Raw genomic sequence first — 61,535 nt, 5'->3', positions numbered from 1 at the left:
TATAGGATATTGAGCTCATTTGATTTAGTGAGTCTACTTGGAGTTCAAGATTTAGATTGATCGAGGATGACGGTCTATGCCTCACATTGACCAATCTAGATGTCTAGGATAGAAGGACACTTGTCATATATGTGAGGAGTCACAATTAGTAGTCACAAGTGATGTTGGATCTCAACATTCTTGTAACATTGGGTAATGATGTGTTGCTAGATACCGCTCATTACTTATGTTCCTAAATGGGTTTAGGGGCATTGCCAACGTTACAAGAACCTATAGGGTCACACACTAAGGACAATTAGATGGAGATTAGGTTCATATGATGAACCAAGAGGATTAGATTCATTTGATGAATCAAATTGGATTAAGAGTAATCCTAATTGGGCTAACTTGAGTTCGACTCAAGTTGATTCATGTGTTCAATGAGTCTAATTTAGATTATGACTCATTGAATCTATTTAATTAAATGAATTAGATTCATTATATTAAGTTGGCTTGAATCAAATGGTTAGATTAGATCAACCATGGAAGAGATTTGGTCAAGTTTGACTTGACTTGAGAAGAAGATTAAAAGTCAAGTTTGACTTGACTTTATGCCACCTCATTGGTGAGTTGGCATTGATGTGGACCAATGATGTTACTACACATCATCATGGGTGCCATCTCATGGAGGTTACAACTCTTTAATGGCTCCACATTAATTTCACTTAATGTGGAAATAGGAGTTACATTCTTTTGAATGTGGCCGGCCACTATTGTAGGGGAATGAAATGAATTTTTCATTCAAGCCTCATTTTTACTTCATCCTCTTCCTCAAGTTTTTGCTCTCTCCCCTCTCCTCCTTCTTGGCCGAATACCACATAGGTGCTAGCACACCTTGGTTTTGGTCTTCTCCATCTAGAGTTGTTTGTGTGGATACTTCTAGAGGAGTATCTATTTTGATACTCTAGAGATCCGACATTTTGGACGAGCGGGATTCACGTCGGGCACGCATCAAGGGTATAAACATCTTAACCTTTGTAGATTTAGTGTAAATCGAAGTTTTCTAACTCGTACTCGAAATTTTTCGAATTTTTCCTTTGCACGGATCCGGTGGCATGGGTGATTCGGGGTTTTCGCGGCCCGAAAAACCCAACAGTGGTATCAGAGCCACGTGCAAAGCCAGTACGAGTTTCGTTTCATAAGTTTATGAAAAATATAAATCTGTAAACTTTCTGTAAATTGATGTTTTTATAGTTTTAATGGGTTATTTTCTCGTGGTAACGAAGCACAAGTGTTTAGACACTTGTAGGCTTCAACTACCGAGAAGTTTTTCACGAAAAGGTGAAGTTTCGACCCCAAAACGTTTTGGGACAGTGGGCTTAGGCACTATTGGATCGCTTAGGAGCAACTCACGATGGTTAGATCGCGGGTAGGGGTACTTCCCCTAACCCCGCAAGGGGATTTGCTCCGCGATTGCGCCCGAAATCGCTAATCGGGACCGCCGGAAAAAATTTACCCATAAAATTGTAAAATTATGAAAAATTACAGAAAATTATGAAAAAATATATAATTTAGAATTATTTATTTATTTTGTGATAGTCATGGCCCAATAGACCCAATTGGATTGGAAATTTGTGTTGTAATTTATAATACGGCCTGAGGCACAGGTCGACATTTGTGTCTCCTCGACCGTTATGCCTCTCTTTTATATATATTCTTGTTGTAAATTAGATTTAGACTCGAATGTAACTCGAGTTTCAAAATTGTAATGTACAAATTTGGAGCTGTGGAAGGTCCACTCGAGACGGAGGAAGGCGCGAGCAACACAAGGTGGTCAAAAGGAAGGCGCTTGAGAAGTTGACCTTAGGTTGACCATCCGATCTTCTCATTGGCTTGAGAAGATCGTAGTAGGGCCATGACTAATCACAAAAACTTAGTTAATTACTTGTGTATATGATGCATGTTTAATTAAGTAGTTAATTAGTGCCTAGCGATTAGATTAGATCTAAATCGTGCACATGATGCACCCCGATTAGATTGGATCTATCGAGTATATGATCGCATCATCGTTTAGATTAGATCTAAAGCGCGTCAACTCGTAATGCCTACCATGCGTGATACCTACCACTACCTCGATCGCATGTTGTTGTTGAATCTGCCAAAGCGAGCAACACATACTATCTTAGTAAGGTGCGGAGGGACAATCTTGGTCCCGCCTATCAGCGATGGGAGAGTACAACTCAATTAGATTGAGTATTCTTAGTTAACTCGGTTGGATCGAGTATAACTATAGGCATTCTTCCAGCGGTTGGAAAGATAGGTCAAAATCACATATATATTAACTCTCGGGCGTATTAGCCAAAGCTAACTCGAGTTTTAATATAAATGCGGATTTGATCCTATAAACAAGAGTTGCATAGAGATGTAATTGGTAATCGTTACCTACCGATCATACTAAGCCTTGGGCGTATTAGGGAAAGCTAACTCAAGAGTTAGTATGATGTGGGTCTTGTCCCACATGAATTATAGAATTCAGTGGGAGCATCATTTAGTTAAAGGCCTAATTAAATGATTAAGAATATGATACTTATTTCTGCATTTATTTCTGTTGTAGAATTGCCATGACGTCGAACACGAACATCTTCTCTCTGCGTTCTGTCCTTAAGAAGGACAAGCTCAACGGAGCAAATTTCCTGGTGATCACGGGAATAGAATAGTTCTCACTCGGGAGCGTGGTTATGCGTTGGGCAGCCATTCCGGAGGCTCCTCACACTTGCCCTGCAGCGGGGCCAGAGATGCTTACAAGAAGCATCAAGATGACGCATTAGATGTGTCCTGTCTTATGCTCGCAACCATGAACTCAGAGCTTCAGAATCAACATGAGTTGATGAGCGCTTACGATATGGTTGAACATCTTTGTCATCTATATCAAGGACAAGCAAGGCACTGGAAGAGGAACTCCAAAGAATACCTGGAAGATCTTAAGAAGAAGAGAAATAAGGTTTCTACTTCAGGTATACATGTTATAGAAGTCAACCTCTCTATTTCTTCATCGTGGGTATTAGATACCGGATGTGCTTCGCACATTTGTACTAATGTACAAGCGCTGAGAAATAGCAGGGCATTGACGAAGGGTGAGATAGACCTACGAGTAGGCAATGGAGCACGGGTTGCTGCTATTGCTATAGGAACTTACCATCTATCTCTTCCCTCTGGGCTTGTACTAGAATTAGATGATTGTTGTTATGTGCCTTCCTTGACTAAGAACATAATTTCAGTTTCTTGTTTGGACAAGAAAGGTTTTTCGTTTATAATAAAGAACAAATGTAGTTTCGTCTATTTAAACGATATGTTCTATTGTAGTGCACCTCTGATAAACGGACTCTATATTCTAGATCTTGAGAGCCCTATCTATAACATAAATACCAAGAGGTTCAAGTCAAACGACATGAACCAAACCTACCTCTGGCACTGTCGCTTAGGTCATATAAATGACAAGCGCTTATCCCAGCTCCATAAGGATGGTTTGCTGGACTCATTTGATTTAGAATCATATGAGATATGCGAGTCATGCCTACGAGGCAAGATGATCAAGACTCCCTTTAGTGGGCACAGTGAGAGAGCGACTGATTTGTTAGGACTCATTCATAGTGATGTATGTGGCCCTTTCAATGTCGCTGCTAGAGGCGGTTATAGGTACTTCATCACATTTACTGATGACTTCAGTAGATATGGTTATGTGTACTTGATGACACATAAGTCAGAATCCTTTGAAAAATTCAAAGAATTCAAGAATGAAGTCTGAAACCAACTTGGCAAAGTATTAAGATACTCGATCGGATCGGGGTGGAGAATACCTTAGCCATGAGTTCGTGACTACCTATGGGTGTGGGATTCTATCCCAACTCAATCCTCTGGAACACCACAGTGAAATGGTGTATCCGAAAGGAGGAATCGTACCCTATTAGATATGGTGCGATCCATGATGAGTCACACATCTTCAGCATACCTTTGGGGCTATGCTCTAGACACGGCAGCTTTTATACTCAACAGAGTTCCATCAAGGCCGTGATAAAGACACCATATAGGATATGGACTTGGAGAGATGCCGGTGTCTTTCATGAGGATTTGGGGTTTGTGAGGCTTACGTTCGGCGTCAAGTCTCGGACAAGTTAGGACCCAAATTCGAAAGTGCTACTTTATTGGATATCCCAAGGAAACTAAGGGATATTACTTCTACATTCCGTCGGCACAAGGTGGTTGTGGCAAGACTGGGTCTTTCTAGAAAGGGACTTTGTTTCTAGAAGACTAGTGGGAGCAGCGTTCGATCTTGAAGAAGTTCAAGATGCGAACAATAGCACCGATGGAAATTGAGCTGGAACCACAAGTGTTGTGGATGATGTTCCAAGTTGAGGAACAACAACCGGTTCAAGTAGACATACCTCTTGGCAGGTCCGATAGGTGCGTCGTCGGCTGAGAGATACTCATTTCTCTTGTCGACCATGATGACATTGTGTTCATAGAGGATGAGCCTACCACCTATCAGGAAGCTGATGAGACCAGATTACGAGAAATGGCTAGAAGCCATGAGATCCGAAATGGAATCCATGTACACCAACCAAGTATGGACTTTGGTTGATCCACTGAAGGGTAAAATCCATTGGGTGTAAGTGGGTCTTTAAGAAAGCGGACATGGATGGACTTATTTATAAAGGTCGCTTGGTAGCTAAAGGTTTCAAGCGATTCATGGTATTGACTATGATGAAACCTTTTCTCGATGGCGATGTTTAAGTCCATTCGGATCATGCTTGCTATTGCGACCTACCATGACTATGAGATATGGCGGATGGATGTCAAAACCGCGTTTATGAATGAAACCTAGGATGTGTACATGACACAACTGAGGGTTTTGTAGATCCACGAATACTAGCAAGGAAGTTGCATAGGTCCATTTATGAACTAAAGCAAGCTTCTCGGGAGTGGAATCTTCGTTTCGATGATGCAATCAAACAGTTTGGTTTCATCAAGAGCGAAGATGAGCCTTATGTCTACAAGAAGGTTGTAGGGGATATAGTTGTCTTCCTCATATTGTATGTGGATGACATTCTACTCATTGGGAAGGACATCCCTTTGCTTGATCTGTCAAGACTTGGCTAGGGAGTTGCTTCTCAATGAAGGACTTAGGTGAGGCATCCGCATTCTAGGGATACAGATCTATAGAGATAGATCTAAGAGAATGCTTGGCTAAGTCGAGTACATATATTGACAAGGTACTCCTTCGATTTGCCATGCAGAATTCCAAGAAGGTACGGATGTCACATGGCGTGAGTCTTTCGAAGACTCAAGGTCCCTCTTCTAGAGAGGAGAGAGACCACATGGATCAGATCCCTTATGCCTCGGCCATAGGATCGATCATGTACGCCATGCTATGTACTCGACCTGATGTCTCGTATGCTTTAAGCATGACGAGTAGATACCCGTCAGATCCAGGTGAAAGTCATTGGATAGCGGTCAAGAATATTCTTAAGTACTTAAGAAGGACTAAAGAATATTTCTTCATATATGAGGCGATGATGAGCTAGTTGTAAAGGTTACAGTGATGCTAGCTTCCAGACCGACCAGGATGACTATAGATCGCAGTCGGGTTCGTATTTTGCATTAATGGTGGTGCTGTGAGCTGGAAGAGTTCAAGCAGTTCTACGAAGCTTCATTCTTTGCGCATCGGAGGCGTGAAAGGAAGCGATTTGGATCATGAGTTCATCACTCAACTTGGGGTGGTTCCTAACATTGCTGACCCCATTGAGCTCTATTGTGACAACAATGAAGCTATAGCACAGGTGAAGGAACCTCGCTCACACCAGCGGACCAAACACATACTACGGCGCTTCCATCTCATTCGAGAGATTATCGAGAGAGGAGATGTGAAGATTTGCAGAGTACCTACAGAGGCTAACATCGCAGATCCCTTGACCAAGGCTTTGGCATGATGGTCACACTAGGTCATTTGGGCTTAGAGCCTACACTGATTGGCACTAGTGCTAGTGGGAGATTGTTAGCTAGAGCCCTAGAGCCAATCATTTGATGATTATATATTGGACTTATTGTATCATATTCTATATAAATAAAGGCATTTGGATTTTGGTTATTATACTTACTTGTATTGGTGCCAAATGAACTAAGTATAATAATGTCCCTGAGTAAACGGTTCTCACCTATATCAATCGGTTAGTTGAACCGATAGTGAGATGATATAGGGAACACTACTCTTAATCATTCCTAGTCGAGTATTAACGTTCAGGGACAATGTTAATGCAATAAGACTAGCATGTAGGTCAACTCGATGACTTGATCTCACAAGTCATGGATATAAAGATATCAAGTTGACACATGGGTATACATTAGAGAATGTATACTGAATGACCCGCCATGAGAAAGTATCATGGATCGTTATAAGAGTGTCATATACTTTCTCATGTGGCTATTAGTATGACTACTAGTCCTTAGACCTGAAGTCACCATAGATCCCTACATAAGGAGTTATGTACTTTGGTTTCGTCAAACGTCACCCGCAACTGGGTGGACTATAAAGGCGATTACTGGGTATATAACAAATTATGCAGAGGGATGTGAGTGATGTAGATGGGATCTATCCCTCCTATATGACGGGTTATACGGTTAGTGATGGAGGGGCCCAAGAGGAAAGGATTAGAAAAGTCCAGGCTATGTGGCGGTCAAAAGTCACGAGGAGGTGGCGGTCAATAGTCATGGCGACTTGGCGGTCAAAAAGGCAGGCTGACAGGGCAGTCAGGGCTCAGCATAGGAAGAAGCGGGTTGGGATCGGCAGAGCTGAGTGGAGTCAGCTCGATCCACAGGCATCGATGGGGGCAGGAAATCTGAGCACGAGGTCGGGATCGGCGGTGGCGGTCGGCTCGATCCAGAGCTATGGTTGAGGACCAAGAAGTACAAAGCGCGGGATGCAAGTCGGTATCGGCAGAGCGAGGCCAAGAGCTGGAAGTATAGGCCAATGGGTCGGGCAGGTGATCGAGCGGCCGAGCTCTGGACCTGCGGTTGAGGCCGAAAGTACAAAGAGAATGCAAGTGCATGTCAGCGAGCTAAGCGGAGGCCAAGCTGGAGTATAGGCCAATGGGTCGGGCAGCGGAGCTGATCGAGCGGCCGAACTCTGGACACTGCGGTTGAGGCCGGAAGTACAAGCGCAGGATGCAAGTCGGGATCGGTGGAGCTAAGCGAGGCCAAGAGCAGGAAGTATAGGCCAATGGGTCGAAGCGCCTTGATCGGCAGCAGATCTGCAGAATTGGTGTCAGGGCCAAAGTACAATATCGAGTTGAGAGTAGCTAAGCCTATATCTATGCAGTTTTGCCCGTCTTTGGGCGTGAAAGAACTCACAGTGCAGTGGTGCGGGGAAATGGATCGAGCTGGGCACGGGTGCGGAGAATCTCAGCGGCCGTCGGGGTAATCATTACATACCAACGATGCGGGCGGGCGAAGGTTCTGAAGCGAAAAGATGCCCTCGTAGCTAGTAGTGGCATGCCAGTTGTCCCTCACTACAGGACAAAACCCAAGTCTGAAGGCGGAGGTTCCTAAACAGAAAGATGCTTTCACAACAAATAGCAGCGCGAGTGTCGGGGACGAGGAAAAGCCGGGCGTCTAACGTTTTCAGCGGAGGCGGGTTCTAGCGGAGGGCGCATAAAGGAGAAATCCCTAATGCTGCAGTGCAGCGCACACACTCCTCGTCACTTTTTCCTGCTGTTTTCCTTTTCTTCTTACATCGCTTTTACGGGAAAAGGACGACTAAGCGTCGGAGGGCCTGATCCGGACTTTTCCCTGGGTTTTGGTCTCTAACGTGAGAGGAGATCGTCACGAGTGTCGAAGGGTCCTGACCGCATCGACCACCCGTGGGGAGCTGCCCCCTGCGACTTTCCGTCAGCCTTGATCCACATGACCGGCCTCTGTCAGACTCGGCTTCAGACGGGATCAAATTTGGCGCCGTCTGTGGGAACACGGACCCGGGGCGTGAAGATGGAGGACTCGGTGAAGCTCTAGCCGGAGGATCAGCGTAACTATGATGCGGAAGTCTGAGCTTTCAAGGAGGTTAGGAAGCGGGCCGCCTCCAGAAGACATGCAGAGTTTCACGACCTCGCCTAGCCCCGAAGCATCTAGAGAGCCCGGCAGGAGCTCAAAGAGGAAGCAGCCGGAAGAACTTCCGCGTGCTTCATTCCGAGAGCCCCGCCGCGATTATCATCTGTCCGGACCTCGCGGGCATAGTCCAAAGAAGGAGGAGCCGCCAGCCTCAGTGGCGGAAAGCTCTCTACACCCGCCTCGGGATTCAGGAAAGGGGAAGGCCGTGATCATGGCTGAAGATCTGCCCGAAGATCCTGACGATAAGGTACCTTTCTCTGCCCAGATCTTGAAAGAAAGTCTGCCGAGGGGTTACCGAGCCCCAAACATTGGAGAATATGATGGGAGCAAGGACCTAGAAGAGCACCTGAGAAAGTTCAAGAACGCGGCTATATTGTATCAATATAGCGATGCCGTCAAATGCCGAGTCTTCCTGCACACTCTGTCTGGATCGGCGCAAAAGTGGTTCGATGGATTGCCCCCAGAATCCATCAGCCGCTTCAGGGACTTCAAAACGGCCTTCCTGCGCCATTTCGCTAGCAGTCGTAAATACCAAAAAACCGACCACTGTCTTTTTGCTCTCAAGCAGGAGTCAACGGAGCCCCTGCGAAGCTACATCAATCGATTCAGTCAGGTAGCCAACGACGTCCCCTCTACCACCTTTGAGATACTGATGAGTGCCTTCTCCCACGGATTGCGAGAAGGGGAATTCTTCAGGGATCTCATCAAAAACCTCGCCCGGAGTTTTGACGATATGGTAGAGAAAGTTTTGTGCTACATCAAAGTGGAAGAAGCGCAGGCCGCTAGGCGGAAAGCCGAGAAGACGGTGGCACCAGGCAACCGACCTGAAAGAAGAGCACCACAGCCAGCCCAGCCCTTCCAGCGCATTCAACCCAGGCCTGCCCCCCAGCCCGCTCAGGGAGCCAGGCCAGCTCCGCGAGTCGCCGCCATACAAGCGCCCAGGCCTGGACCAAGGGGAGCACCATATTGCACATATCATCGGTCCAGGACACACGATCTCACCAGCGCTTCCAGTGCGTTCGAGGCGGTGAACAAGGCTTGGCCTTCGAATCTGAAGAATGGAGGAAGAGCAGGTGCTGTTGGGCGTGCTCGGCAGGCCCGACCGACCTAGCCGGCCCACCTAACCAAGCGGGCCCAGGCAGGAGAACTCGATAATCGGGACAGCGTGGGTGCGAGAGATTGGTATGATTTCAGGAGGGCCCACGAGACTCAGGTCGGACACGTAAAGCACATAGCCGGCGACTATATGTGAGGGTCGTGGGATGCATCTACGAGCAGGCATCTCTTCGGGCCCCAAGACTTGGAGGGTTTAGAGCTGCCCCATGATGCCTCATAATCGTGGTCGTTATTGCTAATAGCCGAGTGGCTCGGGTCTTTGTGGATCTGGGAGCTCGGTCAACATTTTATCTACAGCGTTGCGGAGTGAGACCTTGACTGTATCGAGCTCTGCCGTCATCACAGGTAAGATCACGACTGTGTCGTGATCGTCGCCCCGATCAGTGGCCATTTCCATGGAGTTGGTCTGCGCACGCGGAGGAGCACTTTCATTGTGGTGGATTCGCCTTCCTCCTACGTTATCTGGGAAGGCCAACCCTGCATGAGTTCAGGGCTGCCGTCTCCACCTTTCACCGGAAGATCAAGTTCCGGTCGGCGGCGGTCGGAGAGGTCAAGGGGAGCGAAAGTGTCTCGTCGCTCACATAGACATGGTCCAGTAAGTAGCGCAAAAGCGGGAGGGCGCAAGATGGGGAGTACACGCTATCCAGAGGAACGCTACCTATTCTTGAAGAACCGATCTCTTGGGAGGAGGTCCAGCTGTATCAGAGCATCACTCGCATCGCCAGTGACTTACCTCCGGAGCTTAAAGCGGAGCTGATACAGTGTCTGAGCCGCAACCGAGACGTCTTTGCTTGGTCGCCAGAGGAGTTGCCCGGGGTCAGACCAGAAGTAGCCGAGCACAAATTGCATATTATACCCGAGGCTAAGCCAGTCAAGCAGAAGAAGAGAAACTTCCCTGCCGAGCAGAATAAAATTATCCGAGCTGAAGTAGAGCAGCTCCTGAAGGCTGGACACGTCCGAGAGGTGCAATTCCCGTCTTGGCTCTCTAACGTCGTGTTGGTAAAGAAGCCAAACAACAAGTGGAGGGTGTGCATAGACTTTCGCGACCTCAACAAAGCCACTCCCAAAGACTGTTATCCTCTCCCGCGTATCGATCAGGTGGTGGACTCAACGGCTGGTTGTGAAAGGATATGCATGATGGACGCTTATCAGGGATATCATCAAATACCCTTAGCCCAGGAAGACCAGGAGAAGGTCAGCTTCATAACGGCTGACGGTACTTTCTGCTATACCGTCATATCATTCGGACTCAGGAACAAGCTACCTACCAAGGATGATGGACAAGGTTGCTCGATTGAAGGGGTTTATGTTGATGACAACGTAGAAGATCGAGGCCTTCAACATCTGGTGATGAGAGGAACATCTGACTCAGAAGAGCTAGAGGCGAGCTTTGGAGAATGGGGCCAAAGGAGGAAGTTTGTTCATGTTGACGACTCCATAGGAAGTTCACGTCTACTTGATTTAGAGCATCTCTCGGAATCATGGACGAAGAGGTCGGCAGGATAACAGCCCTGTCCCGATTTATCTCCAAATCTGTAGATAGAGCGGCGCCCTTCTTCAAAGTACTCAGGAAAGCGGCCAAGTTTCAGTGGGTGGAAGAATGTACACAGGTCTTTGAAGAGCTGAAGCAGTACCTGGAGTCTTTGCCATCACTGTTCAAGTCTGTTGTGGGAGAGCCCCTTTGGGTCTACTTGTCAGCCACCCCCGAGGCCGTGGGGGTCGTGCTAGTTAAAGAGCAGGATAATGTACAACGGCCGGTGTATTTCTTCAGTCATCTATTGAAGGGGGCCGAGTCTCGGTATACGGCCCTGGAAAAGTTGGTCTATGGACTCGTTCTCATGGCTCGGCGTCTCCGACCGTATTTCTTGGCGCACCCCATTACCGTCTTGACGAACAGTACAATGGGCCGAGCTCTCACCAAGGTGGAAGTGGCGGGTCGGCTTATCAAGTGGGCAAGCTGGCTAGGGGTATGACATACAATATCGACCTCGAACCGCAATCAAAGCACGGAGCTCTGTGATTTCCCGAGTATACCGGTGACTCGGAAAGTGCAGAAAAATCTCGTGGGCGGTCGACTACCCATCGGGGAATCCCCACAGGGAGATATCATGCAGTTGGTCGTGCGGTTAAATTTCAGAGTCACCAACAATGAGGCAGAATATGAAGCTCTACTAACAGGCCTGCAAGCAGCTCGGCATGTGGGGGCAAGCCGAGTCATCATATATTCCGATTCCCAGCTGGTAACGCAGCAGAAAACCGGGCAATTTGGGGTGAATAGCGAGAGGATGCAAGTTTATAAGGAGGCTTATGAAAAGATGAAAGGAGAATTCAAGGAGGTCACAGTCACGAAGATTCCTAGAGCTGAAAATGAAAGAGCGGATGAGTTGGCTAAAATGGCTAGTTCCCTGAGTACATGGACGCTCGACCGATCTATAGCGCAGACCTTCCTTGTAGCCCAGATAGATTTACAGAATAACGCGGGAGAAGTAATTGATTGGAGAGCGCCCATAATGAGCTTTCTTCAGCAAGGAGCCATACCCACCAACCCCGAGGGGAGCGCGTATGATCAGGAGGCAAGCCCACTCTTATGCAATGATTGGGGATCAGCTGTACAAAAGGTCTTTCTCCAGACCTCTACTCAAGTGCCTGAATATGGAGGAAGCGGACCAGGCCTTGCGAGAGATACATTCGGGGTGCTGTGGTAATCACTCTGGGGGAAGAACGCTGGCTCGGAAGGTATTGCTGGCTGGTTATTTCTGGCCTACCTTGCATAAGGACGCACAGAGGTTGGTGAATACTTGTCTATCATGCTAGAAGTACCAGAGCCTGACCTACAGAGCTGCTGAGAACTTCTACAGTATCCTGCCCTTTCGACCAATGGGGTATGGATATCGTGGGGCATTTCCCGATAGCTACCGGGCAGAGGCGCTTCTTGTTGGTAGCAGTAGACTACTTCTCCAAGTGGGTAGAAGCAGAAGCCCTAGCCAGAATCACTGAAGATGCGGTGATCCAGTTCCTATGGAAAAATATCTTTTGCAGATTTGGCTTACCCCATAAGTTAGTGTCAGACAATGGTAGACAATTTCAGGGGCACAGGATACAGAATTGGTGCAAGGGGTTCGGCATAACCCAGGCCTTCACCTTAGTGGCTCATCCGCAAAGTAATGGTCAGACCGAGGTAGTCAATCGGGAGATAGTACGCGGGCTTAAAGTTAAGCAGGATCACATGGGGGGCAGCTGGGTGGATGAGCTCCCAGGCATTTTGTGGGCCTACCGTACGACGCCCCGAGAGAGCACAGGTCTGACACCCTTCCATCTGGTCTATGGTAATGAAGCGGTGGTTCCTCTGGAGGTCGGGATACCTTCTGTAAGAAGGATGATGTACGACGGAGAGAACACCGAGCGGCGGCTGGCTGAACTGGATTTCATCAGCGAAATTCGTGAGCAAACAGCTGCCAGGTTGGAAGCCTACAGACAGAGGATGAGACAGAACTATAATAGGAAGGTGATCCCTCGGTTCTTCGGAGAAGGTGACCTGGTATGGAAGCAGATAAAGCCCTTAGGGGAAGTGACGAAGTTGGCTCCTCAATGGGATGGACCGTACAAGGTTATCAAGAGATTGGCATCGGGAGCCTATTATTTACAAGACGCTCAAGGAAGGAAGTTGGATCGACCTTGGAGTGCCAACTACCTACGGCCCTATCGAGTTTGAGGGGGCTGGCTCTGTGGACGTAGGCCGGATCAGACGAGGGGCGTGGAGGCAGTAGGATAGTCAAAGTGAAAACTCGAAAAGACATATGTACATGTAACGATTTCCCAGTTTAAGTGGCTAGTACAGATCATTTGAAAGGAGCAAAAATCTCATCCGGAAAGCCTTGAATGATTAGGTTGTGATTCAAGAAGTCTGCTGGGGGGATGGAGCTCAAGAAGCCCTGCGCGTTCAGTTGCCTGATAACTCCAGCCGCCGTATATGGCACGGTCATAGCAAAGCGTGCCCCAGCCTGGGATAGAAATTCAGGAGAAGTCAGATACGACATTCGGCTTCGCAGGCAACGAGCTTCTTCTCCCTCTTGATAGGCTGACAAGGCGGTAGACACTCCCGTCAAAGTCGCCTGAGACTGAGACAGTTCCTCCCTCAAGGCCTGCAGCTCTGCTTCCTGGGATGCCAACTTAGCTGCCTGAACCTCCAGCTTATTGTCCTTCTCCCGTAGCAGGGTATCTCTGGACTGAGTCTCCCCAACCTGATGGGCGAGGTGTTGCTGATGTCCCGCCTCTTGTGCGGCTCTTTCTTCACGCACAGCTCGGAGCTCGTCTCTGACCTACGTCAGAGACCTTTTTTGCCGCTCAGTCTGGTTGGTTAGAGCTCGAATCTCGGCTCGCAAGGCGTGGCTGGCTTGATCGGGATCATTCAGTTGTAGCTCCAGTTCAGAGACTTTGTCCCGGAGGTCTTTGCTTTCATGGTGGAGGGTGTGGAAGGATTGGTTCAGCACCAGGGACTCTGCGTGAGTCTGGACCAAGAATAACAACCCTCAGTTAAAGCAAACTCGCATTCAGGAGAAGGAACAAGGCACTTACTTTAGCCCAAGACTTCGAGAACCTATCCATCTGAGCTAAGGGCGACAAGCTACCCATTTGATTCATGCTCTCTGCCCACAAGCTGGCAAGGCAGCCTTTCATCGCCAAGACGCTAGTAGAGACATCATGTCGTCGAGCCTGAGCTGCTTCAGAGGGGATAGTGGTCCTATAACAATGGCGGGCAGGTTGAGAAGGGCCGGCGGGTTGAGAAGGGACTGCGTCCGAGCCGGGAGGAGCAGGAGGCGGCTCGGGAGTGGGCTCGCCTGATGCCGTGCCACATTGCTCACCGGGGCTGTCCCCCTCCTGAGGAAGGGGGGCAGAACGAGACGCCGAGGGTCTTCCCCTGTAGGGGTTGGGGGAGGCTGCCAGGGAAATAATGCAACAATAACAAGAGGAAATGATGTTAGAGCCAGCCATGATGACGGCGGGGAACACTGCGGTGATAAGGGAACAGCATCGAGTCTGCGAGAAGTCAGACCTGGTCTTCGGCGCCGTCTTTGAAGTTGGGGCTGACCATCAGAGCCAGAGTCGTCAGAACGCGATAAGCCCTGAGAGGGGGCCGTGGCATTGCCACCCGCGACGCCGTGACCAGACAAGTTTCGACCCGCATGACGAAGAGCTGCGCGACCCCGTCGAGAGGCCCGGGGGGCTCCTCGGAAGACCCGCCTAGCTCGATGGCTAGCCTGAGCGTGACCCTGATTCCCGCTCAGGGCGACCTGTGGAGGAGGAGCTTCGTGCGCAGTGGGGGCGGAAACGGGTTGGACTGCTACCCTAGGCGAAATGGGGCCGGGATAAGGGAGTAGCCTCCTCTCCAAGATTACTCGGTCACGCCGCATTATCTCCAGATTGTCTAGGGGCAGGGGCAGAACCTCGGAGGCACGATACAGGGCCTCCGCTGTAGGCGTCGACACGGAAGGTTATCCTTACAGAGAAAACAAGCGTAAGCAGGAGAGAAGAGCCAAGCGCGGATTTACCTAATGAGCGCGGCGCCCCGGAGAAGGAGGGATTCAGCCGGAAAAAAGAAAGCATGTCTTCAGATAGCAGTCTCGTCAGATCCAGGCGCCAAAGCTCCATTCTTGTCGCCGCTGCAGCATAGGAGAGGTCCATGTGAGACTCTTCCAACGCCGGGGGCGGAGGAAGTTCAGGCTGCCAACGCATAGGCCATCCTGTCTCTTCGGGAAACCGGAGAAGGAAGACGGGAGAAGAAGGCAGTTTGACTGCGAGCTTGAAAGTCAAAAAGACCATCGGCACGCCGAGCGAGGGCGAAGAAGCAGTGAAAGAGGGGAGCAGACCAGGAAACTTCGCAAACCTCACAGAGAATCACAAAGCTACATAAAATCTTTATGGAGTTGGGAGTTAACTGACCTAAGGGGATGTTGAAGTAGCGGCACACTCCAGATAGGAAAGGATGTGGAGGTAGACGAAGGCCAGACACAAATTGCTCAGTGAAGAAAGTACACGAACCCGGCGGAGGATCGAAGTAAAGGTTTGCAACAGTAGGGATGATAGGGCGGAAGCTAACAGGGATTTCATAAGTGTACCGTAGGTCATCCCAATCTAACTCGGCGAAGTTCGAAACGCCTGGAAAATGCTCCGCCAACAGAGAGACCCAGGAAGGAGAGGCCATGGCAGAAGATAGCGCCTTAGAGGGTGGAGAGGACAACCGCAAAGAAGCGCCGAAGGGGAAGGGACTGATCGCCGCAGGGTTTCAGAGGAAATTAGTCGGCGGCAGCGACGTTTGAGTGCTCTACTGTGAGGGTGAAAGAAAGGGTCAGGTGATACTTATAGGTATGGTGGGCGGAGGACATTTTCGTAAGTTAACAATGGATGGTAGATGTCGGGTCTGGAGTAGGCGAGGAACGCTCTGTGATGAGCTTCGAGAAGATAGCCAGGGGGCATTAAAGGGAAGACAAGGGCTCGATATACGAAGCGCCCCCCTAGGAAATTGTTTCAAACAGGACAAAAGTGTATGGAGGGGTCACCAGAAGGCGGATAAGTAAAATCAGTGAGCCGCACGGACACGCGAGGTAGCCTTTGGCCCAGGCCGGCTCAGTAGAAGGGCAGCGATGGGGGGGAGAAGCCACGTAGCGAAGGAAAGTAGACAAGGGAAATATGATCATCAGAGCTCGGCCGAAACCAACGAACAATTGCCCAAAGAAAATAAGCTACAAGTACGCGGGAGCGCGGCACAGTTGTCGGATCGCAAGGGAAATCGGAGATAAGCAGGCCGAGGTCAGTACGATTACACAAATGCCACCAAAGAAGAGCCGGTAGCAACGCATCAAAAAGCAAGCGTCATAACATAGTTCTAGTTACACTACATTCGGAGAAGGAGGAGACAGGTTATCAGGAGCCGACCGAGGGGAAGCCGGGTCGGCTGGTTCAGCAGGAGGAGGGGCAAGGGCTTCAGAAGCTTCGGGGATGGCGGCAGGAAGATCTTGGGGAGACACCTCTACGGGGGTTGGAGCGACAGCAGGAGGAGGAGCAGCCTGGAAGAAGAGCCCGTCATCCGCCTCGAAGGAGGAAGGTGTCTGGCGGTTCCGGGCGAGCGGTATCAAGAAAGTGGCGGGCTGCTGCACAAATAACCTTGCTCGAGGCTTGTCTCACCCTTGACCCGTAACTCGGCACGACCATCCGGTGCCCGACTTCTAAAGGAAAAAGGAAGAACGAACATAGGCCAGCGGTAGGCCTTGACCGCCGAGCTCTCCCTGAGTACTACTGCCATTGCGTCCTTGTCTGGGTAGCCTCATGTGAGTTGCGGCCAGGTCACTCGGCCTGAGACACCGCCTCCACGGCCCTTGGCTCACTGCAAGATTGAGCTGGGCACAGCAAGCTTCCAGAGCTCATGGGGTGGTTTCAGATGACCAATAGCCACAGTTTGGGCTTGACCCGGCCCGTTGTAGGAGATCAGACTTTGCTTGTGAGGACCAATTCCCTAGACTGGGCAAGCAACTCTGCCTCTCGATTTTTCAGTTCAGAGGTCGCCGCTTGACGGCGTTCCACTTCAGAGGCCAGAGAGGACTCACTCGCCTTTAAGGCCGCCTCCAATGCCCGCAGTTTGTTGAATGCGGCGTCGGAAAGGGCCCGGGCGGAGGCCGCTGATTCCCCGGAGGCATGCAGAGAGGAGTCCAGGCCTTCCAGGGAGGGCTCAGAAGGAGCTGTGGAAGATGAAGGGAGTTCCAGTTCCCGGAGACGGGCCTTGAGTGCCACATTCTCCCGTTCTAGCTCGGCCGCTCGTTGGACTACGCTCAAACTCGCCGAGCAGGTCTGCAAGTGCCCATAGGAGGGGGAAAGGAGGTTATGGAAACACACGCACACCCAGAAGAAGGAAAGAAGGGAAGAAAGGACTCACCGCGACCAGAGAACAAGCAACCTGATCGAGCTCTTCCAGAGGGTATTCGCTTTCCCAGAACTGCCGATGAGCCGATTGCCAAGAGTTGGCCAAGGCCCCGTGGAAGTCGACCCTGCCAAAAAAAGGGGATGAGGTAGCAGCCGGCACGTTCGCCGGGTCAGTCGCCAAAGGAAGCCTCCAGAGGGCCCTAAAGGCCCAGTCCGGGGAGGGCGGTTCAGAAATAGGCACGGCCGAGCTCGTTGGTATCAGAGGGGAGGAGGCTGGAGGAGTCAACAAATCCATGGGTTGGCCACCAGAAGGTGAAGGCGGAGCAGGTAGCAAGCTCTGGAGTGGCGCCGTAGTAAGTCGATCTGACGGCGGGCCTGCCACCTCCAGGTCATAGGCCTGTTCCTGGCCCAAACTTGTCTCCTGAGCCAAGCTCGTGCCCGAAGACTTGGAGGGGGAAGAAAGAACCACCACGCGTTGGCGCTGTGAAGGTGGAGGAGAAGTGGCGGTGACCGGGGCCGTCCGTTTGCTATTGCGCGTCACACGTAGCCGCAGAGTAGGACGGAGAGGAGGAGCCTGTCTAGTGGGCGAAGAAGCAGTCGCAGGTTGATCGGAGGTGTGGGACAAGGCTGGGTCTGCAGCGCTGGGAGAAGGTAGCACTGTGAGCGGCGAGGCAATCACAACATCAGAGGTCGGGGGTGCTGGAAGTTGAGGATCGAAGGCAGCAGCAGGATCAGAAGGTAGGCCTGGTGTCAGCTCCTGATGCAGGGCTTCCAGGACAGCAACTGCGGGCGTCTCTTGGCAGGCGAAGGAACGGAGGATAGCAGCCGCTACAAGAATAAAAAAGAAAAGGCACCTCAGTTAGCGAAGAGCGGCGTGCAAGAATAGACAACTTACCAAAGGGAGCTCCGATTTCTGCAGGGACGGGACTAAGACCGAAGGTGTATAAAATGCCTTCCAGCATCAACACAGGTCAACTTTTCCGCAGCTGTAAGCAGGCAGATTCATGAACATGTGGGGAAAAGCCGGGAGGGGGCGCCACTGAGAAGACCCGGCTAAGGGGGAAGGCGGTTTAAGAAAGAAAAAGCGGGACCTCCAGCCCTTATTGGAAGAAGGTAGGCCGTCAAAGAACTTAAAGCCCGGCTTGGCCTGAACGTTGAATATCCCCGCCTCGGCTCACCGGAAAGAATAGAAGTGCTGGAATAGGTGCGGCGTCAAGGAAATCCGATAGATACGGCATAAGATGACGGTTCCACAGATAGCTCGAAATACATTGGGAGCAAACTGGGAGACACCGATGCCGCAATATTGGCACAAGTCTGAAATAAAGGGGTGCAAAGGAAAGCGAAGACCGCCCATAATCTGATCTCTAAAGACAGTGATACAGCCTTCAGGAGGAGACGAAGGATGTTCATTGGGTGATGGGAGTCGAAGCTCATATGAGGAATCCAATTGCAGAAGGGATTGTAATACCGACAGGTCACGGTGGTCCAAATCCGAAAGATAGCATGAATACCAGGGGAGGTCCTTACCATCCATCGTCGCAAGGAAGAAGCAAGCAAGAAGGTTGGAGGCGAGAAGGATCACAGGCCAGGAACGATCAGAAGGGCAGAGGGGTCGCGAGCTCAGGCCAGAAGATGGCAAGTTGCACTAACAAGGACGAGCACGGAGGAGGAGAGGAGGAGAACGAAGCGTTGAAAAGAAAGCGGCAGATGACCTTTAGGGTTTATAAAGCCGCCTAAGAAGCATCGAGAATCGGGCCGAGTATCTTTTTGGGTAACCCGCCCCGCGCCGTCTAAAGGGAAGTAAGCACGGAGGCGTGCGAAAAAGGTATGGAAACTGACGTCAGGAAGCGTAGACCATAAATGCAACGGACAGGTGTCAGCATAAGAATAAACCTATTAAAGATAGGCGCGGCGGGGTAATCATGACAAGGTGTGGCTCTAAAAAAGAGGCATCCCTCGGTAAGGTCGAGCAGGAGATTTTACAGAGCTGCAAGGGCCAGGCAATCCAGTAGGGGTCGCGCAGGGAACAGGGCTGATCAGCGGAGGTTAGGAAGGCACGGCTTGGCAGTCAGGGGAGCTGCTTATTCGGAGTAGCTAGGCAAGCGTCTCGGTGGAGACAGCCCCCAGGCCGGTTCGTTGACCACACCAGCATGCAAAGGCACACGAAGCTCCCACAAGCTAGAAGAGCGTTGCGTGCCCAGGGCCAAATAAGGTTCATGTTCCCTCTCTCCCGCCCACATCCTATACTATGCATGATATGCTTGCAGGAAGAAGAGGGACGCGGCAGAACGAGCGCAAAACTGGCGAATAATGCCCAGCCCGGTAGAAGTAATTAAGGCGGCTCAGATAAGGCAGATGGAGGCTGAAGAGAGCATCACATCTGTGTTATTGGCGAGGAGGGTCCAGCAGGTCTCGGACCAGCGCCATCGCCACCGGTCTCGGACCGGAGTATCATTACTGGCCTCGGACGAGCGTCATCGCCACCGGTCGCGGACCGGAGTATCCAGACTCTCGCCCCAGTGCGAGTTATAAGTGAGCTCTGCTCTCACACCCAACGACCTTTTTTAGGTCGGCTCCCATGCGAGAATTAAAAGTGAGCCCCGTTCTCACGCCCAACGACCTCTTAGGTCGGTAGTCCCAGACTCTCGCCCCAGTGCGAGTTATAAGTGAGCTCTGCTCTCCCACGACCTTTTGGGTCGGCTCCCATCTGAAATTAAAGTGAGCCCGTGCTCCGCCCATGACTCACAGGTCGGTGGTCAGAACTCTCGCCCGTGCAAGTTATAAGTGAGCTCTGCTCTCCCTGACCTTTTAGGTCGGCTCCCATCTGAGAATTAAAGTGGGCCCGTGCTCACGTGACTCACAGGTCGGTAGTCCCAGAACTCTCGCCCGGTCACGAGTTATAAGTGAGCTCATCCTCCGCCCAGCGACCTTCTTGGGTCGGCTCCCATGCGAATTAAAAGTGAGCCCAATGCTCACGTGACCTTACAGGTCGGTGAGTCCCAGAACTCTCGCCCGGTCACGAGTTATAAGTGAGCTCGTCCTCACGCCCAGCGACCTTCTTAGGTCGGCTCCCATGCGAGAATTAAGTGAGCCTGCTCTCACGCCCAACGCTACCAGGTCGGTGTCCCAGACTCTCACCCGGTCGAGTTATAAGTGAGCTCTGTCCTCCCGATGACCTTTTAGGTCGGCTCCCATCGAGAATTAAAGTGAGCCCCGTGCTCCATGTGACTACAGGTCGGTGGTCCCAGAACTCTCGCCCGGTCACGAGTTATAAGTGAGCTCATCCTCACGCCCAGCGACCTTTAGGTCGGCTCCCATCGAGAATTAAAGTGAGTGAGTCTCCCTTGCGCCTGTCCCAGACTATCATGTCGCCCAATCGAGTTATAAGTGAGCTCTGTCCTCACGCCCAACGACCTTTTAGGTCGGCTCCCATGTGAGATTAGCCCGTGCTCATGCCCAACGACCTCTTAGGTCGGTGGTCCCAGACTCTCGCCCGGTCACGAGTTATAAGTGAGCTCTGTCCTCCGCGACCTTTTAGGTCAGCTCCCATGCGAGAATTAAAAGTTAGCCCCGTGCTCACGCCCAACGACCTCTTAGGTCGGTAGTCCCAGACTCTCGCCCCAGTGCGAGTTATAAGTGAGCTCTGTCCTCACGCCCAACGACCTTTTTTAGGTCGGCTCCCATGCGAGAATCAAAAGTGAGCTCTGTCCTCACGACCAACGACCTTTCAGGTCGGCTCCCATGCGGGAATAAAAAATCAGCCCCTCTTTGAAAATCATAAGCGAACTCGGTGCCTATGCCTAACTACCTTTTTGAGAGATGTGCCTCACCTTGAGCAGGGCGTTTTCCATAATCAGGTCAGCTACATCTAACTTTACTTTGCGCGAATTTCAAATATGCAGCAAATACGCAGGGCAAAGGATGCGGAACGTCATCTACCCTACTCCTAGGGAGTCAGCATTAACTACGACATCAGGTTTCGTGTGTTCATTACAGTTTTAAGTCTTAAGCACTATGTCGGTTTTATTATCCAAAATTCATACATAAAAAGGAAGCATGAAGCAATTTTTGACTCTTACATACGGACCAGTTCCTAAAAAATACTTGCTAGATGAAAATTGAACAGGAAAGACCATATCGAAAGGAGACAGATGTACAAACGTCGCAGCACAGTCCAACAAAAAGGTGATACAGCCAAGGCCACAAGTAGGAACGCCATATAACAAAGGAGCCACTGAGACAACTATTCCCCAGGCCAGCTTTGACTCGTGGAAGGAATTGGCCCTGGGGAACGAGCACTCCCGCGTGAAGACCTGTCGGGAGATTCAGGCGCGCTCACGGCCCGGGCCAGCTCCGCGTGAAGGGAGTCGATGACTGTTTGTTGCCGGGCGAGCGTGTCTTGTTTGTCCTCAAGAACCGCACGGAGGAGAGATAACTCTGTCTCATGCTCTCGTTGCAAACGGTCTTGGCGGCTAATTTGGTGCTGCAGATCAAACTGGTATTCGTCTTTCATCGCCTTTTCTGCATGCACGCGAGATTTTGTAAGACGATACAGGGCGTCCATATCATGCAAGGCAGCCAGCAGACGAGCTCGATCCCTGGACAGGCGTTCCAGTTCGCGTTCTTTCTCAGCAAGTTGCGAGGTGAGCTGATCTATCCGCATTTGGGAAGGTAGTTAATCAACTTCGTCAAAGGAAGGAGAATGCATCTCGGGGGAAAGAAGCAGGTAAAGCGTGGGTGAGCAGGAGATAGTAGGGAAGCAGGAATGAAGAAGGATAGAGCGAAGAAGTGACCGTGAGGCTCTTTATAAAGAAGGCGGGTGGCCAAGTCAAAGCAAAGGCATGGGCGCGACACCCCAAGCGACCGGTGACGTAATGAAGAAGGCATGGTATCCCAAGCGACGCGACACGAAAGCTGACGCGTGACGCAGGAAGCAGGGCGCGCAGAGATATGCTGAGATCATAGAGATACTCTGAGGTAGATACACAGAGATCTGCTGAGATCACAAAGATATGCCGAGGTCACAAAAAGGTGCGGAGGTCTAGTCAGTCAGACTGTCGTCCTCCTTCGACTAGACTTGTGGGGGAGGCTTGTGATACGGTTAGTGATGGAGGGGCCCAAGAGGAAAGGATTAGAAAAGTCCAGGCTATGTGGCGGTCAAAAGTCACGAGGAGGTGGCGGTCAATAGTCATGGCGACTTGGCGGTCAAAAAGGCAGGCTGACAGGGCAGTCAGGGCTCAGCATAGGCAGAAGCGGGTTGGGATCGGCAGAGCTGAGTGGAGTCAGCTCGATCCACAGGCATGCAGTAGAGGGCCCGAAAATACAGAGCACAGAGGCCGGTCAGGATTGGCAGAGCTGAGCGGAGTCGGCTCAATCCACAGACCTTCGGTTGAGGACCAAGAAGTACAAAGCGCAGGATGCAAGTCGGTATCGACAGAGCTAAGCAGAGGCCAAAAACTGGAAGTATAGGCCAATGGGTCGGAAGCGGCAGAGCTGATCAGAAGCAGCCCAAGCTACAGACCTGCGGTTGAGAGCCAGGAATTACAAAGCGCAGAATGCAAGTCGGTATCGGCAGAGCTAAGCAGAGGCCAAGAACTGGAAGTATAGGCCAATGGGTGGAGGCAGCGGTGATCGAAAGCGGAGAACTCTGAGACTGCGGTTGAGGGGGAAGTACAAAGCGGGATGCAAGTCGGGATCGGCGGAGCTAAGCAGAGGCCAAGAGCGAAGTATAGGCCAATGGGTGGGCAGCGGTGATCGAGCGGCCGAGCTCTGGACTTGCGGTTGAGGGCCGAAGTACAAAGCGGGATGCGGGTTGAAGATCGGTAGCTATGTCTAAACAGATTAGGGCTGCAGTGCGAGTTGGAGGCACAAATGTGAACCACAGTGCGGTGGTGCGGGGACACAATGGATCGGAGGAGCTAAGTAATACGGGTGCGGAGAATCTCAACGGGCCGTCAGGGGTAATCATTACATACCAACGATGCGGGCGAAGGCGAAGGTTCCTGAAACGAAAAGATGCCCTCGTAGCTAGTAGTGGCCTGCCAGCTGTCCCTCACTACAGGACAAAACCCAAGTGCGAAGGCGGAGGTTCCTAAACAGAAAGATGCTTTCACAACAAATAGCAGCGCGACAGGTGTCCAGGACGAGGGGAAAAGCCGGGCGTCTAACGTTTTCTGACAGGAGGGCAGGTTCTAGCAGGAGGACACATAAAAGGGGAGAAATCCCTCGTACGCAGGTACGCGCACACACTCCCTCGTCACTTTTTTCCACAACTGTTTTCCTTTTCTTCTTCTGTCTACTTTTTTCTAGGGAAAAAGGACCTGACTTGAGCGTCGGATGGCCTGATCCGGGGACTTTTTCCCTGGGTTTTGGTCTCTAACGTGAGATGGGAGATCGTCTGAGTGTGCGCAGGGTCCTGCAGCCGCATCAGCCACCCGTGGGGAGCCTGCCCCGCCCGCGACTTTCCGTCAACGCCCAGTCCACCGCGACCGGCCTCTGTCTGACTCAGCTTCCGGACGGGATCAACGGGAGAGACATCGGTATTCTTGATAGAGTGAGACCACGAAGTGCATGGCCATGCCCAAATGAGTCAATATAGGATATTGAGCTCATTTGATTTAGTGAGTCTACTTGGAGTTCAAGATTTAGATTGGTCAGAGGATGACACGGTCTATGCCTCACATTGACCAATCTAGATGTCTAGGATAGAAGGACACTTTTCATATATTGTGAGGAGTCACAATTAGTAGTCACAAGGTGATGTTGGATCTCAACATTCTTGTAACATTGGGTAGTAATGATGTGTTGCTAGATACCGCTCATTACTTATGTTCCTAAATGGGTTTAGGGGCATTGCCAACGTTACAAGAACCTATAGGGTCACACACTAAGGACAATTAGATGGAGATTAGGTTCATATGATGAACCAAGAGGATTAGATTCATTTGATGAATCAAATTGGATTAAGAGTAATCCTAATTGGGCTAACTTGAGTTCGACTCAAGTTGATTCATGTGTTCAATGAGTCTAATTTAGATTATGACTCATTGAATCTATTTAATTAAATGAATTAGATTCATTATATTAAGTTGGCTTGAATCAAATGGTTAGATTAGATCAACCATGGAAGAGATTTGGTCAAGTTTGACTTGACTTGAGAAGAAGATTAAAAGTCAAGTTTGACTTGACTTTATGTCACCTCATTGGTGAGTTGGCATTGATGTGGACCAATGATGTTACTACACATCATCATGGGTTCCATCTCATGGAGGTTACAACTCTTTAATGGCTCCACATTAATTTCACTTAATGTGGAAATAGGAGTTACATTCTTTTGAATGTGGCCGGCCACTATTGTAGGGGAATGAAATGAATTTTTCATTCAAGCCTCATTTTTACTTCATCCTCTTCCTCAAGTTTTTGCTCTCTCCCCTCTCCTCCTTCTTGGCCGAATACCACATAGGTGCTAGCACACCTTGGTTTTGGTCTTCTCCATCTAGAGTTGTTTGTGTGGATACTTCTAGAGGAGTATCTATTTTGATACTCTAGAGATCCAACATTTTGGACGAGCGGGATTCACGTCGGGCACGCATCAAGGGTATAAATATCTTAACCTTTGTAGATTTAGTGTAAATCGAAGTTTTCTAACTCGTACTCGAAATTTTTCGAATTTTTCCTTTGCACAGATCCGGTGGCATGGGTGATTCGGGTTTCCGCGACGCGAAAAGCGGTTTTCGCGGTCCGAAAAATCCAACAGATAGATCGGGCGGATTGATGAAGATGGAGGCTCTAGGGTTCTCCCCTGCTCTAGGGTTCCCCCCTAAAGGGAGAACCCTTTCCCAAGGAAAGGGGAAGAAACTCCAATCCAAATATGAGTGAAAAGGGGAGAAAATCCCCTTTAAAAGCAGGGGCACAACCACCTCATTTTCTTCGCCACACTGGCATGCCTCAAGGCATGGTCATGGCTTGTGTGTCACGGACCAGGGTAGGCATGGTCGTGGCTTGTGTGTCACAGTCTAAGGCAGGCATGGTCATGCCTCAAGGCATAACCTTCCTGTGGGTATCTCTGGCAAAAGGGGGCTTGATCGTGCCTTTGGGCACTACCGAGCCATGACTTGCTCTGAGTTGAAGAGACACTGTCATGCCTCTAGGCATGGCATGGTCATGTGTTCTACCTAGAGACCTAGCATGGTCGTGCCTCTTGGCACGTAGCACCTGTAAGTACCCTGTGATGGTTTTGGTATAATCAACCAAGCAAGTTAGGTCCTGTTATTGTCTGATGCCTTGTGTTTAAGTGTGCAGAAACTTAGGAGCACAAGAGGTCGAGTAAAAGACGTAGCTAGTGAGAAGGATAGCATGGGAGAGAGCTTTGTTTATCTTAGGAGCACAAGTTAGGTCCGTGGGATGAGGTGCTATGGAAGAATATGTTGGCAAATCACTTGTAAATCATTCTCTTTTTATTCTACTACTGTTTATGAACCATCAACGTTGTAAGAAGCTACTCCACCCAAAGGAGATCTTCATAGTGCATTTCACTTGCCTTGGATTAGCAATCCTCTTATTGCAACCAAGTAATTCTTTTTGTGCCTCTATCTTTGATTTGTATGCTTCTTTATTCTTTTTATACAAGTGTTTGCTCTAATAAGCTATAAGTCAAGAAAGGTATTTTGTTTTTATCTTTTAGGGCTATTCCCCCCCCCCCCCCCCCCCCCTCTAGCTAGCCACTAGGGGACCAACAATTGGTATTAGAGCTAGGACGCTTCAAAAGGACTAATCGTCAATCGAAGCCAAGAAATCAATGGCCAGACCAAGCCTCATTTCGCCAAAGTTCAAGGGGGAGTTCATGCACTTGAAACGCCGAATGGAGGTATTCCTAAAAACTGACTTTAAAATTCTTTTAATTATTAAATATGGGTTTGTAGTTTCAAAAGATCAACAAGGAGTAGAGAAAGAAGAGTACCTTTGGATGAAGAAGGAACAAAGTGATTTCGTCACTAATAGCAGAGCAAAATATCACCTGCTAAGTGTGTTGCTACCTCAAGAAGTCAACCGCATCGGGAGCTACTCCGATGTCAAAGACCTCTGGGAGAAATTCTTGGAACTCCATGAAAGCACATCCAAAGTGAAGCTCGCACGATGAGACCTTTGAAATCAACTAACAAACATATGTCTAGAAAAAGATGAGAAGGTAGCCCAACTACATGCAAAGATCAAGGAGTTGATCACCGGACTGGTCAACCATGATGAAACGGTAACAAACCGAGACTCGATACGCTACGCACTCAATGCTTTCCCCAAGACTCCAAAATGGACTTCGATAATCGATGCCTACTACATCTCGAAGGACTTGAAGGTAAGTACACTAGAAGAATTATTTTCGACTTTAGAATTACATGAATCCAGGTGTGTAGGATCAAGTAAAGAGTTAAACCAGAACTTGGCACTCAGAGCCACAACGAAGGACGAACTCGAATCAAACTCAAATATGGAAGGAGACCAAGAAGCTTACATGGTAAGGAAATTTAGGAAATTTTTTAGATCTAACAAAATTAAAGAAATGCATAACAGAAAAAATCTAAGAAATAGAATAAAGGTTCGATGCTACCAATGTCAAAAGGAAGGACGCATAAAGGAGGACTGTCCGAGACTCAAAAAGGAAAAAAGAAAAGAGGCCCAAGCAAAATAAGCACAAGAATCTCAAGGCCACTTGGGACGAAAGCTCATCATCTTTGTCAGAAATAGAAGCATACGCTCGTCTAGCACTGATGGCTAGCCACGAAGAACCAAGTATCTCAGAAGCCAGCATCGATGCAGGGGAGCGACTTCAGACAAATGCAACGAAGCAGGGGGAGAATCAAGCTTTAGATTTGACATGGTAAATAAGGTATGTCTCTTACCACCTGATCAACTATATTTTGGCATTAAATCAATGGCAAAATCAATGTACAAATTGAAAACTAAAAATGACAAATTAAAAAATAAAAATTTAGAGATAAAAGGACATTAACAAAATCATACTTAATAGAGGATCTAGATAAGTTAAAAATTGAAAATACTAATTTAAAGGAACAAATAGAAAATTTAAAAAATTCTGCATACTCATATTCTAAATATTATCAAGGATTAAATTAGTAATTTAGATACCATAAGGGTCAAATTAGAAAGTTATCACCAAAATATGTTCCTAAAAGATACTTGATCAATCAAGTAGGAAGAAACCTATATTGGATTCTCAAATCCTGCTTAGAATAAATTAAAATTTTTTAAGGTTAAAATTTGTAGAAAGAAAAGTAAATGTTTAATTTCTTTAAAAGGTTTTGTCTAGAAGTGGTTGTTGTTCTAATATCCAAGAAGGCCTAGTGCCTCGCCATAGCTTGGAAGAAAATTATTGAAATGAATATTTAATTAACTAACTGTTAAATAGTTAGTTGTTATAATTTTTTTAAATTTTCCCAATCTAAAAATATTGTTATTTACTCAAAAAGGGTAGTTTTAAAATTTAAGTTTTTTTTTAATTTATTTTCTGCTTAAGTTAGCTCATTTGTGTAAAATATTATATCTTAAAAATTAAAAATATCTCATAAAGTTATTTTTATAAATTGTTTTTGAGAAGTTATCATGTTCTCTACCTAATAAAATTTTTATGAAATTTTTTTTACTGTTATTGAAATTTCTGTGAATTTTCTATTAAAATACTAACTTTTAATATTAAAAAATCTCAAAAACTCAATTTTTGAAAATTTGATTTTTCTGGAAAAAAATACTTACTCTATTACCCTCTAAAAAAAATTCAAGATTATTCGAACTTCTATTCTTAAGTAATTTTTTTAAGAAAATACATCTTTTTTAGAAAATAATTATTTACTACTTAAATTATCTTATTTTCTTTTAAAAAATTTACTACTATTTTGAATATGTTTGATTAACCTTCATAAAAATTTTCAAAATTTTTCAACAAATAAAATAATTCTTAAAATTATTTTTTTAATTCTAAAAATCAAAATAAATTCCAAAATTTCATGTATAAATTTCAAAATTTTCCTAAGTGTTAGTCACTATTTTTAAATTTCAAGTATAAATTCCTTAGACTTTAGTTTCAACTTATTTTAGCAAAACCCTATTTTTAATGTGATCAAAGGGAGAGAGCTAGAAGTTAATTTTAAGGGAGAGGTATATTTTCAAAATATTGCATATCTATTGTTTCAAAACTTGCAATTTCATTTAATGTTTTTTCTTGCTTACCCTAACTTAACTTGGATTGACCAACATCAAAAAGGGGAAAATTGTAAGTACCCTGTGATAGTTTTGATGTGATCAACCAAGTCAAGTTAGGTTCTGTTGTTGTTTGATGTCTTGTGTCTAAGTGTGCAGGAACTTAGGAGCACAAGAGGTCGAGCGAAAAACACAGCTAGCGAGAAGGACGCCATGGGAGAGAGCCAATGGGCTCGGTGCGTCCGAGGGATGAGGTGATCTGGAAAAGTACGTTGATGGACGAGAAGCCGGAGTGGAAGACTACTCGAGAAGGCTAGGAAATGGGTTCGGGTGAGCCCTATTCAGGATGACCGAAATCACCCAAATGAGCAGAGCTAGAGAGAGAACTCAAACCAAAAAGTCAACCTACTAGTTGACTTGGTCCGAGCCCCTGGACTTGGTCTAGGCGCCCGGATATGGTCCAGGCGCCCGAACGATCCGAGCGCCCGGATCAACTAGGCGCCTTCGGGGCCCCTCACAGTCCAAGCACCCAGAACCCTTCCGAGCGCCTGGACTGAAAATTTTATCAAAACGTGTTGTGACGTGATCTGGTACGACGAGGATAAAATTCTATCCATGTCTAGGTGCCTGGAACCCTTCCAAACGCCCCGATCAAGGCTATAAATACTGCCCTGATCCCAGTAGCCTAGAAAATCACTTGTAAATCATTCTCTTTTTATTCTACTATTTTTTGTGAGTCATCAATGTTGTAAGAGACTACTCTGCCCAAAAGAGATCTTCATAATGCGTTTCACTTGTCTTGGATTAGCAATCCTCTTATTACAATCAAGAATTCTTTCTGTGTCTCTGTCTTTGATTTGTATGTTTCTTTATTCTTTTTATACAAGTATTTGTTCTAATAGGCTATAAGTCGAGAAAGGTTTTTTGTTTTTATTTTTCAGGGCTATTCACCCCCTCTAGCTGGCCACTAGGGGACCAACAGCACCGAGGAGTAAGGCACTACCAACCTATGTAGACTTCTGAGGATGTGCTCTAGGGAGACACAAATGTGTCAGCTAGTACATAGCTGGCACAACCCTACTTTGTTGTTGTTTCTCCTCTAAAGTCATTCCAACATGTATTCTTCATCCATTTTCTCTCTAAATCATATCCTATTAATAAAAAAATATGTAAAGAGCAGATATCCGAACAAATATAATGGAAGTATGACATAATAATATAAAAGGATGCGATAAACATAAATTATACTCATGAAATACAAGTAGATGTGTGTAAAATAATGTCTAAAAACATATAAAATCTACTCACATCACTATATTGAGTTCAAATCAAACCTAGCTGACATCTTTACTAAACCCTTATTTGAAATTGAGTTTAGCACACTCAAAAGACAACTAGGAATGTGCTCAGTAAAATAAGATCTTTATAAATTATTATTCTTATTTATGCGCTCAGTAGAAATCCACAGAACCTAAAATAGATGCAATCTTAGGCTTCTAAGTCGATTAAAGGATTTCGGTCAAAATTCACTTATTCACGTAGAGGCCTCGGATTATATCCATTTCGGGTTCTATGGATTTCTGAGGTTGCAAAGAATCCAAATATAACCTCGATTACTGTTTTTGGCTTCCATAGTCATTGTGCAAAGGTTTTTTAAAAAATCTTTTCTTCTTTTTCGTTTTTTTCTTCTTTTTCATTTTTTTCTTGTTTTCTCGTATGCTAGATCTGATATCCCCATATCAGGCCCAACGTGGTCCTGATATGCTCTCATATCAAGACCAAGGAGAAAAAAGGATTTAATTTTTTCAAGACCTCTGGACCACCACTAGGGAAGTCAAAAATAATAATAGAGCACATTTGAACTCCTTGCAACCTTAGAAATCCACAGAATCTAAAATAAGTGCAATCTGAAGCCTCTAGGTCGATTAGTGGATTTGGTCAAGACCTACTAATCAATCAAAGGCCTCAAATTGTACTCATTTCATATTCTGTTGATTTCTGATGTTGTAATGAGTTCAAATATACCCTTAATTATTATTTTCGACTTCCCTAGTAGTGATGTAGAGGTTTTAAAAAAATAAATATTCTTTTCTTCTTTTTTTTCTTTTCTTATTTTCTCATATGATAGTTTGAGGCTCAATGTTGTTTTAGTATTCTCTCATATCAAGACCAAAAAAAAATTAATTTTTTCAAAACCTCTCAACGACCACTAAGGAAATTGAAAATAGGACTTGAATTAAGTGCAATCTGAATCCTCTAAGTTGAATAGTAGATTTTGATCGAATTTCACTGATTGACCTAAAATCTCAGATTGTATTCATTTCAGGTTCTATAAATTTTTGAGGTTACGAGGAATCCAACTATACCCTCTATTACTATTTTCAACTTCCTTACTAATGGTCCAAAGGTTTTAAAATAAATAAATTCAAATTGAATAAAAAACGATAAGTGAGAAAAAGGAAGAGATTTATTTTTCACGAGTAGAGAGAAATGTTAAGGTTACATGTGGTTGACTGAAGGGGTAAAACAGAAAGACCAAATAAATTAATGCGTCTTTTAGTAATTATTAAAATATACTGATCAATTCAAATTCAAAAAATTATATGCACCTTTGGTCAATTATCGTTCATAATAAACCACTAAGATTTCTTGTAAGGATGCATTGAAGCAAAAGTGTTGAAGCAGAATTCAATAATTACAACTGTATGCATGTGAATTTACAAAAAAATATATGACAATTAAAAACTAAAAAAAGATAAAGGTCACGCAGGTCGAGTAATGAGCTAGCGGAGAAAAATGAATTCACACCGTGGATACCAATAATTCGTAAACGAATTTAGTCCACTCAGCCATCTCTCCGAACTCCAAATATAAAAGAAAATCTACTTATATTTAAGGATAAAAATTTATAATTAGTCGATGGTTAAAGATGATTCCTTCACTAGTTCATACCTAAACCAATACAAAAGAGAAAAATCACAAATGACTATCTTTAGACAGTTAAATAGCACATGGAAAATGACAGATAGCCAGCTACTAACTGAGATTTGATCTTAGACTTCATAATGGTAACACAAAATTAAAAAATATATATAATTAAAGAAATCACTTCAAGTTGCTTTATCTGTTTTTATTGTCGAAAAATGATAACATCGCGCACACGACATGTTAACACACCAAGCGCGGACTACCAAATTGGGTAAATAAAATTCGATGACGGAAGGTTAAGCAACACATAATTGTGATACGGAAGGTTAACCAAAAGAGTTAAGTCTTGCTTTGTAGGCATCCCATCCCTGCATTCGGTATTCTCTGGCGATTTCACTAGGATTTGTAGCCTTTATAATTCCACGCCCAACAATGATAACATCACTGCCTCTCTCAAAGATTACCTGCAAACAAGATCGACAAAAATAATTGTACTGCTTTTAGATGTTATTGCATAAAATTGGGAATTCATGATAATTCGAATAATTTGGTTTTAGTGGGACTCATTTGATAGTAAGGAACAAATATTTAAGAAAATAAAAGGAGTACAAAATATCATTGAAAAAAAATATATAAAACAAAAGAAACAAAAATTTAAAAATGTATCAATGATAAAATTATATATAGATATAAAAAAATAGATTTGAAAAAGAAAATTTTCAAAGCTCAAATATAGTTCTATTACATGTGAAAGTGAATTGGTAGAAAAAGATATTTCTCCAGATTTTCCATTTGCTTAGCTTTTCTACAAAAGAAAACAAAGCAGTATGAAAGTGCAGTTGTGAAAATCCTTAACTCAATTTTTCTCATGGCACGAGCTAAATAGAAAATCAACTTGTGCCATACAGATCTCAAATTAACACCATTCATATACATATTTAATACAATTATAGTCATACATATAAGCCTCCATTGGCCCAATATAAGAAAAATCAAATAGATTTGAGATTATTCAAAATGTATCAATCAGTTTGTAAGGGTAAGTACTCTAATTCTCATACATAAGAACAAAGGAAAAATATAAAATTATGCAAACTATTAAAGTATTAAATTAATGAGTTATGAAACTTTAGAAAAAAAGTAATAGAAAAAAACTACGAAAGAAGACTACAATGGCTGGAAATCAAATTAAATTTATGTCTTAAAGGCCGATAACATAAGTTATACATCTTCTCAGATAACTAATTAAAAAATATCAGTAACAGAGGCAAGACGTACACATGGCATTCCTCTACCTAGAAAAAGTTTATAATAAAATTCCAAGGGAAATTATATGAAAAATTAAAAAAAAGATAAATATTAGCATAACATATATTGAACTAATTAAAAATATATACGATGTAATGAAAAAATGAAAACTTCAGGCGAATTAATCAAAGCATTTCCCATAAGGATGGAGTTATATCAAGGATCAGCTCTAAATTTTTATCTTTTTACACTAATCATGGACGAACTCAGCACATCCAAGATACGGAACCGTTATGCACATTATTTGCAGATAATATTATTTTGGTAGATGAGACATGTGAAGGAATAACTCGAATCTTAGTGGAAAACACTAGAAGTGAATGATTTTAGACTTTAGTATAGTAAAAACAGAATATGTGGAATTTAAATCTAACATATTAAACGTAATAAGAAAATTGTTTCGATAGGAGAAGACGAGTTATCCATAATTGAGAGCTTTAAGTATTTAGAATTATTTTTGTAGAATGATCGAGAGATTCAAATAGATATTACATAGAATACAAGCAGTATGATCGAAATGAAGTACAATGTCAGGTGTTCTTTGTGATCATAAAGTAAATTCTAAGAATTAAAGAAAAGTTCTACAAAATGACGGTTAAATCTCCTATGGTATATAACGTTGAATATTGGACTATGACTCGTGCACATGAACAGAAAATAAGAGTTCCAGAGATGAGAATGTTAAGAAGGATGTGCAGACACAAGATATGAAATGAAAATATTAGAGATAAAATTAGAGTCACACCTATTGAGGGAAAACTCCAAGAGACGTGTTTAAAATGATACGAACATGTATTTAAACAACTAATATATACTCTAGTTAAGTGATTGAAACTATAACAAATGTGCACATCAAACGAGAAAGACAAAAAAAAAGACTTAGTTAGCAACAATAAAATAAAATAAAATTTATTTAAATATAAATGATGATATAGGATGGATAAAGTCTAATAGCGCAGAATGATTCATATAACGAACTCGTCAACCCGTGGGATGAGGCTGGGTTGTTGTATCAATTGGTTTGTAAATCAGATTTATAAGGCCTCAAATTAATATCATTCACATCACTTTAAGCGATCTTTGGAGGTCTGGATAGTATTATTGCATGTTGGAGATAGTTCTATTAGAGTTCATTCATTTTATTTTTCCTACTTGCATGATTGTTGATTTTATGCATTTTGGAAGTTTAGCTTAAACTCACTTGTAATGTATTAATAACCTAATTTAATGAATTGTCAAACATTAAAGAAATTATTGATGCAATCATGTACTAAGTACTAAGTGGTCGATTCTATATAGTTTTGATATGTATGGTAGAGTTTAAGTTAGTTACATATTATTGTTATTAATGTAGTGTATCAAATGTGCATATGCAAGTAACACCTGAACATTAATATTGTGAGTGCAATCGATAAAGTACAAGTGAGTTAGATCAACTAGAAATTCAGGGAAAAAAATTAAAGTCTAACACAATGCTGACAATATATAAAGATCAAATAAATTGAGTTGAGGCTGCCTCTGCAACCTCGTGGAGGACTACTATACTAGTGTCGGTTCCTAGGCAGAATGAAAAATTCCACCTATGATATAGTGAAACACAAATTCGCACTAATATCACAATGCACGAGATTTCCCACAATAATAAATTTTACCAAATAGAAAAAAAATTTGATTGGAAGAAGCCTTATAAAGGAATTGGGATCTAATTAAAGGCTCTAACCCAACTTTAAAAAAAAAAAAAGGCAGTCCGGTGCACGAAACTTCCGTTATGCGGGGTCCTGGGGAAGGATCCATTGTACACAACTTTATGTTATTTTTTGCAAGAGGTTGTTTCTAGGATTCGAACCCGTGATCTTTTGGTCACAAAACAACAACTTTACCGTTGCGCCAAGGCTCCCCTTCGCTCTAACCCAACTAAAATTGAAAATAAAATTAAACAAACAAGAAATTTTACCAAATGAGAAAATAACCCAAATTTATAAACACTATCCAAAATTAGAAGGTATCCAACTTTTAACCCTAAAATAGGACAATTACCAAAATTGACTAATATTTAATTTAAATGAAAAATTATTCCTGATTTGTTTACCAAATGAGAAAAAAAACCCAAATTTCTAAACACTATCCAAAATTAAAAGATATCCAACTTTTAACCCTAAAATAGGACAATTGCCAAAATTGACTACTATTTAAAATTTAAAAGAAAAATTATTCCTAATTTGCATCATCTATGTAACTTAGGCACAACCTATTACAAACTCTAGAAATCTCAGAATCATCTAGAATTGGCTTGATTATAGATAAGGTAAAGGAAAATACCTAAAACAAATTAACAGCTGATACTTACAGAATAAGGCGTGTTGTATCGTTGGCCTAATGAATCTCGCCCAGAACTCAACTGAACTCCAGGAGTTGCATGAATAAATGCTGGACTAGTTGGTTCTCCTTGCCATGATGCTGGATTAACAGATATGAATCCAATCACAAAATCAGTGTGTGTCTCTGCTATTTTCACAGCAGCAGATGTGTATTCTCCTGTCGCAAGATTTCCAGCAGAGCTCATTTCAGCAAGCAAAAGAAGTCCTCTCCCTCGGGGCAAACCCTATTGACATAAAAAGGGAAGGAATAGAAGTTGAGTATGAACTAAGAAGGAATAAGTTATGAATATTTAACATCAGTTAAGAACCTTCAGCTTTAGACCATCAACAATTCCAGGGCCAGAAATTATGTGTGCATTAACAATGTCAGCCCACTCCAATATTTGAAATATCCCTCTGTGACAAGAATACAAACAACATAAATTAGCAAATGGAATTCAAGAAATGAAAATAGGAAAATATAGCAAGTAATCATTACACAGCTCACCCCTCATATTGCATTGTAACTGTGTTCCCAATGTCAGCAAATTTGCGATCTTCGAATATCAAGAAGTTGTGCCTTTCAGCAATCTTTAGAATGGACAACACTTAACATCATCACAAGCTATAAATATGCATGTGCATATTATTTGACACCAACCAATGAAAATACGCATTAAAAAATTCACTAAGAACTTAAGCAATCAAACTTCAACTTTTGCAAAATGTTGACTTGGTAACAAGAACCACCATGAAGAAGAAATTAACAATACATATTCAGCTTAAATCATACAATAAAGGCAACAGATGATCAATTATCTTTAGGACATATTTAAAAGAAATTTACAGGACAATGTTTTCATCATTCAACAAATAAAGAAGAAATTTTAATCTTACTAGAGAATTCTTCAAATGTCTCAATTTAACCATTAGTTAAAAATTGTTGCAACATTGCCCAAAAGATCTCATTCACATGACACCCAACTCCATTTAAAGTCCACAGAAAAAAATGTTCTTGTTCCTCCAGAAGCCGAACTGTTCAGCTAAATTATCTTCTCTTATTTTCTTCATAGATAACTTTAGATATATAATTAGAAAAGCCATATGACCTTCATTTACAACTCAATGAGAATTCCTGAGCTGTTAAGCAACCCAATCATCATGTGAGGTAGTTGCAGTGGATGAGGCATTTGAATTAATAAAATAAGATAAAAATTTATTTAAATATAAATGATGATATAGTAAAGAATAAAGCCCAATGATATAGAAGGATCAATAAAGTCAATCCCGTCTAATGGGATAAGACTTCGTGATGGTTGTTGTTGGTGTTGTTGTAGAGGTGTAGATGCGACAATGCAAAGATGGTCCAACATCTTTGACATTCTCTTGTTCTCACATGTAGGTTAAGGCATTGTTCAATTAACTTGCTATATTTGACTCCAAAAGTTAAAAATGTCACACTTAATTTCCATATTTGTTACAGCATATTTGGCCTAGTAGAGGTGAGAATGCTAAGATGGTTGTATGAGATTAATAGAGCAATTAGGTATAGCTCGACAAGAAAATGAGAGAAAACACATAGAGATTATATAGAGATATTAAAGGCAACCAATAGAGTGGAAGGTGTAAGATGTAGAGGGAGATAAAAAGACACTAAATAAGAAAAATGGCCTAGTAGAGGTGAGAATGCTAAGATGGTTGTATGAGATTAATAGAGCAATTAGGTATAGCTCGACAAGAAAATGAGAGAAAACACATAGAGATTATATAGAGATATTAAAGGCAACCAATAGAGTGGAAGGTGTAAGATGTAGAGGGAGATAAAAAGACACTAAATAAGAAAAATAATTTTATGATTTCAATATTACTATATAATCAACCTTGCATAGAGCTCGATGGAAGAAAGATATTGGTGCTGGAAGCACCAGATAATCAAAATTTTGATATTGGTAAGAGTTCAAAGTTAAGGTGTGTTACGATCTAACAAGGTTGATTAAGTGTGTAGGTAATTCAACAAGAAAGTCTTAGTATGTCAAGTTGACTGAATACTAGGCAAGACAAAAGTCCTAGTGGACATTAGGCAAAGCAAAAGTTCTAGAGGTCGAAGACACTAAGCCGGAAGCCCGAGGACATCAGGCAAAAGTCTAGACTGCTCGAGAACCGGACATATGGTGAGAAGTCCCGAAGGTCAAGATCGGATGTTGAGCAAAAGTCCAAATAAGCTTGGAGGACTGGATGTTTGGTAAGTCAGGTAAACCCTTTTGAGAGAAGTGTTGAAGCAATCCCAATGGTCCGTGCGACCATGTGTTTTGGTGTTTGGGCAAAGGGTTTAAGTTAGGTTCACCCTTGTATTTGATATGTGTATGTAAGTGTGCAGGTATGCAGGATACACATGTAACTCAGGTTGATGGCTTCGGGTCCAGTAAAGGATGGAGCATCCAAGGGACCATGGACAAGGCAACGAGGACAAGGGCCGAGGGGAGCGACTTTGAGGCATACGCGAAGGTTGGCATTGGGGACGAGTCGCGGGCTTGAATGCATCCAAGGGACCAGAGCCAAAGGAAGTAGGCTTGAAGGCAAGAGGTCAAGGCTACAAAGAAGCGTCAAGTGAGTCATAAGGGTGAGGGTACAAGTGCACGAGAGATTGTACTCGAAGTAAAATCCTAGTTTTAGGGTTTTTTTAGCAGTCGACTGGTGCAGTCGACTGGGAGCGAACAGAATACTTCTGTTCGTTCGGTCAGTGTGGAGCAGTCGACTGCTAGTTTTAGCAGTCGACTGATATCGAGCCGTTAGGACGTAACGGTCGAATTTCCACAGAGGGCAGTCGACTTCATGTTTTGACAGTCGACTGATAGGCAGGGTTTTCAACCCGCGGCCTATATAACCAAGGCTTGAAAGTTTGGTTATCCCTGACGAAATTAGTGGTGGTGAACCCTAATTAGTAGTCTACTTGTTTTCAAGTGTTTGTGAGTGTCGTGGTGAGGTTTCTCCACCCACAAGAGCTACTTGAGATAGCCGGAGTTTGCCAGGGGCTAATCCACCGACGAATCGGGATCGTCCACCTCAAGGACACGCCGTGGAGTAGGAGCCCTAATCTCCGAACCACGTTAAACGAACGTGTTAGCGGTTTGCTTGTTTTTTCTTTCCTTTAGTGTTTAGCTTTCATATTCACATTTTGTATTGTATTATACCGCTTGCGCACTAACGAATACGTAGGAAGTGAGTATTTGGGGGTGTCATCTATCCAACCCCCCTTCAAGCCGGCCACCGATCACCTTACAAGTGGTATCAGAGCGAGGTTCGCACTTCACCGAACTAACCACCGAGAAGAGCAACTACAAGAAGATGACCGGCTTGATTGAACCTCCAAAGTTTGAAGGAGGAAGCCTTGGGTGTTAGTTAGAGCCCTAGAGTCAATCATATGATGATTGTTGTATGGACTCGATGTATCATATTCCTATATATTAATAAAGGCATTTCTTTATGGTTATTATACTTACTTGTATTGGTGCCAAATAACTAAATATAATAGCTTCCTTGAGTAGAAGGTTCTTATCTATATCAATTAATTGGTTGAATTGATAGTGAGATGATATAGAGAACACTACTCTTAATCATTCCTAGTCAAGTATTAACATTCAGGGACAATGTTAATGCGATGAGACTAACATGTAGGTCAACTCGATGACTTGATCTCACAAGTCATGGATATAGAGATATCAAGTTGACACATAGATATCGATCAAGAATATCTTTGAATGACCCGTGAGAGAAAGTATCGTGAATCGTTATATGAGTATCATATACTTTCTCGTATTTATCGATCGTTGGCTGAAGTCACCGTAATTCCTACATAAGGGGTTCGTACTTTGGCCCGTCGAGCGTCGTGGCGGGTGGACTATAAAGGCGATTACTGGGTATGTAACAAATTATCTTGAGGGATGTGGTGATGTAGATGGGATCATCCCTTATGACGGGAGTGATATCGTGATTCTTGATAGAGTGGGACCAGAAAGCATGGCCATGCCCAAATGAGTCAATATGAGATATTAAACTTATTTGATTAGAGTGAGTCTACTTGGGGTTCAAGACATAGATTGATTAGAGGATGACACGGTCTATGCCTCAATTGATCAATCTAGATGTCAAGGATAGAAGGACATTGTCACATATTGTGAGAGTCACAATTAGTAGTCACAATGGTGATGTTGGATCTCAACATTCTTATAACTTGGGTAGTAATGATATGTTGCTAGATACCGCTCATTACTTATTTTTCTAAATGGGTTTAGGAGCATTGCCAACGTTACAAGAACCTATAAGGTCTCACACAAAGGGCAATTAGATGGAGATTAGGTTCATATGATGAACCAAGAGGATTAGGTTCATATGATGAACCAAATTGGATTAAGTATAATCCAAATTAGATTAATTGAGTAAGACTCGATTAAATTCGACTTGAGTTAGACTCAAGTGAGGCTAGACTTGAGTTAGACTCAAGTGAGACTTAATGATGATATTCATTGAATTTTGAATTCAATGATAAATAGTGACATTCATTGAATTATGAATTCAATTTGAATATTAGATTCAAATTTCGATTCAAATTACGAAGAGAAGAGGAGTTTCAAAATGGTCATTTAATGAAGAATGAATATTCATTAAATACTCATTAAGACTCATTAATGAGGCTCATTAATGGAGTTAATGAGCATAAGTATTTTCATTAGATGAAAATACTTAAGTCATTTTACTCTTATTTTTCATGATAATGAATCATCATTATTCTTCCTCTCTTCTAGCTCTCTCTCCCTCTCCTCCATTACCGAGCCACCCAAGAGTGCTAGCACACTCTAAGTGGTTCTTCTCCACCTACTGTCCGTGTGGATACGTATAGAGGAGTGTACGCTTAACACTCTCGAGATCCGGCAACCTTTTGGATGAGCGGGATAAGCGAAGGGCTTCGCAACAAGGGTAACGCTTCTTATTCATGTAGATCTAAGGTAAATCTAGGTTAGAAACTTGCACATGATTTATTTTTATATATCTTCGCACAGATCCGTGGCAAGACTTCGAGGTTTCCGCAACGCAAAAAATAATTTTTGCGGCTCGAAAGTCCCAACAGTGATATCAAAGCAACGTGCGAAGCATGTACAAGTTTGTATTTTATTTTTATGAAAATATTTCAGATCTGTAAGTTTCTATAAGTTTGCTATTTTTATAGATTTTTTGAGTATTTTTCTGGTAGAAGCGAAGCAACAAGTGCTTGGACACTTGTAGGCTTCGACTACCGAGAAAAACCTTCCAAACGGCAAGGTCTTGCCCAAATCATTTTGGGACAGCGGCTTAAGGCGCTGTTAGATCAAGATGGGACACTCGCGATATTCATTTCGCGAGAAGAGGCGCTGCCCCTAATCCCGCAAGGGGCATTGTCCCACGATTGCGCCCGAAAACCGCTAAACGGGACCGCCGGGAAATTGTGACTCATAAAATCAATAAAATCAGTAGTAAAATTATAGAAATTTATATAAAATACATAATTTAGAATTATGTGTGATTTTGTGATGGTCATGACCCAAAACCCCAATATGATTGGTTAAAATGTGTTGTAATTCATAATATAGCCTGCGCGTCATTTTTGTGTTGTGCGTGTTGTATTGATATGCGACCTGCACGTCGTACCTTCTCTTTTATATTCTTGTTGTAAATAAAATTTAGACTCGAATGTAACTCGAGTTTCACATTTGTAATGTACAAAATGAAGCGGTGGAAGATCCACTCAAGAAGGAGTTACGAGGAGGGTGATTTCAACACATTTGTCGTTGACCCTAGGTTGACTATCCGATCTTTTCATTGGCTTGAAAAGATCGTAGTAGGGTCATGACTTCATCACAAAATAATTAGTTATCTATCATTGCTTGTATATGTGATGCATGATAATGTAGGATAATTAGTGCCTTGATGCGTATAAGATACGAATCCACGATTAGATTATATCTTAATCAAGTCAACTTGATATGCCTACCAAGTTTTGATACCCATCACTACCTCGATCATATGTTGTTGTTGTTGAATCTGTCAAACCAGAGCAACGTATATTATCTTGATAGGGTGCGGAGGGACAACCTTGGTCTCGCCTATCAAAACTTGGGTGAGTACAAACTCAATTAGATTGAGCATAACTAGTTAACTCAATTGGATCGGGTAAAACTATAGGCATTTTCCAACGGTTGGACGATAGGATAAATATCACATTTATACTAAATCTTGGGCGATTTAGCCAAAGCTAACTCAAGTTTTAATATAAATGAGATTTTTGATCCTATAAACAAGAGTTGCATAGAGATGTAATTGATAATTAGTTATCTACCGATCATACTAAGTCTTGGGCATTTTAGCCAAAACTAACTCAAGTCATAGTAAGATGTGGATCTTGTCCCACGAAAATTATAGCTAATTGGTAAGAATCTAGTAGTGTGGTTTGACCACATCCATGACTTGATTCTACAAAAGCTCTATAATTCAGTGGAAGCATCATTTAGTTAAAGGTCTAATTAAATGATTAAAGGAATATGATATTTACTTTCTGCATTATTTCTATTGTAGATTGTCATGTCGACAAACACGAACACCTTCTCCCTACGTTCTGTCCTTGACAAGGACAAGCTCAATGGAGCTAATTTCCTGGACTGGTACAGGAATCTGAGAATTGTTCTCACACAAGAAAAAAAGCATGCGTCTGGGCGGCTCGTTCCTGCCACTGCCCCGCGAGCTGGCCGAGATGCTTATAAGAAGCTTGAGATGATCGTTAGATGTGGCGTGCCTCGTACTCGCGACCGTGAACTCTGCGCTTGAAGCACGTGGTTGATATTTGTTTATGATATGGTTGAACATCTTAGTTAACTATATCAAGACAAGGCGTGAGAGATTTGAGATCTCGAGGCATTGTTTAGGTCTGAGATCAAGATGGGACTCCGTAGGTCCGTATGTGCTCGAAGATGATTGAGTGCATAGAGAACCCTGCAGAGTTGGGATTCCACTTGGCGGTGGCGGCGAGACTTGATCTTGATCCTTGCCAGAGCTATAGTCGATTTGTCGTGAATTATAACATGAGCGAAATTGACAAGCCTTGCTAAGCGTGTTCTGACTGAGCTCGACCTTAAGAAGGTAAAGCCCGTTTTGATGGTGCAAAGCGTAAAGGCAAGGGCAAGCTAAAAGTAAGGGAAAGTCCAGCAAAGCAAGGCATTGAAACCTAAAGGAGGGTTGCAGGATTACTACTTCTGCGGTCGGGGCAAGACCTTTGGAAGAGGCTGAAAGTATATCTAGAAGATCTTAAGAAGAGAAGTAAGACTTACTTGATTATATATGTTATGAAGTCGATCTATCTATTTCGTCGTGGGTATTGAATCTAGGATGTGCTTCTCACATTTATACTAATGTGAAGGTCTTTGAGAAATAGCGAGGCATTGGCGAGTGGACCTACGGTGGCGATGGAGCCGAGGTTGTTCTTATTCTTTGTGGAACTTACTATCTATCTACGCCCTCTGAGCATGCGAAATTAAATGAATGTTGTGTATCGGGTAAAATTTCGAAGTCTCTTGTTTGAAACGAAAGGCTTTTCTTTTGTAATAAAGAACAAATGTTGTTACGTTTATTTAAAGATATGTTCTCTGTAGTGCGTCGATGAGCGGACTCTACGTTTCTAGACTTAGAACCTCATCTATAACATAAGTACCAAAGGTTGAGTCGAATAGAATAGACGAACCTATCTACGGCGTTGTCGCTTGGGTCGTATAAATGAGAATCGCTTATCTCGACTCCATAAAGATGGTTCTTTGGACTCGTTTGATTTATCATATGAGACGTCGAGTCGTGTCTCTTGAGGCGAGATGACCAGACTCCTTTAGTGGACGTAAGCGAAAGGCGGTGACTTATTGGGACTTATCGTGATGTATGTGGCCCTTTCGATGTCATTGCTCGAGGTGGTTATAGATACTTCATTACATTTCTTGATGACTTGGTAGATATGGTTATATGTATCTCATGACAACAATCCTTTGAAAAGTTGAAGAATTCGAGAATGAATCTGAAACCATTTAAGCGAGTGTATTAAAATACTTGATCGGATCGAGGGTGGTGAATACCTTAGCCGTGAGTTTGACTATCTGAGTGTGGGATTACATCGACACACTTCTCTGGAACACCGTGGTGGAGCGGTGTATCGAAAGGAGGAATCGTACCCTAGTAGATATGGTCTATGATGAGTCACACAAATCTTCTATATCCTTTTGGGGATATACTCAACAATGACCTTCACACTTAGCAGTGTTCCGTCCATTTGTGATAAATATATCGTATAGGATATGGCGAGAGATGCTCGGTGTCTTTTATGAGGATTTGGGGTTGTGAGGCTTCGTTCGACGTTCATCTCAATGGATGCATACCGATGATAAATCTATTTTATAGGATATCTTAAGGAAGCGAAGGAATATTACTTCTACGTTCCTAGTCAATACAAAGTATTAGACTGGGTATTTCTAGAAAGAGACTTTGTTTACAGAAAAACTAGAGTACGTTCGATCTTGAAGAAGGTCGAGATATGGACCATAGCATTGAAGCCTTGATGGAAGTTGAGCAGGAACCATAATATTGTGGATGATAAGATTGTTCCAAGGAGTTGAGGAGCAACAACCGATTCAAGTAGACTACCTCTGCAGGTGCGATAGGGTGCGTCGTCAGCTGAGAGATACTCGTTTCTCTTGTCGACTGATGACATTATGCTCGTTGAGAATAAGCCTACCTCTGTCGGCGCAGTGAGACCGGTTAAGTCGTGGCTGAAGTCGTGGCGTCAGAGATGGAATCCATGTACACGACCAGTATGGACTTTGGTTGATCCACATGAGTTAAACCCGTTGGGTGTAAGTGGGTCTTTAAGAAAGATGGCGTGGATGGACTTATCTATAAGGGTGCTTGGTAGCTAAAGGTTTCAAGCAAATTCGTGGTATTGACTATGATGAAACCTTTTCTCCGATGTGATGTTTAAGTCCATTCGGATTGCTGCTTACTACGATTATGAGATCGGCGTATGGATGTCAGCCGCGTTTACGAAAACTTGCTCGAGGATGTGTACATGACACAACACGAGGGTTTTGTAGATCCAGAGCATGCGGATGCAAGCTCATAAGTCCGTTTATGGACTAAAGCAAGCTTCTCGTGGAATCTTGATTCGATGATGCGATCAACAGTTTGGTTTCGAGAATAAAGATGAACCACTGTACTGAAGAAGGTTGTTAGGAACAGGTTGTCTTCCTTGTCTTGTATGTGGATGACGTACTACTCGTTGAGAATGGCGTCCCTTTGCTGCGATCTGTAAAGACTTGGCTTGGGAATTGCTTCTCGATGAAGGACTTGGGTGAAGCGGCTGTATTACAGGCGTAAAGATGCATAGAGATGGATCTGAGAGATGCTTGGCTGAAGTCGAGTCATATATTGAGGTACTCCTTGGGTTGCCGTACGGAATTCGAAAGGTTTACTGGCGATGTCATGGTGTAAGTCTTTTGAGACTCAAAGTCCCTCTTACAGAGGAGAGGCCAAATGGATAAGATTCCTTATACTTGACCATGGGATCTGTCGTATACGCCGTCTTATGTACTAGTCACGATATTTAGTATGCTTTGAGCGTGACGAGTAGATACGGATCCAGGTGGGCGTCATGGATGGCGATCGAGAATATTCTTAAGTACTTAAGAAGGACTAAAGAATATTTCTTGATATTGGAGGTGATGAGCTAGGCGTAAAGGGTTCTGATGATGCCGACTTCAAGACGGGATGATTATAAATCATGATGCAGGTTAGTATTTTGCTTGAATGGTGGTCTTTGTAATTTGAAGAGTTCAGTAGGACACGATTCTTGATTCTGATAGTAAGTATATTCTTGCGTCGGAAGCGTGAAGGAGGCGATTTGGATCAGCGTTCGTTCTTGAGCTTGGGGTGGTTCTGGCGTACCGATCCTATAGAGCTCTGTGACAATGATTGAAGCGATTCTGTGAGTAAGGAACCTCGTTCGCTGTGGACGAAACCACGTACTCTGACGCTTCCGTCGTTCGAGAGATCGTGATAGAGGAGATATGAAAAGTTCAGAACGGAGGCTAACGTCGTTGATCCCTTGACGAGACTTTGGCGCAGGAGAAAGCGTGATGGTCACAGGTAATTGGGCTTGGAGTCTCTGTTTGATTGGCTAGTCTTTGGTGGGAGATTGTTAGTTAAAGCCCTAGAATCGATCGTATGATGATTGTTGTATGGACTCGATGTATCGTATTCATATATTAATAAAGGCGTTTCTTTATGGTTATTATACTTACTTGTATTGGTGCGAATAACTAAGTATAATGGCGTCCTTGAGTAGAAGGTTCTTATCATATCGATTAATTGATTGAATTGATAATGAGATGATATAGAGAACACTTAATTATTCCTAGTCAGTATTAACATTCGGGGAATGATGTTAATGCGATAAGACTAGCGTGTAGGTCGACTCGATGACTTGATCTCAAGTCGTGGATATAGAGATATCAATTGACACGTGGGTATCGTTGGAGAATGTATCTTTGAATGACCCGTGAGAAAGTATCGTGGATCGTTATATGAGTTTCGTATACTTTCTCGTATTAGTATAGTATCGATCCTTGGACTGAAGTCACCGTAATTCCTATATAAGGAATTCGTACTTTGGCTTCAGAATGTCACATTGGGTGGACTATAAAGGCGATTCTGGGTATATAACAAATTATCTTTGAGGGATGTGGTGATGTAGATGAGATCATCCTCTATGTAATGGGAGTGACGTCGTGATTTTTGATAGGTGAGATCGTTAAATCGTGAGTGGTGAATGAGTCGATATGAGATATTGAGCTCGTTTGATTAGAGTGAGTCTACTTGGGGTTCAAGCATAGATTGATTAGAGGATGATACGATCTATGCCTCGATTGATCAATTTAGATGTCGAGGATAGAAGGCGTTTATCGTATATTGTGAGTCGCGATTAGTAGTCATGATGGTGATGTTGGATCTCAGCGTTCTTGTAACTTAGGTAATAATGATGTGTTGCTATACCGCTCATTACTTATGTTTAAATGGGTTTAGGAGCGTTGCGGCGTTCTAAGAACCTATAGGTCACACAAAGGCGATTAGATGGAGATTAGGTTCGTATGATGAACGAGAGGATTAGATTCATATGATGAACCCGAGAGGATTAGGTTCGTATGATGAACCAAATTAGATTAAGTGTAATCCAAATTAGATTAATTGAGTAAGACTCGATTAAGTTCGACTTGAGTTAGACTCGAGTGAGACTGAAACTTGAGTTAGACTCGAGTGAGACTTAATGATGATATTCGTTGAATTTTGAATTGATGATAAATAGTGACGTTCATTGAATTATGAATTGATTAATATTAGATTAATTTCGATTCAATTATGAGAGATTTTAGTCTTTAATGAAGAATAATATTAATAATACTTTTCATTAAGAATAATGAGTTAATGAGCGTTAAGTATTTTCGTTAGATGAAAATACTTAAGCCATTTACTCTTATTTTTCAAATAATGAATCATCATTATTCTTCCTCTCTTCCAGCTCTCTCTCCCTCTCCTCCATTTCTGAGCCACCCAAGAGTGCTAGCACACTCTAAGTGGTTCTTCTCCACCTATTGTCGGTGTGGATCGTATAGGGGTGTCACGCGGCACTCTCGAGATCAACGACCTTTTGGGACGGGATAGCGAAGGGCCATGACAAGGGTGGCAGCTTATTCACGTAGATCTAAGGTAGATCTAGGTTAGAAACTTGTACATGATTTATTTTTATATATCTTCGCACAGATCCGTGGCAAGACTTCGAGGTTTCCGCAATGCAAAAAGCGATTTTTACGGCTCGAAAGTCCCAACATTGGGGGCATCACATTTTGGATGATGAAGAAGGAAGTCTTCTTCGACACGGATTGGGACACCATGATGGTGATCAAGGACCCATTTGAAGTCCCGAAGGACAAGAAAGGGAAGAAACTCCGACCACGACATTGGACGGAGGAGCAAACCTCACGGTCAAAGGCAAACGTCAAGGTAATATCTATATTAATTGATATTTTGCCTAATGACGTGATGAGCCGTGTAGGTAAATACGAGAATGCCCACGATTTGTAGAATAAGATAAAAAAGGTTCAATGGGAAGAACCTATGCCCACACAAGAAGAAGAAGAGTCCAAGGAGATGGGCTTAATGGCTCAAGATAAGGAGGAGCAACCGGAAGGTGACGAGCACTCAACTTCCGAGGACGAGAAAGATGAAGAAAGGTCATCCGCAAGTGTGGATGAGGAAGATAAGGTAGCATCTACATCCTCAAGGGTTGAAGAAGGGTCCAAGACGAATGAAGAAGAAATCTTGGAAGAAGTCAACCTAGTGAGCACCTTCACCGAAGCAAAGTCAAAAGATCACATTGTGTGCTTCAGGTGCAATGAAAAGGGACACTACAAGAGTAGATGTCCTATGGGTAAGAAGAAGGTAAATCCTAAACTCAATCAAGTTATTTTAAATACTAACATGGGTTGTAGGAATGAAGAAGCCCAAAGGAGAAGATTGCGCATTATGTGCTTCACGTGTGGGGAGAAGGGTCACTACCACACCAAATGTCCCAAGAAGGGAGACATCAAGAAGCTAGCGTAATTGAAGAAATGGGAGAAAGAGAGGAAGAATGGAGGCTCATGTTAAGGAGGAGCTCAAAAGGTAAAGGGTAAGGTAAACCCTAGTTTAAATTTGAAATCAAATTTAAATTCCTCCATGCATGCTAGAAATAATTGTTATTATTTACCCATGCATAATTTTGGCTTTAGATATCATGATAGAAATAGGGTAATTGTAGATCATAACCCTAGGAGATCAATTCATGATAAATCTAGAAATGGTAGACATAAAGAGACCCAAGGCATTAATCCCAAGAAGGGGAGACATATGCCTAGAAAAATGAGTAGGTCTAGGAATATCCATGGTGGACATGTTGACTCTAGGTTTAGGAACCTAGAAAGGGAAAATCAAGCTTTGAAAACAAAGCTTGATAAGTTGGAGAAAACCCTAGAAAGATTCAATGTTGGATCTAAGGGTTTAGGTATGGTGTTGGGTAGTCAAAGACCCAACAATGATAGATCGGATCTAGGATACCGATCTAGGGTTTCCAATGCTAAGGAAAAGTCTTATGCTAGGGTTGCATATGACTATAGAAAGGAGAAACCAATAAATGGCAAAGGAAAGTCATTTAAAGGTAAGGAGAAATTAACCAAGTACAAGGTGTCCAAGGTTAAGAAGGTTAGGTTTGTAGGCCAAGTGTCACCGGAGGTGTACCAATGTGGCCTAGCGATTGTGGATGAGTCACCTAGGGAGGTGGCTATGGCTAAGAGCTCTAGGGGGAACTCAAAGAGTCAATTTGGGGCCCATGGCCAATGGATCTCAAGTGGGTTTTACTTGGGAGTCTAGAGGGGTCATGAAATGTGCCAAGTGGTTTGGAGATGGACTTGAGTCTCAAACCTAGGATTTTGGCACAATTGGGTTATGTTTCATGCTTAGAAATATGATATTGGGGTCATATAGCATAATAATTGGTTTTGGATGTATAGATGTCATATAAACCAATGCTAGGGATGCATTGTGGGTTAGTATGGGCAAATACATCAAGAGGAAGCCAAAATAGGACTTTAGGTCAAGGTTCAATTGAACTTTTTAGCTAGTTTTGTGTTTTGTGTTTTGTGTCAATCTTAAGATTTGTGATAAATATATTTTTATATATATTTTTCCCAAGTAGACATTGATAAAATAGACCTCTCCACAAAATTTGAGAATTTTTGGAGGTCTGTGGAATTTCTGGCGCATTTCTGAAGTTGGCCAGAAAAGGTTGATTTTTGCATGAATAATGTACCAGTCGACTAGTACAGTTAGCAGTCGACTGGTAACAGTTTTTTTGAGCACAAAATGTCTCTGTAAGCTTGTTTTCATAAGGGCAGTCGACTGGTACTTCTTGCAGTCGACTGATACCAGTCTGAAAGTGTTTTCAACACTGGATTTTGACCGGATCAGCTCATATAGATGTATGGGATCCATGGGGGATAAATACATAAGTTTAGGGTCAGTTGGATGATAAATTTTCAATAATTGGGATATCGTTCGAAAGCTTTTAGGATGTTAGGCAAAGGGGAAGAAGTAAGGTTTAGTTGGGAAAACCTTAGTACCTTTGCGTATGGAGAGCCTTGGGATAGGTTCTTAAATAGTCAATAAAATTCCTAGCTCAATAGGGAGCCTAGGTATAGAGGGAGCCTTAGCATAGGTTCCAATGCAGGGTGCATTTTTCATTCGGCGTTGTAAGTCCAAGTGTGTAGCCTTGGCATCGTAAGTTCATTTGGCAGTGTAAGTCCAAGTGTGTAGCCTTGGCAACGTAAGTCCATTCGGCCGTGTAAGTCCAAGTGTGTAGCTTTGGCAACGTAAGTCCATTTATTTTAGCATATTGTTTTGCTATTACGTTTTCCCTAACTTAAACGTATTGTCAAACATCAAAAAGGGGGAGATTGTTGGGCAGATCGATGGTCCGTCGCGACCGTGTGTTTTGTGTTTGAGCGAAAGTTTAAGTTAGGTTCACCTGTATTTGATATGTGTATGTGAGTGTGGGGTGCAGGGGATACATGTGACTCAGGTTGATGGCTTGGGTCCGGTGAAGGATGGAGCGTCAGGGGCCGTGTGGCGCGGCGAGGACGAGGATCGGGGAGTAACCGGGCGTACGCGAAGGATGGCGTTGAGGACGCAGCGGGCTTGAATCGTCAGGGACGAGGCAAAGGAAGTAGGCTTGAGGCAGAGGTCAGGTGCGAGAGGCGTCAGTGGTCGTAAGGTGAGAGTGCAGTGCGAGAGATTGTACTCGGAGTAAAATCCTAGTTTAGGGTTTTATTGTGGCGTTCTTATGTGATCTTGTAAGCGTTCTTTATGTGATCATTGCGTGTTTTAGCGATCATTGCGTTTCTTGATCGTGGTGTAGTCGGTGAGTGTAACAGAATGCTTTTGTTCGTTCGGTCGATGTGGGCGATCATTACTAGTTTTAGCGATCATTGGTATCAACCGTTGGATGTAACGATCAATTTCCGTAGAGGCGATCATTGCGTGTTTGTGATCGGTGGTAAACGGATTTTCGACCCTATATAACCAAGGCTTGAAAGTTTGGTTATCCCTGACGAAATTAGTGGTGGTAAACCCTAATTAGTAGTCTACTTGTTTTCAAGTGTTTGTGAGTGTTGTGGTGAGGTTTCTCCACCCACAAGAGCTACTTGAGATAGCCGGAGTTTGTCGGGGGCTAATCCACCGACGCATCGGGATCGTCCACCTCAAAGACACGCCATGGAGTAGGAGCCCTAATATCCGAACCACGTTAAACGAACGTGTTAGTGATTTGCTTGTTTTTTCTTTCCTTTAGTGTTTAGCTTTCATATTCGTATTTTGTATTGTATTATACCGCTTGCGCACTAACGAATATGCAAGAAGTGAGTATTTGGGGGTGCCGTCTATCCAACCCCCCTTCAAGCCGGCCACCGATCTCCTACAAGGAGTAGGTGAGGATGTGTTACCTTGAAGGGAACAATAGACGTCGGTCTGACCTAGGGTTTCAATGAAATCCAAATTCAGGACCAGATAGTCCCGAGACGGTCAATTATATTTCTGATTTTATATTATGCATGTTGTGCTAACACTGTGGTGCAGGAAATAAAAAATGACTAAAGTTAGGACATTCCAAGCGCCCGAAAGAGATCTAGGGGTCCAGACGTCAGGACGACCAGATAGGATCAAATTGCCCGAGATGGCTCGAACTCAGCCATGTGAATAGCTAAGTTTGGTTGGCTAGCACACATCAACTTCCAGGCGCTCGGGAGGGATCAAGGTGCCCGGAAAGGGATCAAGGCAACTCGGATAGAGCTTCGCCGAGGTGATATCCGAAAGAGATCCAAGCACCCAGAGTTGGATAACTCAACGACAAAGGTGGATCAGATAGACCTCGGTGGAGGCGCCGGAGTTTGTCCAAGCACTTGGAATGGCCTATAAAATAAGCCTTCGACCAGCGGCTCAGATCATCAATCCTACGCTCAAATGATCTTCGCGCTACTCTGAAATTCTACTATGACGCCAAAGTACTGCTCCGACAACCACGATCGAGTCTACACTTCATTTTCTTGTTGTCAGTAACTTTAATAGTTGTACTTCCTTTTCATACTCGATTCTTTGTACCTTGACGAATTGATAATGGATTGCCCAACAAAAGCAATCAACGATCGCAGACTTGGACTAGCAGCACAGGCTGTGCACCAAAAAAAAAACAAAGCTTGTTAGCATGGTGCTTCTTTCTCTTATTCTTTATTTTCGTTGTGTACTCTCGAAAAATATGAAAAAGTAACACGCATTATTCACCCCCCCCTAGCGCTTTCTACAATCCTACATAAGATGCATATAGTCAACCAATAATATAGTTAGGAAACATGGTTTAATGATGATAACTTTATGCCATTTCCATCTTCTTTATTAAAGGATCCAAATTAAATGATTGACCATATCAGTTATTCAAATTATCTTGATTGGACAACAGAAAGATCAAGTCATGTAGTGACAACTAGTTGGTTTATGGATTTTTATCTCTCTATTGAACTTTATGAAAAGTTATAGTACTAGCAATAGCCCAAATCTTCAAATCACTTTTAAGTATGTTAAAAATCAATTTATTTAATCTCTCCTACTCCTGACAAGTCACAACTTGAAATCTAATCAATTCAACTCGTCAAGCTAAAGAAAATTATCAATTGTTTTTGAATTATCCAAACCATCTTAAACAGTTTTTCTCTTATTTTGCATCTTAATCAAGATTAAAAAATTGTAAAACCCAATGTGTTTCCATTAATAACTCTTGCGGCTTTCCCTTTAATATGTGGTTAATTAATATGTTTATAATTTACTTCTCTATAATATTGTGTTTCCTACTCTCAGATTCTAGAGCTCAAAGACTCATTTCTTCTTTTGCAGAAACCTTATTTTCTTGGAAATTAGATTTAACTGAAAGAGGTCATTCAATTTTTGTCTGCAAATTTCATCTATCAGTTAGATATGAAATCTAATTGTCATTAGTATTTCCTATTTCTACTATCAATAATGTTAACTGAAAATGGATAAGTTTGTATGATTAAAGTTGATTTACTGATATTCTGCTTATGTTGCTATTAAGACAATAAATGATTATGAGCTTTTCAAGGTAACACAAGCATCAATTCTGTGACAAATATATCAAATGTGCGATGAAATATTTAAGGAACATGAATTGAGTGGAATTCATGAGATTTACCGCACGAAGCTGAACCCCAAACTCTGATGTGAAATCTGGCAGAATATCCACATGAGTTTTCAAGATGCAAATCTCAGGGCCAACCTGCATTGGCAATTAAAGCCCAAGAAAATAATAGGATACGTCAAAAGATGCAAATAACTACCATAACAAAACATGAGACCAAACTATAATGAAAAAGGAAGAAAAAGGGGAAAGGGAATAAATAGACAGAATGAATTCTGTGATCAAGGTTAGGTTTGTGAGTGAAACGACCTTATCGGCCAAATCAAGTAGTTCTTTTGCTGTGGAAACATCAGCTGCAAGGCACAGATTGGTCTGCTTCACCTCCATCACCTGGAACAGCCTCTTGCCCGTGGGATTACTGGTCATCGTCGCCCTCTCACCGTAAGAAAGCCTGGAGACTGGATTCACTACTGGTGCAGGAGTAGTGGGCACTGCCACCCTGCGGTTGGAATCCAGGAAGGCCCTCACCTCAGCAGCCTTCTCCTCCGACACCATCCCTTGGGAGACGAGCACGGTGAGGAGGTCTGAGAGGGTGAAAAGAGCATGGAGGCGTATGCCGTTGTCCGCGAGATTCTCGCGGCCGCCCTGCTGGCGGTCGATAACGACAACCGCGTCCGTTACGCGGAGGCCTGCAGCGCGGAGGGGGGAAGCAGTCTCTAGGACGGAGGTGCCACTGGTGACGAGATCCTCAACGATGAGGCAGGACTGTCCGGGGCGAAAAACTCCCTCGATGGAGCGGGCAGTTCCGTAGTCCTTGGCCTCCTTGCGGCGCATGAGCATGGGGAGGGAATGGGCTAGGGATATGGCGGTGGCGATGGGGAGGGCTGTGTAGGGGACGCCGCACACGAGATCAAATGGGGTGGATGAGGATGCGGCGGCGGCGGCGGCGGCGGAGTGGAGGAGGTCGGCAAGGCGAACGAGGAGTGAAGGGTATGAAACAACAAGGCGGAGGTCGATGTAGATGGGGGAGGTGATGCCGGATTTGAGCTTGAAGCTGCCAAACTTGACAGCCTCGATCTCGTGCAGTTCCCTGATGACCGACTCCATCTCCGATCGCCGGCTCTTTTGCTGTGTCAATAGCCGATGGCAATTTTTTAAAGGGGGGGCGGACTTAGGTTTTATAAAGTGTGCATCTAATTTAATAAATACCTTCTTTTTATATATATATATATATATATATATATATATATATATATATATATATATATATATATATATATATATATATATATATATATATATATATTTATGCTTGAAGTTGTGTTGGAAGTAAAATTTTTATGCTTCAAAATTGTGTTGGAAGTAAAATAGTTAATAATAAACAGTAAAAGTATAGTAATAGTGAATTGTGGAATTACAGTAAATGATAATAGAAATGTAACGATGCAGTAAATATGATGATGTAGTAATTTTTATTCTCTTTTTTTTTATGCTTACTCTGTTTTCTGTTCTTGTTTGTTTTCCAGGGAGTCTCACCTATTCAGGAGTTCATCGTTTAATCAGTGCCCCCGGCTTATGAATAAGATTTTGGATTAAGGATACCCTTCTTACTTAATCCGCACAGGTCTTATATGATTTTGATTATTCCTGATACAGTGACTGTTTACCTATTGGTTACTAGGACAAGGACTGAGAAAAAGAACCAAGAAAAGATAGACAGAATGTCTTATTTTTACCTAACTCAGTTTATCATTATAAAAACAAGCATAGATCTTATTTAGCGAAGATTTTTACAGGGAATTGCAACCAGAAACTAAGAGAGTTACATATTTGTACATAAAGATAATTTACAAAAAGAAAACTTACAAACACACTTGAACACACTTGAAAAGCACTGGGGGAATTTAGACAGTTGCGATGGTAGTGGGGAGAGTGGATGCCCTGAAAGGAGAGGTTTAGGGGCTTTTTATAGGCAGAGGAGAGAGTGTTTGCTTGGGAAAAAGGAAAGCAAGGAGAGAAGAGAAGAGAGGGGCCAGGAAAGAGGAGGCTTGGTGGAGGACAGGTGGAAAGCAAAAGTAGGTTTAGTGAGGGACAGATGGCTTCATTTTAGTTGAGTGGACATACTGTTGGAGGAGTGGAAAAAAATGTCATGGATGACGTTTTTAGTAGATGTTGCTGTTAAAGTGTATACTAAAAGCCTAGCTTTTGTATGAACATTTATTTAGAAATAAGAATCACATTGGTTAAGTATCTACATTTATATATACTGAGTGTAGTCGTTCGATTAATTTATATTGTAGATAACACGGTGTGTGGTATCACACATAGAAGATCGTGTTATCGGTTCTTTATAAATTATAAACAATAGCTCCCGACTAAGATGGAAAGGAACAAACCATTGAAATAGTCGTAGTGTAATTAGGTATTAGTTTATCTTGACTAATAAATTACACTAGTACACTCTAAGTGTATTGAGTAGGATCATTTTAGGTAAGTTCTTTTTATACTGACTTAATAAAAATGCTCTTAATCCTAATATAATAACAAGCACATATATTTAATATTCATTTCTTTAACTTATCAAAGGGTGAGATTTAGCTTGATAAATCAAAAGGCCCGATAAGTTGGGAAATGATATTACTTATAATGTGTGTTGTTGATTATAGAAGGAAACTGTGTCCTAGTAATCTAGGTTGATAATGTCTCCAAGAGGAGCTCATAAGGATTGTCATGTTAAACCCTGCAGATGGACTTAGTCCGACATGACGATAAGGTTGAGTGGTACTACTCTTGGACTAAGATATTAATTAAAGAGAGTTGTCGGTAACTCATTTAATTAGTGAACATTCGACATCTTAAACACAGGGAGACTAACACACTCATAATAAGAAGGAGTCCAAAATGTAATTTGGGATTGGTGTGGTAGTTAAATAATAATTCTTTAGTGGTATGAATTATTATTGATGAAATTAAGTTGGATGTTCGGGGCGAACACGGGAAGCTTAATTTCATTGGGAGACCAAAATCAATTCCTCCTCTCGGTCCCTATCGTAACCTCTTGTATATAGAGAAGTATACCCACCTTTCTACCCACCTTAAGGTGACCGGTCAAGCTAGCTTGGAGCCCAAGCTAGGGCCGGCCAAAGCTAATGGTGGAGCCAATTTTAGGTGGCCGGCCAAAGCTTGGGTCCCAAGCTTAGGTGGTCGGCCACTAGAAAATAAAAGGGATTTTTATTTAAAATTATTTCTTATGTGGATATTATGATTTTAAAATAGAGTTTGAAATTTAAATATTTCCTTTTATAGCTTTCTACAAAAGATTAAGAAAAGATTTGAAATCTTTCCTTATTTGTAGATTGAAAAGTGGATTTTAATTTTAAGAAAATTTTCCTTTTTTGTAACCATGTTCATGATTTAAAAGAGAGTTTAAAAATTAAATATTTCCTTTTATAAGTTTCTACAAAAGATTAAGAAAATATTTGATATCTTTTCTTATTTGTAGATTGAAAGGAGTTTTTTAATTTTAGAGAAAACTTTCCTTTTTGAAAATCATCCACATATTTAAAAGAAAGATTTTAATTTATAAAATTTCCTTTTATAACCCACCATGAAAGGAAAAATTATTGGAGAATTTTTTTATAAATTTTCGGAAACAAATTAGGAAGTTTTAATTCTTGTGTTAATTAAAACTCTCCTTGTTTAGAGCTTATAGGTGGTCGACCATTATAATTAAGAAGAGGAAATTGTTTTTAATTAAAATAAATTTCCTTTTCATGGCAAAGAAATTAAGGAAGTTTTTATTTAAATTTCCTTATTTGCCAAGGCCAGGGATTATAAAAGAGAGGGTAGAGGTGCCTTCAAGGGTAACGACTCTATTTTATTTCTTCCTCTCTTTTCCTCCTTGGTGTGGTCGGCCCTAGAGGTTCTCCCTCTCTTCTTCTTTTCTTCTTTAGTGGCCGGTTTCATCCTTCTCTTGGAGAGTTGGAGCTTTTGATGGTGGTCGGTTCTAGCTAGGAGAAGAAGGAGAGAAAGGAGGTTTTGTTTCTTGCATCCCTTGGAGCTTGGTGTTGGTGGTCGAAATTCTACATCCTTGGAGGATTCTTGGTTTGGCCGAAACTTGCAAGGAGAAAGGAGAAGGGCTTGGGTGGTTCTCATCTCGATAGATCGTTGCCCACACAACGTCCGAGATAAGAAGAGGAATACGGTAGAATATCAAGAGGTCGTTGCATACAAAGAAAGGTATAACTAGTAATTATTTTCTGCATCATACTAGTTTTTCTTTTGTATGAATTCCAAACACAAGAGGCATTATATTCTAGATTTTTGGATTAGATATTCGAAGTTGTGTTTCTTTTCTTTTATTTTTCGAATTTGTGATTCAATTGTTCTTTTTGGTTAAACGTAGAGTTATATAAGGAAATTAAATATTAGCTTTCCTTAAAAGGCTTTGTCTAGGCGATGGTGGATGCTCCCATACCCAAGAAGGTCATATGCCTCACCATGCAGTCTTGGAAGCCAATTTTGAAAATTAATATTTAATTGAATTTATAAGATAGGTTGATTTGGATCAATAGTGTTAAGTTCTGCTTGCGATCCAAGTCTAAACCATTAAGAACAGATAAGTTAAATTTGGAATCAATAATGTTAAGTTCTGTTTGCAATTCCTAATTTTACTTCTAAAGAACACAATAGGTTGTTTAGGAAAAGGTTTGACACTTGTACAAAATTTTTGTACAGTGGAACCGGTACGATCCTCCTAGGACCAACCAACAGTTGTTGTTGGTATTGTGTGAATGGAAGAAGATGTCATAGATGACGTTTTTAGGGGAAATGTTGTCATTTAAGTCTCCATTAGGTTGTCTAGGTTATTGTCACTTGTCAGGTCTAGAGAGGGAGTTTGTGAGCTTCCGGCTAAGTTTGGCTGCATACTTCTGTGGAGTGCTGCTCTGTATGCTCTAGCAGAGAGGACTGAGCTGTCTAGTCGCTTCTGGCAGTATCTTTCAGTTTTTCTTTGATAATGTTGCAGCAAAGTTGTATATTATGTTTTAAAGGAGAAAGGGAAGAATCTAGTGCCCATATCTTTTGCCCAATAGATTTTTTCGGTATAAGTTTCTCCAACCAGGAAGTAATTGTCTGGATCTGTCAAACGGTCCCAAGCCTAATTAGTTCCTTGTACTAATGCTCTCTAGTGCTTTAGTTGATCTCCAATAGTAGGAGGATCTTCCTAATTAAGATCTGGATCAGAAGGATAATCTTCAAGTTCTGTCTAGATACCTCCAACTTCATTGATGTCAATCTTAACCAGATGTTTAGCTGGTTCAATGGTGAGGTCAAGCCATTCAGGTGGAGAGATATCAAAAGTGCATACGACAAACGTTTCCTCTTCTTCTAGGGCCAAAGAAATAATACTACCAAGTTTTTTAGGAAAATCTTTGACCGAATCTGGATCATGTATCCAAATTTTGTAAAGCAGTCCATAGTCCATTAGAAGAAAAGGAGTAATAAGCCTTCCTTTATAAGAGGTTGCTTGATACTTCTCATAGTTCAAGTTAACCTTACGGAAGGAATATAACAGCTGGTATGGGCATCCGTATTTAGTAGAGTCTTCACAGGTTGAGCCAATTTTTTGGCATTTGAGCTTTGGACCAAATTCTGCTTCATATACAATAGTTATCCTAGGAGGGGGATTTTTATGGAAGGCTTTTAAGGCTTCACATAATTCAATAAAGGTCTGTAATGTAGACTGTTCTGTTAAGTTTCGAACGTAAGAGTTGATGTCTTCAAGTATGGTATTGGGCAGGCTCAATATATGAGATACTGATGTTCTTTGAGCGGAGGTTGTAGCAGCTTGTTCCTTTAATTGGGCTAATGTTAAATAGTTAGGCCATTGTGGCTTTTTGTCTATTAATGTTGTAGAAGAGGAAGGAGACCCATAAGTTCCTTCAGTAATTTGTGCATATGTAGGAGTCTCTTTAGTTTGTGAGCTGGTTGAGTTTGTCATCATGGTTGTTGTTTTTAATAAACTGCTAATAAAAAAATTGGCACCAAGTTGGGCTCTAGCAGTATTAAAAGCCTCCTCAAGTGAATAATACCCTTTAAAGAAAGGATGTTCTAGGCCTTGTATGACCATATTTGTTTCTTCTCAAGTAGCACAGCTTGTGGTCAAGAGAGATAACATAACAAGAGAATTTCTTACCTGCTGATTTTTGTATAGTTGTTAGAAAATAGTTTGTTAAAGCATTTATAACTGCTATCTTATGTCAGAGCTGCCAGGAATAGTCGGAATGTGCTAAATGTGTTATCAATCAGACAGTGTTGTATGTGATCTAGTTTATCTCTGAATATAGAGTGGAACTGATCTTCTTGTTGTGTGAACTGTTGTAATTCTTGAGTACCAAATCTTAATGTTTTAGTAGCAAATGATGTTCGTACCTTCCTTGGTCTATCCATTACCTGAAAAAAAAAATTTAATGGAGTAAACAAGATAAAGTATCAGCTAAAGAATTGTTAATTCCCTTTATATGTTCCTAGTGAATGCATAAACCTTTATTAATAATGGTATTTGTGAATTTTAACAATCTTTTAGTACTTAATCCTTTAGTTTGTTGGTTATATTTGACTATAGCTTCACAGTCTGTTCTAATAGTAATTTCTTACTTATTGCAAATGAATAGTCTGAATGCTTCTAGACAATAAATAACTGTTAATATTTCAAAATCTAGTAAAGTTAAATGTTCTTTTTCTTGAAATTCTCCAGAGGCATACCTGCATAAGGTTTCTATAGTTTTAGGATCATATTTGGAAGTTTTCCTAAATAAAATGCCTCCTCATCATGTTTCACATCCATCTGTTTCAATAACTAAGTAGTCAGAATCAAGTGGGAGTGTTAGCATGAGAATTGTTTTTACTAACTGTTTAATTTATTGTACAAGTACTATATCTTGTTGATTAGAATGTTTTTGTCCGGTTAAAGAGGTTTTATTGTATAAGGGGCCGCTAATTTTTCCTATATCTTTTAAATAAGGTCTTGTATAATTTAGGAGTCCTAAAAAAGCTCTTAGAGTTTTAGTATCGTTCATTTTATCTAGAAAAGTAAGGATTTTAGTAGAGATATGAGGTTGAAGGGTTATTTGTCCTTGACCTATCTCTGCACCTAGGAAATTAATATGAGTAGTTACTATTATCATTTTCTTTCGAGAAATAATCAAACCATCTTTCTCAAATAAGTTAAAAATAATATGAAGATGAGCATAATGTTCTTGCTTAGTTTTAGAAAAAAACTAGAATATCATCTATATATACACAGGTGAAGAGAGAAACATCTCGAAAGATGTCATCCATTTTCCTTTGGAATATTTGAGGAGCTACCTTAAGGCCAAAAGTCATAACAAGCCACTCAAAATGTCCTTCAGGACAGGAAAAGGTTGTCCATTCAATGGACTTAGGGTGCATTTTGACTTGCCAAAATCCTGATTTCATGTCAAATTTAAAGTATCATTTTGAGTTTTGGATTTTATTTAAGAGTTGGTGTTTGTCAGAGATTTTATAACCATCTTCTTGACAATTATCATTAAGTCTCTTGTAGTTAAATACCATTCTAGATTGACCAGGTTTTTGTTCTGATCCTATATTGACTATGAAGGCTAGACTTCGGTGCCTAAATGTGGACTTTTGAATGGCTCCTAAAGTTAAGAGTTGATTAATGTGTATTTTATATTCTTCAGTTTCTCAATTTGTATATTTTAAGTCTTGAGCCTTAATTGTAAGGTCTGGATTAATTATTGATAGTTTGCAATAGACTTTGTCTTGGTCCCAATATTTAGTAGGATTATCTCCAATAATTTCTAGTTTTTCTAGTCTAGAAATGAGGGAGTCTAAATCGGGTTTATGGGTGTTTATTATTTGAAGTAACTGTTGTGGGAGTATGAGATCATGTGGGATCCAGGTGTCCTTAGTTATAGGGTTTGACCAACAAAGTGAGGCTAGATTTCTTGATCTTGTTGGTTAGAAGAATCTATGGCGCAGGTTTGGTTATTAGGTTATAGTTGCTTACTGGGTCATTTACATGCATTTTTAGGAGAACATTGACAAGATGATGTGTTGTCAGAAGGTAGGAGTTCTATGTGAGGTTTGATGGTTAAGGGGTGGACAATAGAGGGATAGTCTGATACTATTGGGGATATTATGGATGATGAAAAGAAAAGAGCATAATCCTTGGTTGGAAGAAAAGCTCTATTTGGTGCTATAAGAAAATTTAAGCGTAGGATTAAGTGAATATTATGATATAATAATGGTTTAATCCATAGTTTAAAAAGTGGGAGTGGTGTGCTGTATTTACCATAGTTGTCATAAAATCTCAAATGGGTGTTGGTGACAAATTGCATGCAAACTAATTGTTGACCATTAAATTGTGTACTTAGTAATGATTGTGATGCGGTTTTTATAAAAGTTTTTGGTAAAACTGAAAGAAATATATTTTCATCTATGGTGGAGTTGGTGGCTCCACTGTCTAGAAAGGCATGTAGGGTAAACTCATAGCCATGGATATTTACCAGACATTTTCTCTAATATCTAGAGTTGTTCCCATATTACAAATACTAGAGGCTTTTATAAAGATCAGATCTCTATCTATCATATCTGTTGGTGTAAGTTGTAAGCCTTTGCGTTTATCAAAAGTAGCCTGAGAGGGATGTGGAGGAAGGTTTTCTTTCATTTGTTTATCTAGGGTCTCTAGTTCTGTTTCTAATTTATTAATACGAGTTTCTAATATAGAGACTATATATATATATATATATATATATATATATATATATATATATATATATATATATATATTGAGAGAGAGAGAGAGAGAGATTTGATATGCTAAGCGATGTTTTGTACGCGACCGTGAGCGAAATCCGACGTGTGCTATCTGACATAGCTAAAATCTAATTCTTTAATCTCTCTCTCATATGCATGTAACAACTTTTCTCTTTTTCTTTTTTAAATTAAAATAAAATTTTATCTTCTCTCTCCTATTATTACATGAAAAAAAGTATTGTGGTAATGATGATACAACGGTGCAGTAGCTGCTATAACAGTGCAAATGCTGTTAAAATAGTGCAGAATATGCTACAACGGTGCAGTAGCTACTACAACGACGTTGTAGCAGTAGCTACTACAACCGTGCAGTAGCTGCTATAACCGTGCAGTAGCTGCTACAACCGTGC

At 42.5% G+C, this 61,535-nt stretch overlaps 1 protein-coding gene across 1 annotated transcript; it reads right to left on the bottom strand.

Annotated features, from left to right (window-relative positions):
* Positions 1-31,446: 31,446 nt before the first annotated feature.
* On the bottom strand, positions 31,447-53,500 carry LOC122037447 (uridine 5'-monophosphate synthase-like). Its single transcript, XM_042596924.1, has 6 exons — positions 52,633-53,500; positions 52,378-52,461; positions 35,482-35,564; positions 35,303-35,390; positions 34,964-35,218; positions 31,447-31,772 (listed from the first exon to the last, which is right to left on the bottom strand). Exons 1-6 carry the CDS (start codon positions 53,428-53,430, stop codon positions 31,635-31,637), a joined length of 1,446 nt encoding a protein of 481 aa, XP_042452858.1. The 5' UTR covers positions 53,431-53,500; the 3' UTR covers positions 31,447-31,634.
* Between the last annotated feature and the right edge of the window lie 8,035 nt (positions 53,501-61,535).

This window comes from Zingiber officinale, unplaced genomic scaffold (assembly GCF_018446385.1).
Source record: "Zingiber officinale cultivar Zhangliang unplaced genomic scaffold, Zo_v1.1 ctg44, whole genome shotgun sequence".
Lineage (NCBI taxonomy): Eukaryota > Viridiplantae > Streptophyta > Magnoliopsida > Zingiberales > Zingiberaceae > Zingiber > Zingiber officinale.
The sequence above is the reverse complement of the archived record's forward strand: the minus strand, read 5'-3'. Positions and strand labels throughout refer to the sequence as shown.

Coding starts and splice junctions, on each gene's coding strand:
- LOC122037447 (XM_042596924.1), bottom strand. CDS start 53,430: ATGGAGTCGGTCATCAGGGAACTGCACGAGATCGAGGCTGTCAAGTTT. Junction 35,391..35,481: donor GTTACAATGCAATATGAGGG/GTGAGCTGTGTA, acceptor TTCTTGTCACAG/AGGGATATTTCAAATATTGG. Junction 31,773..34,963: donor GATACAACACGCCTTATTCT/GTAAGTATCAGC, acceptor TCTTGTTTGCAG/GTAATCTTTGAGAGAGGCAG.